This window comes from Pecten maximus, chromosome 8, assembly GCF_902652985.1.
Source record: "Pecten maximus chromosome 8, xPecMax1.1, whole genome shotgun sequence".
NCBI classification, from domain to species: domain Eukaryota; kingdom Metazoa; phylum Mollusca; class Bivalvia; order Pectinida; family Pectinidae; genus Pecten; species Pecten maximus.
Genome location: NC_047022.1, coordinates 17,110,991 through 17,183,079, shown reverse-complemented (window position 1 = coordinate 17,183,079; position 72,089 = coordinate 17,110,991). Strand labels below are relative to the sequence as shown.

The following is a 72,089-nucleotide window of genomic DNA, read 5'->3' as shown; positions in this document are numbered from 1 at the left end:
TTAAATAAAAGGCAAAACAACTAAAATACAGCAATTTGCATTACACACATTTCTTTCCTCTGCATTTCACGTGGACATACAGCATTAATTTCAATCGGAACACCTCGCCTCCGTCTGCGAACGTCTATTCGGTAAAGATATATATTTATCACCGGGATAATCTCCAAACCATTTCAAAAAACTTTTTTTTTAAATTTCAAAACGAAAGCTTTTAAACTTACGTTGTCAGCTTTAAGCTACAATTATTGGTTGAATTTCCAGAATATGCATTCACTCGTGACAAGGGCTACTTTTGCAATGAAACATTAATCGCACAGTTGCTCTTATAAGCAACAGATCCTAGTTATCAAAATATCTCTCCGATGGAAGCCTTGCAAATTATCAGCCTTGTAACTTTTAAGTGATCAGTTATTACCAATCAGATTGTACAAAACACACGAACATATATATATATATATATAAAAAAAACAAAAAAAACTCGGGGAAAAAAATTAAAACAATATTTATACATATAAACCGATGAATTTGTGATAAGGAATTAATCATTTGTCCTCAGACCTGTTCGTGCAGCAATCCAAAGATTTCCTATGCCAATAAATGCCGGTTAAATGCTTCCCTTCTTTCTCAATCAGGGATTCAATCCCGCCGTAATTTCTTCATTGCTGTAACGTTTATGGTGTCCCCTCTAATATAAATACATTTCTGATCAACAACAAAGGCGTTCCTTTCGTTGATTTAAGGTATGAATTGATCATAATTGAAATAATAAATGTTCTAAACATGACGTTTTTTAAAAGGAAAGTTTGTTGAAATATATTAAATATTGCATGAGATATTCGTTTGCATTAAGATTTAATTCAGAAAATAGATCAAGCAAATAAGCAGGCTAAAATAGTGATAATACGGATTAAAGGAGAATAAGATATTACTATGATGACATTATATATGATGCTCTGATATGATAAACTACCGAGAGCTTCCGAAAGAAATGCTACAATTCAAACGTTATTTTCGGAATCAATCCCAACCAGGAAGCAAAAAAAAAGTTTTGACCTGAAGAAGTAATGTTCATATATGGTTGCCTCTTACAGCAATACCGCATATTATTTAGCAAAAGAACTAACGGTAAATAGTTTGTAACCCTTTGATGTCCCACACAACTCGGCGACTCTCAGAAGGCAAACGTTTCTGATTGGTTGACCAATCAGTGAAACACTACAAGTTCGAATACACACGTTCGATTGACGTACACTAAAATAGTCGGTCAAAATTTCCGAATCATTTTTTTCAAAATTTATTTTTTATGCAAGCACCTAGAATTTGTTTAACATGTAGTTTTAAAATGGTGTTTTCATCAAGTGTTCAACATATCACATTTTAAGTAGCGAGTAGCTTAAAAGTACGCTATGATTTGCAGAATTTTAAAAAGAATACGAGTGAAAGAGTGCTAGATAGGCTTTTATAACCATATAAAAAAAATTCTTTTAATAGATAAGCCTACACAATAAGTTAAAAATCTTATATCACAGAACGAAACATAGATGAATATAAAAAGGACTTGAGTTATGACACTTGCTTGTATGGTATTTTGGCCAAAAACTTGGATAGTCTATTAGAACTATTTTAAATGTAACCTGTTTTTGTTACTATTTAAAAAAAAAATTGAGAATGAAGAAAACGTTTCGGAATATCAAAATATGTATATTAGAAATAATAACTACAATAATCCGTTTACTTTGTATTGTTCATTAACTGCGTTGAACTTGAGGTCCAATTTAAACATTTAAATATCCAATATTTCGATAATACTGGTGGATGTCAGCCAATGATATTTCACGCAATGCTTCGGAGATGATGGTCATTACTATTTAGTTATTGGCATATTGCCGTGAAAAATCACATTATTGTTGATTTTATTATTATTCAAGATTTCATTAAAAAAATTATCATGTTAATTGTAGAAACACTTCTACAATAAACTGCATTGAAGTATCCCGATCCACGGTTCAGAATAGAAATTAGGGACGGGCACAGCAACCCTCCGTCATAACGACATCAAAGAAACACGTGTATTGCACGTGATACCAGGAACATGTATACGTCGCTGATTTATCCGACCTCACATTCCCTCTTAAAAAAAACATTGTTGTAGCATCTTGATCATGATTAAAAAATCTTGTTTCGATCGGCGTCAGAGATATCCTCGACTATAACCTACAAAAGTGAAGAATCGAGGATGTGCATTCCATTATAAATATAAAATAAAGTTGTCAAAAATTACACGCAAGACAAATTAAAGTGAAAAAAAGTTAATCTGTGATATAGTGTGTAAGGTTTACATTTTGTAAGATGGGTAGGACTTCACATATTTAAAAAAATCCTGTAGGAGAACACAAGTACTAAAAGTTTTCCTATGGCACACTCTAGGATAATAGTCTTGTCTATAATGATATTTACCGAGAAAATAAATCACAATATAATTCTTAATTTACGAACAAAAAATCATCCCAGTTGACTTATATCCAGTACCTATATTGGACCTTACCGTCGTTATGAAAGCGTATTGTGATCGTAACCCCGCGAGTATCGATGATGATACCACTTCATATTTGTACCTCTATACCAGAAAGAGTCATGGTTTGATTAAAGAAGAACACGAATCTTAGTCATAGACGTTGTGTAAATTATTTTAATTGCCTATCGACTGTGCTGTTACGTGTTGGTTTGACGTCGATATTTGTACACGTATTCTTGACCGTCGATGTGAAGCAATATTCAATTCAGTATATTCTTTTTAATTCCATCCAAAATGGGGCAACACTGAATACAATACAAACACATGAAAATAGAGTGACCAACAGACAGGTAACTGACATGAGATTACATATACATGAACATATGGTATACATTTTTTAATTGCATGTATGATACCCGATATATATACACGGTTTGTGACTTCGCTAAATTGACAGTGCTTCAATAATATCGTTACAAGACCCTGAACAGGAACTAATGCATGATGAAACAAATCGCCTTACGCCAAAACCGTCAGGTGGAAGAATTCGATGTGATACGCGTGTAACACTGACGAGTCCTTTAATTTGTAGTCGACTCCGATGGGTAGGATGTTGCGATTCGTTAGTGGGCTCGTCTCTGGAATTTAACGTGATTTAGGCACAGGTACTTGGGGTCAGGAACTAAAGTTATAATGGAATTGTCTAATTTTAATTTGTAACATCATTTCATGTCTATTTATGCACCGATACAACATTGGAATCGATTATAAAGCGCTTTTTAAAAAAAACACCCGTTTCTGGTTGTTATAATATAGAGAAGGTAACCAACTCCCACATGAAAATTTTACCGTCGTCAGTCACCTACCTCGCTTCGGTGCTCTATATCACATGAAATTCCCACTAAACAATCAAACGGCCGTTATGGACCGCTTGCGGACATAATTTCCTCTAAATGTAAACATGTTTCACTGTATCAGTCCGCGTATTTAAGCCGATAAATCCACGACATGCTCCAGTTGGCTGTTGGTTCAACCATGACAGAGACAACTTCAACGGAAGTAATAAATTCACGACCCCTAGCGGCGGAGGTCAAGATCTTCGAGGTGTTCCGAGTACTATTATCGCTACGAACAGGTAAGAGAATCTCGATGTATTTGTTTTGTTTTGAGATTTAGAAAGTCCGGGAAAATACATTGTAGTGAAAAAACGGACGAAGATCAAGCAAATGCGTTTGAATTGGTAAAAAACGGACACAACGTGATAATCACGGGCCAAGCTGGATCTGGTAAAACATATTTAGTGAAACATATTGTGAAATATCAAAGAAAATGCCACAAAAACGTGTCAATTGTTTGTTCAACTGGGATAGCAGCCACACATTATGGCGATCTGGGTGCACAGACATTACACAAATGGTCAGGTATTGAAGACGGGAGACATTTAAATGAGGAAATTGCACATTTGGTGAAAACGGATGAAAGATTCACGAAAGCAAAACAAAATATAGAAACTGTTGATGTGTTAATAATTGATGAAGTGTCTATGGTTAGTGCCAAAGTACTGAACCAGGTTCAATTTCTTTGCAAACATGTCAGAAACTCTAAGGAAGTATTCGGCCAAATTCAAGTTGTTTTGGTGGGCGATTTTTATCAACTTCCCCCAGTTGCAAACCAGTTACATGGTGATTCTGGCAAGCCATGCTTCCTTCTGCCTTGGTTTGATGACTTTTTCCCCCCACAAAGTAGTCTTAAATGAAATTCACAGACAGGAGGACACAACCCTCATCCAGTGCATTAATGAACTAGAAATAGGGCATCCCTCGGATGACACTGTTGCCTTCCTCAAGTCATTGGATCGGCCTCTGGCAAATGAAATGGACTGCATACAGCTGTTTGCAAGAAACTTAGACGTTGATTTGTTCAATTTTGAAAAACTGAACCAGCTAGATGGTGAACTGAAAAGATATAAGGCCACCGATGAAGGTAGTGAATACTACCTGGGCAAGTTTTTGGCGCCAAGGAATTTAGCACTTAAAGTTGGATGTCCAGTGATGCTTGTGCAAAATCGAAGTGACGAGCTTGTGAATGGACTACGTGGCATTGTAACAAAACTGTTATCAGATTCTGTGGAGGTAAAATTGGCGATGGAAAAAAAGACAATTACAACAAATATTGGAAGAACTACTTTTACCACTTTTGATCCTGTGAAAAAATTAGTAGTTGCCAAAAGAGCTCAACTTCCGTTGAAGCTTGCCTACGCAATGACAGTACATGAATCGCAGGGCATGAGTTTAGAGAATGTGGTTGTAAATTGCCAAAATTGTTTTCAGGCAGGAGAGTTGGGTGTGCCTGTTGGGCGTGCGGTTTCAGTTGATGGTCTGAAAGTTGTGAACTTCAAAAAGTCACTATGTAAGCAACATCCTGTTCACGTGAAACAATTTCATCAAAATAATTCTGTTGGTGACGTCAGAGCTGATTTGACATGTTGTAAAAAACAAATTCAACAAGATCTACCATCAGAAGACAAAAACGATGAGCCTTCAGATACAAACATGCACGACTCAGATTTTTCTGACAGTGAAATTGAACACTTGACGTTTCTAGACAATTTCATTGAAACTAACATTCTTACAGCTGAAGAGTCTCTATCTCCATCAAAAGTCGCGTTGGATTCGGTTCTCAAAGAATTTCTGGACACACCTACAAAAGAAAGAATGTTATCCTTCAAACAAAAACTTCTTTGTGATTTCCAGAAATATGATGATTGGTTCAAAGTTCAATTTTCAATGGTCGAGGATTTCGGATTGAACTGTTTCCCAGAGGATGTAGCAAAATTTTCACAAAAACATAGAAATGATTATTTCAAGAAATCTCACAAATACGTCAACTCTGTGGAGTATGAAAGCAGTGTTGTGGAAATTCTGACATATTATAAAGTTGACATTGACGGACCAGAATTTCAGCTATTTACGTCAGTCATGTTTTACCTTGAAAGGAAAGCTTTTGAGTTATTATCTGCTCATCTTCAGCTTGACACTGTGGAACCAATCAAGAACATCTCGTCTCAACAAGAACTGGATTCATCTGCTCGTGGAAAAATCAGATATGTTGGTGGTTATGTAGTTGCCAAATTGAAATATATAACTTCCAAGAAGTTGAGAAATATTTTGTTTGCGGAGGGAATGGAATCAAAAGTGGTAAATCTGAAATGTCAAATGACAATCTTAAATGCTCTGTGTGCATCATATGAGGATGTTAAAGAAATCACAGGTGACCCAGACAGTTTGAACATTACTCAAAGAAAGCAAAATGAGCGGGAAAGTCTTACAAATATATGTGACCCTACTTTTGACTTCTTTATGAAATTGGAAGTGCTCTGTCGCAACAAGCTAGCAAATGAAAGCCTGGTTAAATTTGGAAAGAATTTATTCGACCATGTTAAAGATGAACTCTGCGAAAATTCAGAACTGTTTGAACTTTGGGCTATAACATTGACAAAGTTGAGAGCTTCTGCTGACAGCACTAGTCTGATGACATCAACAGTATCTTGTATTCTGTTGTGACCATGTGTGAGAAATGTATAGAAATATTTCATTCTGTTTTGAATTTGTTTCTGAAAGTCAGTTTAAGCCAATTCAGAAGAGACTACCTTACATTTCTCAAAAAAGAAAAGGGAAAAGCTTTGAGAAAGAAAGTTATGGAAAAGACAAAGAAATCAACCAAATGTTTCAATATGAAGTTCTTCCATGAAGACAAGTCAGCCAATAAAGAGATCTCCCACTTACGGCTGAAGTCTGAAATGTTGCAGAATGAAAAGTTTCTGCTACTGCAACCATTCACAAAGCAGGATTTAGTTTCACTATGTGTTGCATGCAGACTCAAGCTTTCCAGCAATAAAAAGAAGGAGGACATCAATAATGCTTTAGTACAAGCTATATTGAAAGATGGAACCTTACCACAGATGGATGTCCCGTCCATTTCATCTGATGAGCCAGTAGCAGGATCAAGTGGGGTGCAACAGGAAGAAGTAGCTGGTCCAAGTTTCTCCCAGTCTTCGACATCGGACATTCAGGTGGCAAGACCAAGTACCCAGTCTACAACATCTACTGTTTCTGCTGGTGATTCTGATTATGAAGTCCCAAAGGCTGCTAAAAAGGGAAGAAAAAGAAAATCACAAATGATAGGGAAAAAGGGCAAGGGAATAATAAAAAGTAGGCGTACGTTTGTTACAGCGGCTACTGAATCTGATGAAAACTGTGGGGTCTGTAATGCCACATATAAGGAGGGAGAACAATGGATATGCTGTGACACGTGTTCATTGTGGTTCCACAGGAATTGTGTGAAAATTAATGAAGAAGATTGGTCGCGTTACACAGATGATGGAGAACCATTTTAATGCCCAATGTGCCAATAATAGAAGGTATTATATTTTCAGATTAGTTACAATCTGTTTTGTATTTACAATCAAATCTGTCTAGAAAGGCCACTCATTGGACCATTATATAGGTGGCACTTATAGGCCAATATTTACTATCAAGGTTGTCTTTAAGCCAAGTTGTACAGTTTTTATAGATAATTAATTACAAATCAGTTATTACATATTAGGCCTAACAGTTGATATTTGGATTCACTGGTTTTACACAAACACAAGTAAGTTACATTTGTTTTTCTTTATCACTTCAGAATTAACTAGCCAGGACAGTTTAAGGTACCTTTTTCTACTGTTGAGGTTTGCAAGGCAACACTGCACCAACCCCACAACCTGCATTGGACTTTCTGGATACTGAAACTTGTCCCAGTATTACTGAATTGACACTATGGCAGTAACCTAAATAGGTAGGATTAGTGTTTGCTCCATTATGTAATGTGCGTTGTTGACAAAACATGTTTTCTATGGCATCACTGTTTACGCGACTTGGTACCACTGATGCATGTGACCTTTGGAATTTATATAAACACAGTTCATGAAATCCTAAAATTGAGGAAACAATGTCTTCTCTGGTTTGGTGAGATATCAGGTGTTTTTCCTTATTTTTGATGGTCTCGTCTGATTTTATGGACTTTTCCCATTTTATAAACCACTGCAGCGAGTCGTAGATCTCCTGTAGTCGATCATCGCTTGCATCTGTGATGGGACGAGGGTCTCTAAAATTTCTTATCAGGGCACTGGTACTTTTCAGTAGACCAATTGTGGCATCAAGCTGTGATCCAGCTTCCCCTAAACTAACCTTATACTGTTCCATCAGATACAACATCTCACTGTTGAGTACATCCTCTGCTAGATGGTTCCTCATTTTACCCTCAGAGGTCAGGAATATATGCTCCTGTGTAAGTTTATGATGGATTGGGAATGTATGGGTAGAAATGTCCCAGAAATATGCTTTACGAAAGTGACTCCATTCAATGAATTCATTATTAAGTTTCATATGCCTTTTACAAATTTTTTCGACACCACTTTTCAATATGTTGTTTCGAATTTTCTTCATTACGTGAGAGTAATCCATGATGAAAAAAAGCTTGGGATTCTGTCTTGTATATATATTTGTAAATGAGCATGTCTTAGGATCAGCTCAATCAAAATCTGGTAATAAGAGTTTGAAGAGATCTCTGTTACTCTGCGCACCGTCTGTACTGATATACTGTATTTTAAAATCAAACATTGACAACATATGTACAGACTTCCAGACAAGTAAGTACAGTTCATGTCCAGAAGCAGTGGTAGTTGGGAAATGTGCGAAAGGAAACCGAAATCCCGTGAATCCGAGGAATACAAGTTGTAGAACATGTGTTGCCAGTACTTTTTCCTGTTTATTAGTTTTCAGTTGGTCGAAAATGACTGACTCAGGTGTACACTCTGTGAATCCAATCAGCTTCAGAGTTCCATTAGCCTTTTTAAATTGAAGGTCTGGTTGGATAGACATTTCATCGATGAGTAGGCCACCATATAAACCCTCAGGAGGAATATTTTGTAATTTTGCCTCATTAGTCATCCAGTGAAGCATGTCTTTGTTGATACCTGCCTCTTGGTTAACAGTGTTTTTATATATTCATAAAATATTTTTAGAAGGTAAAATCATGAAGTTACTGTTCCTAAGTTCAGTATAACCCCTTGGACTTCTACACCATAAAGTTAAACACATTCTAATGATGTCCTTGTCCCACCTCCTTCCATGAGGATCTCTCTCAATTGCCATTTTTTGAGACAAAAGAAATGTTTTCATATTTAAATGACAGCCAGGGAATATTTGTTCAAAAAATAGTACACATGTCTTTATGATCACTTTCACATAAAATCACATCATTGTTTATGTCACTGTTATTGTTGGTTTTTGTCTCATCTTTGATTTTGGTTTCATTTTTTGCATCACAAGTTTTCTTGTTGTCAATTTCATTTAATACATGTACTGAATTGTCATTAGATTGTAAAACAGGGTTAACTGGTATATACTTTTTACATTGTATGCATGTTAAAGATGATTTAAATGGTAAAATGGCTGTACAAGTTTTTGCCCGATATCTGATGATCTCCACATTTTCATCTGAAATTTTTGAAACATGTTCGCGAAAACAATTCAAATCATGATGAGATGAGTCTTCATTTGTCAGCCCTTCACAGTAACGAAACTGTCGAACAATCTTGAATATGGATCTATGGTCTACATATGTATTGCTGATCTCCAGATCTTTTAGGTTGACAGTTTTACCATTAACTTGAACAGACCACTGGCGACATATAGAATTTAGAATTATTTCTAAAAGAACTTTAGCACCATTGATAATTGTACCTGTAAAATACCCAATTTTGACCAAGTTCTGTTCAGATGATATTATAAAAAATTCTGCTGGCAGTGAAGATGGTGAACATTCAGTTGGTGTACTCTCTTTACTCCATGTGACTCCATAATACCGCTGTGTTAATTTAGCCCAGCAATCCCTGCATCTCCCTGGTTTGGTTTTCACTGTAAAAAACTGTTTTACCAATCTCCCAAACCATCCTGCTTTACATCCAGTTTTTTTTTCTGAATTTCTGCTAAATCAACATAGTCATTGTCACTAGATTGAATGATATTTTGAAGAAGCCAAGATACCTTGTAATCCTTGTGAAAATCTGACATTTTTCACGTGAAGATAGAAAAAATATAATCGAGGATCGATCACTAGGAAAATTGACGTTCAAAAATTCCGCCAAAACAAATACATCGAGATTCTCTTACCTGTTCGTAGCGATAATAGTACTCGGAACACCTCGAAGATCTTGACCTCCGCCGCTAGGGGTCGTGAATTTATTACTTCCGTTGAAGTTGTCTCTGTCATGGTTGAACCAACAGCCAACTGGAGCATGTCGTGGATTTATCAGCTTAAATACGCGGACTGATACAGTGAAACATGTTTACATTTAGAGGAAATTATGTCCGCAAGCGGTCCATAACGGCCGTTTGATTGTTTAGTGGGAATTTCATGTGATATAGAGCACCGAAGCGAGGTAGGTGACTGACGACGGTAAAATTTTCATGTGGGAGTTGGTTACCTTCTCTATATTATAACAACCAGAAACGGGAATGTAAATAACCAAAATTTTAAAAGTGATTTTTAACTTTTGGGTAAAACTGTCAAATTCATGATAATTGGTCCTTTATGTAAAAAGACAAAATCCGGTTAAATACCAAATAATTTCAAACTCATGTTTCATCGATGAATTTCGCGGGTAAACCCGGCCGCCTACTCGAAACACTACACCGATATCGTGCCCCAATCGGACGTCTGTATTCGAACTGGCGATGTACACTGATTGGTCAACCAATCAGAAACGTTTTGCCTGCCGAGAGTCGCCGAGTTGTGTGGGACATCAAAGGGATCCAAACTATTTACCGTTAGTTCTTTTGCTAAATGATATGCGGTATTGCTGTAGTAATGGTATGTATCTGTTTTGTGCGTTAAGAGTACTAATGTTTGATATGACATATATCAATATCACATTAATAACCTGATATTACACGATACTACATAAATCACTCATAGCTATATCATTATAAATATAAATGCAATATTGGTTCAGTTTAACATTAAATTTTGGATACAACTTTTGTATTTCATATTTCTATAAGTTTTACGATATAAAGCTGCATGTGTTTTTTGTTTTTTTTATAACAAACCAGGTTTATTACTTTAGGTATCTACAGTTAAGTGATAGAAAAATATATGAATAAACATCTGCCTACATATGTACTACATGTATTGTGACATTAGCGTGTTATATATGACAACTCATGCAGTGAATGCACACACTTAAACAATAGGCGAACTACTTTAATGATTACAAAAGCTTTGTCAGTTTCAATTTTCAAACAAATGAAACTTCGCAGTTAAAATTAAAACAAAATGAAATCATAAGATATTTTTTAATATTATATATATTTGTCATTTTTGGAAATCCATAAACATGTCATCTTACAATATCGCATACGATCCCTTCCCAATCCTTTGTTATTTGAAGTATGACTGTTGTATTAAGCCGTATATAAGATTAACCATAACGGCAGTGATGTCATATAAGACACTCGCGTAAAATTAAACCTACACAATCACATAGTTCTCACGTTACAGACTCGAGTCAGATAACAAATGCATTGATTGCATACATATATACATGGACGATTGTATCGTTGCCGAGATAAAAAAAGTATCTATTACAGGTCGTGTTGAGCATTAACGTAACCGTGACATTAGTGGTTTTATCCTGAAGGATAGACAGGCGGTTAGACAGACGGACATACAGACGGACGGATGGCCTGACTGACGGACGGAAGGACAGATAGACTCTTGTTCTTGCTGATCAATTATAAAGTCCTCCAAACGAAATAGTATTGTTTTGACCCTTTTCTCCCATTATCATATTTCTGATTTAGATTCGTCCTACATTTTTTTATTACTGATCATTTTTGTTTTTCTACTGAGATACATCGGGGTGTTGCATGAATGTTGTATGGTATTGTATTCGTGTTTTTATGATAAATAATGAAAGTTCTATTGTATCATTGTTGTGTATTGTTGTATGAATATTTTATATGCTGTTTAACTAATGTTGTTTATAATAGTGTATGAATGTTGTATATAACGTATTGTAAGTGTCATAAACAATATTGTAACAATATTTTATCAGATACCTATGTAATCTTACTATAGTGATATAACACATTTCGGTGAATGTTTTCTGTCGGTTTGTATCACACATATGTGATACAAGATGTTGTATCACCATACTAGCCGCAACTACTTTTAAGAGGAATTCCCTTTTCCATGAAACTAAAAATAGACAGCTCATTAGAAGAAATAAAGTGAGACTGTATCATACAACTCTAATAAAAAATTATGAAAATATTTTTTTTAAATAAATGAATTTAAATACAAATAAACATAAATTGCTTAAATATTTAAAATGTATGTTTATTTCACTTAAATAAATATTGTCCTCCGACATTTCTGTCGTCTGCTAGAGTCTGTTTGATAGCTCATAGTATATCATCATAACATGGAACTTTCGGACGCTAATTTTGAAATTCATCATGATCTGATATTTGATGAAGTGAATAACGAGGAAGGGTTTATAAATGACGAAGAAAGTCACACTGTTCCTTCATAGCAGCCCGTACGGGACCGTTACCTTCGTGAAATAGACTATCCATACAACATAATGACATCAGAGTTATTTAGCACCAGTCGTCAGGTGCTACAGTCCCGTAGGAAAGAACTGAAACAACGAGGGTTGAGAAATATAACCGAACAGTACTGAGCCGGTCAGTGAAAATGAGGAAAACGCGCTATGGCAAAGGGTCAGCTGGGATAAGACCATCCGCCGTCTCTACTCAACACTGTGTGGTATCATAATACAAAATTGTTGGGATTCAGGGGGTGCGACGAAAACAGGCAATTAAAATGACAGGCGCTTGCATAGAAAAAAAATCTTTTTTTTTTTTTGTATGACAGTGGTATATGTACTCTGTAAAGTACAAGGTTGGCAACTCCGCCACGAGCGAAACGGCACCCCATCTCACTTCAATTGACTAAAAAACACATTTATTCAAACTGACACGGCGCATACTATATGCTACCGTCATCTAGAAACATTCATCTTTAACCTACCGTGTCATTCAATACGAATTGTTACATCCAAAACACAATAATCCGTGAAAACATCGCCGAATTCCTCCAACAAAACACCATTTTTCAAACTTCTCCCTCAGCCTGTCCAGATTCTTCATTTTTGTAAACCTACGTCAATGGGATTCCTCTTCACCCATGACACAGTGCGAGGAGAGCGATGCTGGCGGATGTAGCGCTAAGCAAGAACTGATTATAAGGTGGCGCGTGTAGCACGCCACCTAGCGTATACAGATATAGCTAAGGTTATCTCCCTTGACTACACTTTACATACGGGGTTGAAAGGTCATGCGATTATATAATCGACTGTCACCAGGTACACTTTTTGGGGTCATCTCGGCATACTTTATTTTACTGGTGCATGTACAGGGATCACGGACTAATAAGATAGCATGTTTTAATGCCAGTGATGAGATCGTCCTTTCCTTTTCTTCAACTGCATCATTTCGGTAGTTGTTGAACTTCGTTTTGAAATCGAAAGATTGCATGTAACGGTGTTCAATAACTTGTTCAAGACAGGGCCGGGGCATTATACGTACATGTATACCATGAACTAGCAGTATCAGTTGAAATTTGTCGTAAAATTTGGATGAGGTAATAGCTGATAGTTGTTTGATATTTTGTTTTTAAATTGAACTTGCCATCTATATAGGGTTATACCTATCTTCAATTTAAAAAAATGGACCACTACATGACTAGTTTAAAATATAAAGACCACACACAATACCGATAAGAATAAGAGATTGTTCTGGTGTTCTGGCGTTAGTCCTAAATACTATAAAGTTCTGGCGTTGACACAAAATAACTACTACTACCCCTCAAGCATTCTCTTTTCGTTCTCATTTCAATTCAGTTTCTTTATTCTGTAAGCCCTTCAGCCAGCTTGATTATTATTAGAGTAGCGTTGGATGCTTACACACTCAATTAATCAGGTAATTCATCAATAACTTAAATATTATATATGCGATGTAAAGTGGAATTACATAGATAATCAGTATTACGAAGAATACTTTGCAATGCGTTAAACTCTTTGACATTGTCACTGACAGATTTCAAACCTGTAATTAGTTTTCCATCCAGAATAAATGGCAGCAACGCTGGTCTCTCGAGACGAACAACAAACTTTTTAAAGTACAACCGAAACTTAAAGCGTCCACTCCGGGCGGAAGGATCGTAGAGAGGAAATAGTCCTCTCTCGGCTCCGTACCGGGCACACATATCCTACTCGTTCGTTCCTTTTAAAGAAGATCCACCAATATGTTATGCATGTGATGCTCAATTCACAGTGGAGCACTTTTTAATAGAATGTTCCGATTTCAAGCATATTCGTGATAAAGATTTTCGAGTCCCGGATATGAAAACCCTTTTCAGTTCCGGGGACTCGAAAACAGTATTTAGCTACTTGAAAGAAATCGATCTATTCTATAGACTTTGATGTCTTTTACCTTACTCCCTTTGACGTATATATCACAAAGTTCACATAATCTATTCGTATAAATATATTTTTACCATTTTTAACCAGCTTTTTTAATCATATAATGTAAACATATACAATACGAATGCTTTTGAAAATGACCATTTTATCTGATTTTAACATAAACAATAAAAAGATATTATTGTTTGGCCCTAAATGACCCTAGTTGTCGATGGGCCGTAAAACTCGAACAAACAAAACAAACATCGTAGTGAAGTGGCAAAGAGAAATTCCAGAAATGAAAACGTGATCGAACCAGTTAAAAATCCAATGCCAAGGTCATCTGGAGATTGTCATTATCTTGCCACGGGAATGTTATCTAGGGCAAATATTACTGGCGGCACATTTAACATTTCCTTTCAAATATCTTCCCAATCTTCCTCTCAAGTTATATCTCCAAGGAAATATCGTAGAATCCTACGAATCACTGACTCTGACGATGATTTGGTGTGACATATCGCTTGTTTTTGTGAATACAATTTGCACGCGCTGTGACGTAGTCGCTCAACGACAGCCATCGATATATAGGTTTAATTTGATTTTTTACTGTATATCCATGCTTAACTAATGCTAAATTAAATTAAATTAAACAATATATTCAAGCTTTGCCGCTTGAAGTAAACGATGTTGTATTTTAAATCATAATTAAATGCCGAACACTTTCACGGACAGTTTGGAGAATTTATTAACACGGCATTTATTTTAACGTTTGAATACATATCTGATTGCAAATAAATGATTTCGCATCCATAAGTGTTGTGATTTTCCTTTACATTATCAGTTTGAAAACAGAAGGGAGTTAATCAGTACAAAAATAGTGATCAAACGAAATTAATACATAGTGATGAAATGCCACTTCAAACCGAAAATGGATTTCATAATTAAGGTAAGTTATAATTAATACAGGTATGTGATAAAAGCACACTCGTGATATCTTCCTCCGCGCAAGAAACTCGGGCGATCCGACTCGACAGATCAACACATATGGGTGGTTTTGCTTATATATAAATGTTGTATATATTCTTTTATCAATATTGTTTATATCATTGTATCAAGTCTGTATATGATATCATATTAATAGTGTTAATGCTATTGTATTACTTCTGCTTATATTTCTTACAGTGTACAAACTATTGTATCAGTGTTGTATATATTGTGTTTCGGATTACAGAAAACAATCTTTAGAGGAAGAGACGGAAATGGGAAGTAATCCCAGCAGGTAATAAGCGAGGAAGAGGTCTAAAATAGCATGTAATATACAAATGTACTCCATATATTGACATCGATTGGTGTTTTAAGATAATTTATTTCTTGAAATTTATCTTAAAACATTTCAACAGTATTTTTCTCATTGAGTTTAATACTTGCTAAGCGAAATGCCATTTGAAATGAAAAACAATTGTATTGTCATTTTTAAAGTTTGGTCGAATGGCATAACGGTAACATACTCACCTTTTACCTAGGCGACCAGAGTCACCAACCAGACCATGTGGGGCTTCTTCACTTATTAAGATCACCACACCTCCCTCTTGGCCAAGAAAAGTGATGCATTTAAGTTTATGTTACTTGTTTCACAATTGATGTAAAATAAATAGATATTTTGATTAACTGCGACTCTTCTTAAACATGCATATGTATTTTCGGGACATTTCATAATTATGTTTTATTTAAAAAGTTCAATCGGGTTGCCCCACTTTAAGATATTTAAAAGAAAGTGATGAATGGATATGAATGTATACACAAAATAATATAATGTATGTGAAAAATATGAACATCCGAATTTGTTTTCATAATCTGTTAAAACATTCCAGAGGTATATAAAAGCCACGTTTCTGCCATACTTACTGTAAGCATATAGGCTCCAAATGAGTTTACATTACAATTTATTCATCTACTTGGCTTTTTGAGCAAATGAAAGTTATCAGTTTCCTTCAGCTATCAGTCATATATTATACAAATAATATAAGGGAAACGTGGATCAATAATGAATTCAACTTCAAGTTAACATTCATGAACAAAATGAAGAACAATTGGAAGCAATATCTTAAAAATATGATTAATTTACTATTTTAACATGTTATTCTTGATGTATCCGACATTCTCAATATTATTAAAAACCCATGTAATCATTGCAAGCAAATGCCATATAAGGACAAAAGTACAAAATGTATATACATATGAAAATAACTTCGATTATGAAGTAGGATTAAACAAACTTTCTTGTGGACAGATTGCAGCATAGATCAGCTGTTGCCTTCAGTGATGCTAAGGGGATATTCCTGAAAATCATGAAAGAAATAAAAGATGATATGTTCAACGTTATCACATTTAACAAAAACATCAGAGAATACAGACATGATAACGAAACTGTACTTCTAACTCAAAATCAATAAAGTATTACTGAAACATGATATATCTGCATGGAAACCCTTGAAGAAGTACAAGGGGAATAAGACCAGGTGGTCCGATAGTGTAAGCGTCTTCTGCTTAATTGACGATACCAGCCATTCAAATCTATGTCATATTCAGGTTAAGTCATACATTCAAAATGAAAAATATTGAAGTGACAATGGAACCACTAGGCATATCAATAAGCACGTCTGACTTAACTTGTTATGGCACAAGGACACTGAGATCATACTGTCGGCCATGACACTTTCCCTTGGTCGTTGCCTACAAGACAATGTTTTATCTCATTTTGAATAATCTTAAATAACCTGTGTGTTTTTTGATGAAATCAAACTCAGTGTTTATGGTATGAGAATGATTTAATGGGTTACCAATATCTGCTTATCCTAAAGTAATGTCATAAAATATTATTTATAATGCCCTTTTAATCAACGAATGCAATAAAATATTATCTTTCAGTTTGAATGAAAATACTCTTTCAAACGTTGCAGAAAGCAGGATGGCTGAGTAAGTTTTTTTGTTTTATATTTGGTATAAATTACTAATGTACAATTCCTTTTTTGAAAGCTTGAATAGTTTTTTTTACCAATATTGCAAAGGAATTAAATTTTCTCATATGAGTCATTTCTATCAGAAAGCAACTTTTTTGATATTGTTCACTCCTTTCTGTTTTTACATAAAGCATTGGAATGCTTATCATCGACATGAACTTTTGTCTTGAATGTCATTAGAAATAGTCATGGTACGTAATAAAAAAAAATTGAATTGATCACTGATACAATTTTGATTTTGATTTGCTAATCTGTTGTAATAAGAAAATATAAAGATAATCGAAAGGATTGGATTGACGAAATATATCCACTGGCTAAATAAATGATCAGTTCAGAGGTTATTTGATGATTTAGAATACATATGCTGGCTTCATAATTATTTGGATAGAAATTCAATGAAGTACATACTGATAGTTTTCGTTACCTTTCAGATGTATATCGTACAACGACATCATTTGTGTGAAAACAAAACCATGGGATTCAGAAAAAAGAAAAAGTGAATTTCCTTTCGAAGAAATTCAAAGTGACAAAATCTCATTCGAGTCAACTGTTATTGATGTTGACATCACATGTCCTACATTAACCGAACAGGAATGTTTAGAGAGCGACATTTTCCCAATGCCTTATCTCACTCTTGACAATGAAAATGAAGGAGAGTTTTACACTTTAAAAAACTCAGATGGTAAAATAGTGGTATCCGTGACACCTAGAATCCCTAAGCGTAACGCCATATTTACCTTCCATGTCAGGCGGAAAGGGAGACAATCTTGGGATCGGTATGACGTCAAAAAGCAGGTAATACAATTATATTCAATTCCTTATTCTTGAAATAGTATGTTTGAAAATAAAAATGCAAATACAGAGTTCATAAACATTTTTGTTTGATTGTAGACATTTGCAAGGGATACAAATCATAATGATAGAAGGTTATGTAAGGTCAAACCTAGCTCGAGTTTCATCTGGCCCTGACACCATGTTTGGTGAAGGGGCGAGAGCACACTGCTATATGAAAACGTATGGACCCTCACTTTACGCTTGTCAACAATTTCACACTGTTGACCCGCCATTTTGTAAGTGATGGTGCAATTAATCACCAGAATTGGAACGCAATGGACCAAAAAGACACACTATCATCTATTGTGGTTTTATTCTTACATGGTTTAAATCAAGAAAACTAAGCTTTTTTTTCTCAAAAACCTGTAACATTTAATATTTAAATTATAAGCGGTAAACTTCATCCGAAAAAGATTGTTCGTTTCGCTCCATCGCGCACTCATAGGGCAATATAGCTTCAAGTCAAGTGTTTTTTTTTACCAGCGTAAAGCGAGAGTCTATACGAACGGAATAGAACACCGACATTGGACTGAATATGTGTTTTTGGGTCAATAAATATCTCGTTTATTCATATATGTAAGTAGGTGTTATGTCACCCCCGATCTTATTATCTTTGCACCAAAATCTTAGCGACACTAAACGGTGTTGGAGAATTCTACGTTTTCATATAGTAGTGCGCTCTTGCCCTACACCAGGCATGGTGTCAGGGCAAGGCGAAACTCGGGCTAGGTAAAACCTCGCTATCGAGGAAAACGAACGAACGAAATGCAGTTGCTAGAGCAAACAGTTTACATGGAATATATTCGATTACATCGAATTTTCGGGATTTTCAATGAACTCATTGGCTTTGCGATAACAAGGTTCGACTGTATTTTCATTATAAATTGAGTCTTATAATTGAAATATCACGAACCTCATGTCGAATGAAAAATTTCATCTTATTTATGAGTGTATGATTATAGCGATCGTTTCACTTATATTTAAGATAAAAGGGCAAAAACAAGAAAACTAATTTTAAAAACTAAAACTAACTTTAATGAAAGATTAATTTCGACTTTTTGGTGTATTTTTCCAAAGTCAAAAACTGCTAACGACCCAATATCTCTATCCAGATTGTGCCCGATGTTGTAAGAGCCACGGAAGAAAGTAATGTATTATTTTTCTGGTACTTGTGACGTAAAGAGTGTGTATATAGTTTTTGAACAAATGATTGATGGATAATTGAAAATGCTGATTATTTTCTGTTCTTATTCTTTAATCCAGGCAGGGGAAATTACTGTGAGTATTGAAACAGATCAACTCGATATTGACGCTGTATTCATAACGTCTCAAATTGAAGTACAGACTGTTGAAGTTACTCGAGCAGGTTGTGTAGAGAATCTTGATCCAGAAAATGAGAGGATGAAAATTGAATTCCCACCCGATTCTGTGGAGAGTACCATGCAGGTCACTATCGAGGTTGGTATATGTTATTATTCCAATATTCATTAATCATTTTAAAAGAAAGGAACATCAAAAGAAATGTTTTTAATACAGCAAGTGAAAGAAATAATCACTTTGTCTTTATACTGATCGCATGTGATACTGAAAGTTACATACAAAACGTGTGGGAGGGGAACGAAAAACAAATATTTTAAGAGCGGGCTGAAGTTAGCAGCGGATTCGTTATTCGTTATTGGGGATTCGAATAACGAATCCGCTGCCAGCAGCGGATTGGTGATTCGAATAACGAACCCGCTGCCAGCAGCGGATTGGTGATTCGAATAACGAATCCGCTGCCAGCAGCGGATTGGGGATTCAGTTTCTTTTATGTTTAAATGATGTTTCTTTTTATTGACGTTTTGACGATTGGATTCAAATAACAAATCCGGTTCAGCCGTGGATTAGAGATTCAGTTACATATAAGTATTTTTCTTATTATATGTGATTGGGGATATCGAATAACGAACCCGCTGCCAGCAGCGGATTGGGGATTCGGTTTTTTATGTTTAAATGATGTTTCTTTTTATTGACGTTTTGACGATTGGATTGAAATAACAAATCCGTTTCAGCCGTGGATTAGAGATTCAGTTACATATAAGTATTTTTCTTATTATATATGATTGGGGATATCGAATAACGAACCCGCTGCCAGCAGCGGATTGGGGATTCGAATAACGAATCCGCTGCCAGCAGCGGATTGGGGATTCAGTTTTTTATGTTTAAATTATGTTTCTTTTTATTGACGTTTTGACGATTGGATTGAAATAACAAATCCGTTTCAGCCGTGGATTAGCGATTCAGTTACATATAAGTATTTTTCTTATTATATGGGATTGGGGATATCGAATAACGAACCCGCTGCCAGCAGCGGATTGGGGATATCGAATAACGAACCCGCTGCCAGCAGCGGATTGGGGATTCAGTTTCTTAAGCCTAATTGCTATTTTTATACCCCCGCCATGAAATGGTGGGGGATGGTGGTATAGAGGAGTGTCTTCAGTAATACCAACTATATTTTATGAATGTGGCTAATTATTTGATATTTAAAAAAAAAAAAATTAGCAACACGAATGAAATATATTTGGTATTACTGAAGATACTGTTAAATATTCTGTTCATTAGATTCCATAGTAAAATATACCGAGACAGCTCAATCTCTCCCAGAATCCATTGTAGTCCCTTGTCAGTGGCTTACAAATGTACGCAAAATTGTGACGTTATATGGCCTATATTCTATCTTACATTATACATCCTATAATTTCAAATCTTTACTTTCCGCATTGTCGTTTTTAAGCAGTGTTCTGATTGGTCAAATCAGAAAAAGTGATATTTTTCAAAATATCATTTTGATAGAATGAATAATTCTCAATATTTCACAGGTAAAAATCTAATAAATAGTGTTCGCGTGTCCGTCCCGTCCCGTCCCGCTTCAATATTAAACTTTATTAAAACATATCCTGTAATAGCGTTTGTTCTATCTGATTATGGATATTGATGGGAGAAATGATACCATGACAGCACGCATTATAAACAATTAAAAAAAAAAAAAAAAAACAGAACAACGATTCAAGATGGCCGCCAAATAGAGATTTCTGATTGGTCGATACTTAAATATCGTTCGACTTTTATGAAATTTGGTATAATATGCAGTCTGGCTATACAAAGACAATGGCATTATTTATTTTTGTAAAAAAAAAAAAAAAAAAAAAGAAGAAAAAAAAAAAATTCTGGCCCCTTATTGGTTAAAATACAAACATTATCCAAGTATCGATAACTAATTTCATGTGAAGACGGGACCATTTATGTCTTACAGACATTTCTAGTTCTTATAAAATATGATTTGGGGTTTCAGTTACATACATGTTCAATTGATATTTTTCCTTTTAATATATGATTGGAGATTCGAACAACAGCAGAATAGTTTAACAATATTATCCTATTTGTAGCATAAATATAATAACCAAGATTATTTTACTGATATAATTTTAGATTCCGTATACATGTTTGCATTCCAATCAAACCTTCAGCTATATCGAAATGATACTCTGGTCTTTATATATTACAATATATAACATAGAGTGCTGGCGAAGAAACATAGAACTTTGTCTACTTGTAAAGAGACGATAAACCTCCCACAAGAAAGAAACTCTTGGCAGCAGATTTGAACTAGAATTCCATTATTGTTGATTGAATTACCAAGTAATTATATCATTGTAATACCCGCAAATTACCATTTTCGTAATTTATGATAAAATACGTCAATTAAACATCATAAACTGAATCCACAATACGCTATTGGCAACAAATTTGCTATTCGAATCACAAAATAAAAATGTAAAATCGAATCTCCAATCATAGTTTATCAAGCGGATTCGTTATTTGAATCCCCAATCACATATAATAAGAAAAAAATACTTATATGTAACTGAATCCCCAATCCACTGTTGCAGCGGATTCGTTATTTAAATCCAAACATTAAAATGTCAACTTAAAGAAAGATCATTTAAACATAAAAAAAACCTGAATCCCCAATCTGCTGCTGGCAGCGGATTCGTTATTCGAATCCCCAATCCGCTGCTGGCAGCGGATTCGTTATTCGAATCCCCAATCCGCTGCTGGCAGCGGGTTCGTTATTCGATATCCCCAATCGCATATAATAAGAAAAATACTTATATGTAACTGAATCTCTAATCCACGGCTGAAACGGATTTGTTATTTCAATCCAATCGTCAAAACGTCAATAAAAAGAAACATCATTTAAACATAAAAAACTGAATCCCCAATCCGCTGCTGGCAGCGGATTCGTTATTCGAATCCCCAATAACGAATAACGAATCCGCTGCTAACTTCAGCCCGCTTATTTTAAGAGGGTGATAATAGAGTAAAATGTGTAGGTGGAAAAAAACGTTTTTGAGGGTGATGATAGCATAAAATGTGTAGTTTTTACTGTAACATGTCTTAGATTTTTGTCATTTTGCCCTACAGGTATTGACGAAATGTTCAAATGCGCGTAAGGTTTATATTTCACCTTTTTATTCAATTACCTCGTACCCTAAAATAGAAACAAAGGAAGAACGCCTGTTATTTCAAGCTCCTATATTACACAGTGAATTCAAAAAGACAAAAAGACATAACTCATATTTACTGGTATTTCTTTGCATTGTATCTTTGTCACCTACAATCCAAATGCTTCTGAGTCTGAAAATTTTAATATTTTCTTATCACTTTGTACATAGGTTACCTCCCTTGATGGTATTCAAATACAACAGAGAGTGAAACAAACGCTGGGAGAAAATCACGGAATACTTGGAATCTCTGACATGGTGAACGTGTTCCATGACCGACAGTTCCTAGTTCCAGTACACCTGACAGTGTCTATACAACCGTTAGACCATATGCTCGAAGCCAGCGAAATAGCTACACTACTTGTCCTGTATTTCGAGGACGATGAAGTACGTGAACTGGAAACAGCGACCGTCAAGGAAATTGAACCAACTCTTTTCGAAATTACCACTGATCACTTCTGTCCGTGAGTATTTTATTCGTCAATGAAATTATTTGACATCCTTCAATATGCACAGTAAAAATTTCTACAATATATACACTCAGTAATGAAACTTAAAAATGACAATATTGGCTGATGTGAAGATAAAAAAGTGGGTGCAGTATTTTTATGTAGGCAATTACTCCTACATGTATAGATTTGGTTTCTCACTGTTTACTTTTGATTTGTCTAACCAAACGTACCGAAGATACATAGAGGGGTGTCCTTCGAGTACTGCCGTGCACATGGGTAGACATGTGTAATAGTGGCTTGATCCGATTCGGGAAAATACCGTCCGAGTTGAAGCTAATTTTCGCCAAAATAATATATTTACCTGAAAACCGGGGTACCTGTAAAGTGCTTAACGAAAGCAAAACGAAACAAAACGATTCAAACGAAACGAAACGAAGTCAAGCCCAACGAAACAAAACGGTACCCTAAAAACTGACATTGATAAAAAAAATAGAAAAAACATAGATGATAGTATTTCAGTGATTACTATTTTCATGTTTCATCTTTCATTGCAATACCTGTGCTAAATTAGTTTAATGTACATATTCTTCATATTGTTGTACTTTTGAGCCCATTCATACTGATAGAATGTTTTCAATAATTAATAATTATTCTATCTTTCAGAGTAATTTGTGTAAGACACAGACCGAATGTCCATCAATTAGATGCGATTGCCGCAGTAAAATATGTTTACGACCTCGACGACCCAAGGTGTAACATTTTACTTTTTACTAAAAGAGAAGCAAATGAGATATTATTTTTACGCTCAGAAATAGTGAATCAGGATGAAAGATCACAAAAGGAAAAGGAACGAACGAATGAAATGGGCATGGATTTACTGCCTACATGTACATCCCCGACAATACGTTTAAAGAACATGAACAGGGTGAGGGTTTCGTTGGCTAATAATACGGCAATAAAGTTTCTTAAATCCGTCACCCCAGTGAGTCGTTTCATCATCTTTGACCGTAACAATCACGATAACTCACTCTCATTCCATGTAGAGAGAAACGCGGGATTTGGAATTGGAGATTTTGCTACCCTGGAATACGACCTAGACAGTGGTCGGAACCGACGGCGTCTTCACAATGCAGTATTCCATGCATTGAAAGAATTGCGGAAGAGAAACAACCCTGGCAGTCCATTATCATCTTCCCAGGCTACATTAAATAGAACCCCAGGATTACAAACAACTGCTTACAATCAAGAACTGTCTAGCTTGGGCGCAGTCGGACCTGAGACAGTACCATACGACAGCTTCGAAGATAAAGACTTCGTAGTCTGTATCAATATGGAAGATATCAAAAAATCTTTGCCACAAACATCGTCATCTAGAAATCAACCGCGAAATGAACACAAACCGAAATATGAACCTATCCCAGAAATCAGACCCAGAGTTTCGCCAGGTGCGGGTAATCTATGTTCTACTGTTCTACTAATGGTCATTCATAGAAACAAAACAATTATCAATTAACGCTAATTATAGAGGCTTTCTTTTACGAAGATTAATATCATTAAGTAGTCTTCGACCAGCTCATAAATGTATGAAAAACATTGTTTTTCTTTAACTCTCCTATAATGAAATTCAATAGATTACTACATACATTGAGTAAAAGCTTTCTTAACGGCCATCTATACGGCAAAATAATGGTAAATTTCAAACACGAATAGATATATGAAAAAATGCAAAAAATAGTCATGTAATATACCAACATATTTGTTTGGACATTCAGTTTCTTACAATCACCAAACATTTGGTGTGGATGTTATCGGTTTCTTCTACAGAGCTATTTTTTGGTAAGATATAGCATGGAGTATTTCTGAGTCACAAAAACGACCAAACCTGAAAAATAGCCAAGCTGTTATGCTCACAAGTTCTATAGCACAGGGTTAGAGCATTTGTTTGACCGGACTTTACTTTATGTACGTATAAAACACTTCTTTTGTTTTAGCCTTGAAATGCGAATGGTGGTTGTGAATAATAGTACACAAACATGGCAAAAAGAGAAGCATTTCAATCAAATGAAAATGCTCCTATGACTTCTGATCATAGTAAAAAGGATTTTGTTTTAAATCAGATTGTTAAACAGTTGAGTTTGTGGCCTCTTTCTGAAATAGACATATTTTACCCCAAATTCAGCAGTTAAACATTTCTTTCTGAAAGCAATCTTCTTGCCATGTCTAGGGTTTTTATAGTGTCAAATAGGAACATTTTTTATGTTTAAAACACCTCTTTATATTCCACATTTGTTTGATATTATTCACAACCACCATTTGCATTTCAAGGTCAAAATACACAGTGTTTATTCATATTATAAAGTCAAATCTGGTAAAAACCTATGCTCTTGTTTTGTGCTTTAGACACTATTGAGCAAAACGACATGGCTATTTTGTGCAATTTATGCAATTTAATGAGTTAATTATGTTCCCCTGAAACATGCATTTGTCTGATGTATTGGTGACATTTACAAACATTTTAACAAATTACATGTCAACAGCAAGTCCTCCGGTTTGCCAAGACATATAATAAACGTTAACCATGTTACTTCTGTTAAATTGCACCATAGTAGGAATTTATAGGCCTGTAAAATATCACAGTTTTGACTGGATCTGCTGTTTAGATACCCCTTTAATGCAGCAGCATTTCTATTCTTTTTTCTATAGAACTATTCTTAAAATTTCAATTTCTCACTGAACGCCAAAGAAGATGAAAATTTGAACATTAGCATAATATCGATTAAATGTCTTTTTAACTCCGGCGACTTTGCAAAAATGGCATTGACAAAACAAATTATTTATTCTGATATATCATAAATACATGTGTGAAACTAGAGGATGTAGATCTGCCTAATCTAGCCTACCTGTGATACTAATTTGGTTTACTGTACAATACATGGTAATCATTAAACAATACTGATCAAACATAATTGCGCTTCTCTTAACAAATATCTGATGCATTCAGCTCCCATAGGAATATCTTGATCTGTACTGTCCACCTGTCACACGGCAGACGATATTTCTACAAATAAGTTTCACTCCATGAAATGATTATATGTTTTCGGCTTTTTTCATTTCAAAAGAGTCTTTCAGCAGGTAATATTGGGAAATATAAATCGTAGACAGACAGGTTATATAAGACCTTATTACTTGCCTCAATTCTAAATAACTAATGCATTTTTGATTATTGCAGAGGTGTTCTCAGAGAGAAGCATGACTCTCCTTGCAAGACAAATACCCAACAATGAGTACGTCTCATTAGCAACACTTTTAGGGATACCAATGGTGACGGCTGATCGCTTGGCTGGCATCTTTCCAAACCCGCAAGACGGAAATCAGTTAAAACTAAGGCTTCTTTTACACTGGCTGGACAACGAAAGTATCGATCCTTACAAACGACTTGAAACTTTGAAAAGTGCATTAACGGAAATTGACCAAAAAGGCTTGGCAGAAAGGGTAGAACAAGCGTTCAACAACAACACGCCGTTTAGCATGTAAATAATGTGTTCTTGAAAACGCTGCAAAATCACATTTGAAATGACATTTTAATGTCAATTTGAATTTTTTTCTCTCGACCGTATAACGAGTACTGTCAGCACTCTAAATGTTTCATTCCAACAGTAATACAGTGAATATCGCGTTTATGGATTTTTAATGCGATGCTATTTGTGTATGTAGTTTTTTTTATCAAGGATTGCTCAAGAAGATTCTAATATTAGCTTATCTCCCCTTAGTTAGAAACTCTAGAATAAGACATATCCTAAAGACCCACAATCATGAAGACATAGGGCCAATTTAGTACAGCACATGAGATGAACTACAACGGAAAAAGTTTAATGAAGCAGACATGTACAATTAGTACTTGGATGTATCCAATCTTACAATTTGACCCCAGTCATATCTTATGGAAATCAGCGACTTATTTATCAATGATATCGCTTATACAGGGAAAAAAATGAAATATATATTTTATGAATTAATCAGACTGCCAATCTTTGGTAAAATAGTAAAAACACGAAACAAACTATTAAGTTATGTTTTCACAAGGCAGAATTATCATCTTAATACTGTTTACGAAATCAGATATGGCCAGAAACAAAAACTTATCGGTCCATTTATCATGTTCATCAAGATGTAATTGAGGACACACCCTAGAGATGTTCTTATCACTACCTCTCCGAACCCAAATTGAATATTATTTTTTTCTTGAAAAAAAGTATCAGCCTGTATCATTAATACCAATATGCTTTCTTAAAGATTCTATCCTTATTTCAAACAAATCTTCAGTTATAATAATGCTTTTACCACATTCTGAGCTTTTGAGCTTCTTTTTTTTTTTATTCAATGTTAACAAATAATTAATTGCATCCCGAAGTTCCATTGAACACCGCCTCTTTATGTGTAACGTAACTTTCGGTCTTTTAAAACAATCACTCTTAGCACGCTGACATTGAACAATTATTGATTAGGTATAATTGTCTACAACGAGTTTCATTTGATGCATTGGTATGACAGGCAGTTTGGATTGTAAATGATTCAGAACAGTCTCCCATTTTATTTACTAAATTGATATGCGTTGTATCTAATTATACCCTACATTATCCTTGTTGCTGTTGCAGTTTTTTTCCCACCAAAATATGTGATATTTTGTTTTCATGACATGTGGAATACTGTTTATCTGTTTTAATCTAGAGAGGCATGACAAGAATCATTTGATTGGGATTATATCTCGCCCGTGACTGTCTATGGAAAATTAACTGCTAGAATTCCCAGTGTTCGATGAATTCAAAACTATGTATTTACCATGTACAATAAATGTGTGTATCAAAACAAAACAAAATATATAGGAGTTATTTCCCTTGTGTTATTTAAATAGTTCTCATGTATTATATGTGACAATTGTTAATTGTTTGTGAAAACGGCGAATGTATAACGGTCGTTGTTAATCAACACATTTATAAATCAGAGCAGAGGGATATATTCAATTATTCAATACAATTGGTGTATCCAGTAGGTAGATATATTATTTAGATATCAACGCTGTGAAACTTCCGGCATTCTCTGTTTATAACTTTTTTTATAACTTTAGTATTATCAAGAACCTTATACATTTCCTCGTTTAGTAGCATTTAACTTTTGAAAACAGAAACCATGTTTAGAACATAGGGGAAACCATTCTGACAAGTATGGTGAAACATTAACAATATAACATCACCGTTGTCCTATATTACGTTTGACTCGCATTAAAAGCAGATTATGTCTATTTTTGGGGGGTTTGCTACCTCTCTGATACATTTTAAGCGGATTTGACGGGGGAAGCTTTACTTTTGATAATGATTTGTCACAATGAATTATATATAAACTAACTTTGCTTTTTATTCTTTTCCTCATTTGTACTTGTTTGTTTGTTGTCTTTGTTGAAAGTATGATGAATCACTGTCCTCAGAACTAATACGTATGGAAGATATTATTAAATTTCAAACTTATCAGCTTTTATTACGAAAACATCCTGTATCCTGTGTGTGGATTCGTCAATTTTATATTTTTTGCATATGTCAGTAGTGTAATATACCCCGGTGGATTTACGAAAGACAAACAAGATGCTGGTGTATTCCAATACACGTTGAGAGTTAAATAGAGTAAAAATTCAATCAAACTAATAATACAACTGATTAGTCATTCTAGTCAGTGATACTTGAGTATAAAAGACGGAGGTAAGAAGGGAAGCGGAGTCCGGAGAAAAATTACATAAACAAAGGTTGAAGTAATTTGCGCAACACTATAAGATTTTCACATACCATCAGAATGAGTGTTTTTACAACGAAGTCTATGGTTTAAACTAAAAATATGCACATTGCTAGCCGAAAATTTCAAATTAATAGGTTTTTTTCATAATTAAATATAAAACAAATTACAAAGTATTATTCATTTAATGAATATAAGATTTTAAGTCAATTTTTATTTCATTTGATATTATATGAAACGTATCCTAGAAGTTTGTATTTATAAGCATTATTTGGCATATATTTCATCTTTTATTTGATTAGATGGCATGTCCGTGTGTGTCATTAGTGTAATGCTTTTGAAGTAGAACTCGTGTCAAAGGTTTCTTAAAGTAGCATTGGTTATGTTTGAACGATAAGTACCATATTGGAAAATAAAAAATCCCAGTCAACTAATGATGTTTACGGTTTTATTTGTTTTAAAGAAGATTCGATCAAGAGTCAATAAGATTTTTGTTGACATCTTGACGGTTAAAACATATGATCCACGTCCATTCTTTCTTTTTATATCACTGTTTTAAGATATTTCTACTTCATAACATATATAGTTCTACCCGAATCATAAGATTCCATGCATTCCTCAGCCCCCTATGATACACACAAATAGTTGTATTACGTCCCTTTAAATCGTGACGTAGATTATCATTTAAGTTTGTTGACTTAATTTATTACACCCGAGGTAATTTATGGGGTGTTGTAGGCATGTATCTGGTATCGGCCATGTTGACCTTTAATAATAGACCCATGATAAAACGTTCGCCTGACCTGGATTACCCCGTCATAAAAACGCTTGACTAAACATCCGATGCTTCGAAATGTGATTGTAGTTAAAAAGACAGTAGATAATAAAATGGTCATGATGTTTATTTGTGATCGATGATTACAAAACGTCTCAACTGACCCGAGTAACAAAATTAATATAGTTATTAAAGATGCAAATTATTCCAACAAAGGAATTTTATTTGTAAAAACGAGGTAACTGTAAATAATTATGTAAAATAACCCCAACTAACGAGGTTATATGGTATCAGTTATAAACAAAAGCATTTGTTGTAATTTATAATTGATTCCAAATAACAAGATTTATTTGTTATCCGCCATAGTACAAACAAATTGAGCTACAAGGCTTTTGTACTAAATAATGATACAAAATAACCCCACTAAAGAGCTTTATCAATTCAAGCACTGAAAGCGTATGTAACTGGGCTATTAATGATAAACAAAATTCCTACAAATAATGTTTTATTACCCTCGATTAAATCTGTGTAAGAGGGTTATTAACAATTATAGTAATACCAAATAAAAACTCAACTAAAGGGGTTAAGTGCCGCAGCAATAGCACGATCGAACGTGCGTATGGTACTGTCGTGGTCATTTATGATAAAATATTGGTCAAGACTCACCACGTATGACCGCTTAACAACACAAATTGCCCAGATACTTATATAAAGTATGTAATAAAGCCCTGCTACATTAGGTTAACCATTACCTTATCGATCTATGTTGAATCATATCAAATATGGCCCCATCCCCGCCCCCACCGAAAGCAAATATCTCCTTATTTGTCAACAAAACATGTTTCTTCTTGTCCGATAAATGGTTGTTTGTTTTGTACAGAGGGTATATAATCTATATATTTATAAGATATATTAAATTTATCAGTCATTATAGCCGGACCTCTGACTCGAGATCGCAATATGGGGTAAGTACAACAGTAGATATATTGATTCCTCTGTTTACAAATGTTTTATCACATACGCACAACAAAAAAATTGTATATTATGAAACAGATATAAGTGTAGAACGAAGAATCATTCCTGTATTTGTATCGAGTATAAAACATAAGTTATGCTATATTATATACATTCGATATTAATCCAGGTAGCATTTAAGTCAAACAAGCTGCACCTGTCAAAAAAGGTTAATCCTTCAAGCAATTTTTCTTATAAAATATTCAAAAAATCTGAACCTTATGTCATTATGTGACAAAATGAAAATGTATTCATCCTTTTAACGTATACGAGTAATTACTGGAAAGTTATCTTCGTAGGGTTTATATTTTGCGGTTGTCCCAATCGGACTCAAGTCCGGATATTATGTTTCGCACAACCACGCCTTGTAAAGCATTCTGCAGTAAACACTTTTTATGTGTATGTGTAAATATTCACTGGTGTTTTATTTTCGCGTTGAAATAAAATCCCCCGCAAATATTACCAACTAAACAGTAATGCTTTATGATTTATTTCAAACAGGCATGAAAAACGGAAAGCGGACAGCAGCACATCTAATGACATCAAGGTAAAAACGAAGAAAACTGAAGCAAAAGAAGATGTCTCTTCAGAAAAAGTAAGTTTTTGTTTTTTAAACAAATCTCCTTGCCCTAAACTTTGAGGAAAAACATTATCGATATATAGTATACTCGGACCTCATTATCTCGAAATCATTGGGGTCATATATAAACCTGAGAATACCGAGTATCCGAGGTAACTGTGTGTATTTTACAGAAATATTTGTTGGAACTGAATTTGTACTTAAGAGTTCAGCAGGATATTCTCGTTATTCGAGTTCGAATTAACTAAGACTATGAACACATTATCCAATTTTAACTTCTGCAGGTGCTTAGCAACTGAGTGATGGAATACACTTAGGAAGAATTTTTGTGACTTGGCATAACATCACGTGAATATGCTATATATGTTTATCAATGGTATAGGTGTTTTATGTGTAAATGTCTATTGATTAATGTCGGTGTGTAATATTCAAATGTCATCAGCTATAGACGGTTACATTGCTACACAGTACATATTTATGATTAAGAAAGTACGTTAAAGACCTTATCACATATATCGAATATCTTTCTTTAAAGGAAACTAAAAAATTAAAGGCACCAGAAGAGATATCTATCGGTCGATTCGTGAATGGAAGAACAGATATTTATCCCGTATGGCAGTCACTCCTTCAGCGTTGGTTCTCCGAGGCCTCCACGGAAGTCTATATCGTCACTCCGTTCATGGACATCGAACGACTACTTGAGATCTGTTTCTTTCTCCTCGACAAGCAGTCGACAGCAAATCTGAAGGCAATTTACGTCAGAGAAATTTCAAACGTCCGTGTGCCAAAGAAGAATCCCCCTAAGTTCATTCCGTACTGGAAATTTGGTCCCGGGTACAAACCTGACGACCCTGAGGCTTACGCATCCTTAGTAAAGACTATTCTTGACGCATTCTCGCCAAAATATCGTAGTTACGTGAGAGATCACGTGATGAGTAAAATAACCAATCCTAAGTCAACGTTTCATGGCAAGTTTGCAGCTGGTGTTAAGGCTAAAACTGCTCAGGTGTTGATTACAAGTGCTAATTTCCAAGGTCACCATTTCGATCACAATAATTACGAGACGGTTTGTTATTCATCCATGACGAAAACAGATTTTGAAGACAGGTTTCTAAATAATATACAAATTGAATAGCAATATAAAATCTAATCATATGGCAGCTAGCTATTTTAAGAAACTCTGCTGTGTGCTGGAGTCTATTCCTTAATTTGTATGCATTGTTTTGTTGACTTCAGGTTAATTTAAAGTGTAAAATCAATTTCCTATTACGAATCGCTGATTCGTTCCAAATCAAGCAGCACATAATATATGAACATGAAAATATATGTTGTATATGTCCGTCCAGGGATTTTATATTATATCATTGATATCATAGCACAAAAAATGTTGATTATGTTGATAACTTACACAATATACCATTGTCATAATAAATCCGTATACATAAGATTCGTTACTTATTTTATCATTGTTTTTAGCATAATAGGAATGAGAAATGAATAATAACGTTATAACGAACAAGTTATTAATATTTTATAACATTTTAATGCAAATATGGCACATTATAAGGTACAGCGTGTAAAATACAAATATACGTAACATACAAAGGTATATACTATAGAAGAAGATTATCAGTAAAAATCATATTCCTATTATTTAAAATTAAGTATTGGATTATTGCCGACTTTTCTATGTAATATATCGTATTTATCTTCAAATTAGACCTTCCTCTAGAGTAAATACTAAAATTAAAATTTTGAGTATGGCTTATTTGTGAAACACTTTTAGCTAACTAATTTCAAAGCAGTGATTCTTCTGCAAAAATAAAGAAGGGAGCTTAATTAAGTTGTTTGCAGCGAGGGGGATAAGGAGGATATAATATAAATTATATTCCATAAAAACAAGGAATTATTTTTTATATACAATTGTTATCAATATTATCGAGAATTCTTTTTTCTCCAGAATATCCAATCTGAATATTGGTCTCTACATAGAGGGGACGTTAATACTTAGGTATTTTATGTACAAAAATCAAACATATTCAGTGTCAATTCTCTTGAAACAGGCAAAATGAAACTTCTCGAAACATTTGATATAATAATCATGTAATGTGGGTAACAACGTCGAATTTCATCTGTTTGTCAAATACTTAAGAGGTCATAGCTTCGTAAATGGTAAATTGAAGTAATGGTCGTTTTAATAAACATAAATCGAATGGTTATCTCCCTTTATTTTATTCCAATTATTATTATTAAAGATATGTCAAGGAAATGCTAATAATCCTAACTCAATATCGACATAGCGGAAACAAAATATGAACACACTAGTCATTTAAATTGAAACCCAAGAAAGGTTTTAGGGAATTATGCATTGGAAGAGTAAGATTATTCGTCGACGACATTTCGTGTAAATCTAGGTAACAATCAAGGTCATGTAACACTCTTCAAATAAGAAACGGGGTAATTACAACAGAACTGCCTGGTAAATAATTTAACTCGGAAAATATCTGACTTCATATCGTACAGAACTTAGTATTTCGACGACGAAATTTATATTACTAAAAACCTCAGACAAAAAAAAATACATTTTTACGCCGAGGAAACCCAACAATTAAACAAAATCAATTAAGTCTGCGTCAGATTAACCCTTTCGTTAATTTTGATCAAAAGATTTTAGTGCGAGCTAATTGTTGAATATATTTAAATGGTATACATCTTTATTATTTACATAGCGATCTTCATTTTCGATTAAATCCAACGGAAGAGCGAAATCTTATACATGTATTGATGCACCAATTCCTGCCGTAAAACACTATATAGTAAATCTTCAATTTTCAATTGCGAAAAGAAATATTTAACGTATATTCAACAATTAATCAATATTACACCACTTTCTATATTACAAACGCCATTTTACAACAACATTAAACATGTGATTACCTCCCTTGTACTACGGTTGTATTACAATGTATTACAAGTATTTGATGGCATTTTACTTGAGAATGTAAATTCAACGTTGATATCACCTTAAAACAATAATACTCATCATTTGCATCACATAATAATGTATTCGTTCTTTGATATCAGTATTGGAAAACATTATTATCAATTTATGTGCATGAATGTATTTTCGACCTTGTAAAATTGTTTTCATAAAGCACTCTTTTATACTTAGACATAATAAAAACTAGTATACATTTCCTAAATAACGTATCCCTGGTGTAGCGTTAACAAAAATTAGTAAATAAAAACACAACGAAAATGGAATATTTAAACCGTTAAAGAGAAACAAAAGAATGAGATAAAATTACAAAAAAAAAAAAAAAACTATAAATTAGTTAACAACTGCCTTTTGGTAACATCAAAAATGGGACAGTTTTAAGCTTCACTACTCCTCAATGAATAAAAATATCAGAATTTGCAACAATACAAATATTTATATGTTATCTTAGTTTACATGATCTTCTAAAAAGTTATTTCATTCCACAAGTTTAAAAGACACTACTGTGCATGAGTATAATGGATACATATGTCTGAACACATTTTACACAATATATACAGGTATATATATATATATATTTATATTTCGATCTATGAACGGAACGACTGAATATACTTCTTAATACATCTGAATAAGTATTTCCAGAAACTATCAATATTCCATTCAAAGTTAATATTTGCAATTTAATTGCTTTATTGCTAAAATGTCAGTACACATACATCATTAAACGTTTAGGAAAACAGACAAGAGAGTGATCATAATAAGAGCAAATTCGACATTATCTAAAAACATATTCTAAAAAAATAAGGACGGCTTGCCGCACACAGACAGATAAATGTTAAGCGCGACGCAGTATCCCTGAATATATCAATTCAAGTCATATGCGTTTGCCAAACAATGCTAGTTTCTAAGAAAAAAACTTTAAAATGGGACATTTCTTACTCTTATTGAGTGATAATTTTATTAAATTGGCAAATACATGGCGCGTCATTCGAAAAATCCGTAGCATTCTGTCAAAGTTCAAACAACACACACACAAAAGAACAGGAACATAACAATAAAAATAGTATAGAAGGATTTCAGAAATGTTGGGAAAGTCGCAATATTGCTGTTTGTGGTGTCTGTTATCAGTGACGAGTGTTCATTCTTGTCTAGAGTCAAAGCGGAGTTACGCTTCCTGATCCCAATGCGTGTCAAAAGGTCAATAATCTTGTTTCCAGTCGAAGCTGAACTATTGTCAATGTTTTTCATAGCGGACGAACTATGATTCTTTGGCATAACTTTTGACCGCATGGAGGCGCTATACCGGTTCATGGCATTTAGGATAGATGATTTGGCACCGTTCCATTTTCCTGGGCCTTCCAAACGATACTGTGCAGGAAGGCAAGGTCCGAAAACACAGTTCAGGGCTAGATATGGGTCCTCAAAAACCATTCGCCGTAAGTTGGGTTTCACGCCAATTTGTTCAGCAACATCGTCCATGTAGTCAATCCAGAATGTCTTTAGATAAAGGAAAACATATTTCAACTTAACACAAACATAATATATTCACGAGGTTATTTCTTCAACTTTGTTTCAAGTAATTGTTTCACACTCAAATGAGCTTTGTGGTAGAATCGTCTTGTACGAAAGGTGTCATGATCAATCGTGGCTAGTCTTCATGTTTTTGAGTTACTTTGGGGTTAAATTATACATATAGTTTATGTTATGGAGATTTAACACAAAAAACGGAATGTGCACTAAATAAAACGCGTAGCGTTTGATGGTGAGAGTACACTCCGTTTTGTGTTTTTGTGTTATAAGTCCAAAACATAAAAATATATTCAACTTAATTCTTATGATTTAACTAACTCTACACAGTCTTTCAAAAAAAATCTGCTTTTATTGATGGACTCTCTTCTCTTAGAAATGATTACGCCAACAAAAGCGATGTCACAAACGGCAAATGGTTTGGCAAACCCGGATTTTACTCCGCAACAAATACGCGATCGACTGCTGTAGAATAATATTAAACACTGAAAAACGGGGAATATCCTTCTATATAAGTTAATGTCGATAATTGTGACCTACCTGGATTGTGTGGCGTTTAGCGGTGTAGTAACCACTAGCAACCGTCTCTCTTTTTCGCGCAATGTCAGCCATCATTTCCGCTTCCGTAGGAAGTTTGCAAAGTCCTTATAAAAGCAGAAAAAAATCCTTTATCCGCTTCTTTGTCTTATCATTCCAAAAAACCTGATATCTAAACATGTATTTTGAAATTTGAAGAAAATTTGATATTTTTGCTTTTCGTATCTGAGCTATCAAAATTTCACGTATTCTGTATAATCATCATTATCTAGTTCATCGCTCATCATATATTTAATCATGTAGAATACTGAAGGTTTAATTATTATATAATAATTATCCGAGATGGTAGAACTAAACCAGCAGACGACACCAACAGGTGTCACTTCCGCTACAACTGATATATGTTTTAACAACTGAGGCTTATACTATATCTTTCATCGTTATATAAGTGCTTGAATAGTCCAAATTTGCGAGAGAGAAGCATTTTAATTGGTCAATTATTGATAAAACAAATCACCTAAGCTTATTACAATAAATTATCGGTAGGGCAATTCATCGTAGCTTTATAAACATTTTGTATTGATATAATTTGATTAGAATTAGTAATCAGTGGTTTTCAAACTAGATCCATATCCTCAACATTTCTATATAGCCTATTAATTTTACCTTGTTGATTTAAAACTATGATAACATTTTTAACACTAGATCGTTTTCGACAGAAACTATTAAGACACTCGTTTTTACTAATTGGAGAAAAATGATATATATTATGACTGTTCTTGTATTCATTTTAATGTAGAAATCAAACTTGTTAAAATTAAAAGTGAAACAAAAAAATCAAATCTCACCCTTTATGACTCTTGTATACCATCGGCATTGTATTTCCGATATTGGCATGACAGCTCCGATCGCCTGGACAAGTCCAATAATGCCTAGAGTAGGGTGTTGCAGGTGGGGAGGGTACATAAACTTGTAGAGACAGGTTTCATTTTCCTTCACCCTCGTAATGGATTCGTCCACTATTGGTATCGTGTAGTTGTATCCAGTGGCAAAAATAACTGTGTCGATCTTCTCTGAACTCCCGTCCTCAAACGAGACTTTGTCGTGTGCGAATTTTCGTACATTTGGTTTTATCTTGATGCATCCGGTTAACAGGCGAAGTGGAAGTTCGTCGTTTATAGTGGGATGTGACTGCAAGGCTCTAAAATTAGTAACACAAAAAGGATAAAATACTACGTAAATTAATTCAAAGAAACGTGAAAGTAACTTGTACATCTCTACGATAAGCATAATATCCTTAATTTTGATAACTTAATTGAAAAATAAATTGAATTTAATTTATGTTGTGGCTGATAAGAATAAATATATTCCGACGATATTTTAAAGGAGTAAATGTATACCACGATTACTATTGCTAAAGAGTCGAATAGTCCTCACATAGTACTCGTGTAATCTACAGTAAGATACAGGGTACCTCATGTTAGTAGCTTCACCTGTTAGCTGGCTTAATGCCATATTTCTTGTGATCAAAGTTGAAATTGGACATTTTCTCTACTCCCCACTGGAGGGCGCTTTTTGGTAGCATGAATGCAAATCTACTGTTAGCCATTGCATCTGCCGGAAGTCCCCAAAACCCCTTCCGGTTAATGATCCATGCACCTCTGCGCGTGCTTAGATACACCTGTTAAATAAAAAGAAAAGATTTGAACATTACATTGTTGAAGGGAGCTCCGAAAACATACATATGTGTGAAATCATTAAAACCGAATCCTTTTATTTAAAGTAAATATATTTTTTGGTTTAGTATCATGCTTGTTAACATTGAAATAGGCCACAAACAAGGGTAGCATGTATCAAGTAGGGTCTGGGTAGGGCACCATTATACAAAAAAATGTCATTTATATCCGGGTTTCTCAATTTTCGTGAATTACCGATTATCACCATTCCGAATGTAAATATTTTTGTAGCTGGGTCTTCCAGAAGAATAAACATTGGCCATTTAAACCTGCCATGTAAATACAAAATAAATATAAGTAACGTCACGACTACATCGAGAAAAATAGGTTAGTGACGACATTGGCCACAAAATCCGTCAATCAGGATAATCAGACCTCATTTTGAAAACTATTTTTATTAAGATCAAGGCACAGATGATGCTAGGTGGAGACAAAATCAACGTGCTTCAATGAATGTTAAACTCTATTGCGCAACATACATAGTCATGTGCTTAACATTAATTGAAATCCGATAATTAAAAAATGATCATTACAACTTATTTCACTTATGATATCAGGCTATAGGGCCTCTCCATCTAAATTTCTTCGGCCCTAAATCGGTGTCTTCTATCGCCGGCTACGTATCAACATTGTAAGCCATTAGTCTCACTGACGAGTCGTAGAAAGACGAACTAGTTGTATAACTGAGTTTAATTTATTTTTTGGCTCCTCTGTATCTAGCTCTCCATTTATATTGAAAGGTGTTAATATCTTGTTTGTCTTTTGTATAATTAATATTGACTGGAATGATGGCTTATTGTCCATTTAAAAATTATCTGAGATATCCAAGATAGTTTCTAAGGTGTAGAGAAGATCTCAAGAAATTTCCTCTCCAATGGACTGTAGTCTGTGATAACTATGTTGACCAAACTCAACATATTAATAACTATCTTAGATATAATTTTTTTAAATATATCTTATATTCTAAAAGGAAAAACGTTTAATATGTGTATGCATCTGCAAGTTCTACCAATGTTATTGTGGTACATAAGATAAAATGTCAATTGCTTTGTGAAATATTTCCTTGTAGCTTGGTAAAAAATATACAAAAGCCTATGTAATAGCCAATATCATCTGTGAATACTCTAGTTATATGTGTAAGTGAAAACGGAAATCAAGACTCACATTGTGGCACTGACTAAATTACTCACATCAAGCAAGCTTGGGGATCGTATATGTTTACGTTGTAGCATTTTAATTTGTAAAGAATCAAAAGGAACGTCATTTTGTAGTTTGATTTGGCGTACAACAGAAGTAAGATAATCGTAAATGACAACCTACCTGTGAAGCAGCGTGGCTGATATCAACAGCAATATCTGCTCCGGAGTTTCCAATTCCTGTAGCAGAAATATATATATATATATATATACTCAGTATATACAACATTGTTATCAAAGCGATTTTTGAAGGATGTCTGCAATTCTCATATTTCCTTCGAATACCTTTTTTTCCCATTTTTCTAACCTCTCTTACATACACTGTATTTCCACAGCGTTTGACGAGTCCTAGAAGGATGAAAGAACTGATCTTTGGTCCGTAATGAATGGCACTCTTCACCACAGTATCAACTGTATAACCCTTCCATGAACTATGTCTTTACATTAAGATGACTAACATACAGAGTTTGCATTTCGGTCGATATGGTATTTGCACTTCTGTAGATATCTTATTTGCATAATTAAAATTTAAATCATATCAAACAATGAAAGAATGGAAATTTGTATTTTATTTCTGTTACAGGGTTGTGTTTAAAGTAACACTGTAAAAATGTCGTCGTCGTCCAATGCCAAGTCAATACATATAAATAATAGTGTGACACGTGTGTCACATCCGTCCAGGGCTGCATCTGATTATGACCTATGGCCGTAATCACAGGTAAATATAGTGCTACCCGAAGTTTGAAATTGTTCAAGTGGTAACAGAGAAGTGTACGTATAAGTGTGTCTGTTAACAATCATGGTAAATACATATACCGTGTAGTTTTGACACTATATCAGTCATCGTCCAGCCTTTCACACCATATATGAAATAGAGTTTTTTCTATAGAATAAAAAGGTTTAACATAACTGACGAGTCATGAAAAACGAAAAGCACTATGATGCTGTTTAAAATTCATCATTCATGAATTAATGTGTGCATGTATCTATAATTATTTTTGCGTTTAAATGTGATATTCATACTTGTGTTTTTCGTCTTTCCCTTTCTTTTTCACTTGACAATCTTCACACTTTCGCCCCCTTTTGATTACAAGGACAGGACAGCTGAATGGTATAGTTTTATATTCATTATTCGGCAAATACGAAATTTATTTATTACTAAATTTCGTATCTAATGCGCAGTTACTTGTGTGTCTAGTTACAAACAGAGACTTCCGAATGACAGTAAGTGCGTATCTTTAGAAATGGAATTTCACGATACTATAGTGTTATGACGTCACAGGCATAATAATGTTTTTTTTCTGTTTTTCTAATTGAAACAATGCACTGACTGGATATCGTTATTTGATTATATTGAGAACATCTGGTAGAAAATCCTGTCAGAATTGTTTATGATGTAAACACTGCCGACCCTGAATAGCATTGTGTATTGTATGTAAATTGTTAATGTCTTGTAAAATAAACATAAAATAAAAAAAAACAAATGTCACGTATACAGAATACGATCATGACCCAGTCATGTCATTCTGATCTGAATAGGTATAGTTTAATTCTATTTAAGGAAACCAAAACAGCTCAAAGGGATATTTATTTTATTTTATTTTCTCCACCCACGTACAACCTAAAACGCGACTTTCATCAAGGCCAATAAGATGGATTGATATTATACAATTATGGGCTTTTTACCTCGCCTCGGTCAATATATTTCCTTTTGATTAATATCACAGCATATCAACCAATTAAAAAGTCCATAATTGTTTTATGATAATCAGCGGTGCTGTTATTAACCTTTTATCTGTTATTTACTGGTTTGCTAGTCAATATCACTATTTAACATCAGTCACGTATAAGCGATTTGTCCAATGACATATATATGTAACAGTTCTTTTTCAGAATACTGTATACCTGGTAATTTTCGCCCCAATTATTTTCGCCCTTGAGCAACACAAAACATATTCGCCCCGTTTTAAATTCCCCCTAAATGATTTTCAAGAAATATCCTTTTCATCTTTTGTAAAATCGAAAAATTCCGTTCGGAATTCTCAATACAGTTGCAATCGGACCACTCGGGACTTATCAAGTTCCCCAATTGTCTTACCAGCATGATATGTGAAATGTAATCAGGTGTGAAACAAAGAACGTTTACCTGTGCTCAGATTTTCTTTTAGTCACTGCTGATTCAATTAGTATCGGGTATGCATGGGTGATTTTCAGCAAACATGATCATTTATGTTCACATGTACATGAATGGAAGCCACAATTAAGCGACGGTTAACTCATAAAATTAGTCTTTTCCATGGCAGGAATTTGATACCACTCTGTATTTCATTTTAATCATGACCGGACTACATAATTTAAAAAAAAAAATGACTGATTTTTTAAAATAACTTAGTATGTATCATTTTTTAATTGAAAATGCTAAGAATAGTACGTGATTTTACAGTGGAAAAATAAGAGGGCATGTTTGTGATCTGACTGCACTTGGCCCTTGTACTATGGCTTATAAATCCTTAAAGTCAGTTTGAAATTTTCGCCTTCATCTTAAATTCGCCCTATCTTCAAAGGGCGAAAATGGCAAAAATTAAACGGAGACGAAAATTACCAGGTATACAGTATTAGCATTTTATATTTTATCATGTTTAAGATGATTTATCCCGAAATTAAACTATGTTTTCCACTTTGTAACTATAAACTTGTACTTGTGATATAACAGAATTGATTGATTGATTGATTTATATTTTCTGAACTACAAGTATAGATAAATATATTAACACTATAAAAAACAGATTACGTAAAACAGTCAGAAAAGATTCAAATATTGGGAATAAGCTTTTAAAAAACGTTTAGAACGTAGGTTATAAAAGAGGATGTTTGTCGGAAGACGTTTATGGGGGTGTATCGGGTTAAACCCCATTAATATATAAGATGACAATACGCAATTTCATATGCCATACCAGTACCCACAATTTACATCAAATTTATTGAAATCTGTTAAGGAAATAAGTTCAGTAAACATGACTTGACTTGTTTATTGGGGTGTATCGGAGGATGTTTAGTGGGGTGTATCGGAGGATGTTTAGTGGGGTGTATCGGAGGATGTTTGTTGGGTTGTATCGGAGGATGTTTATTGGGGTGTATCGGAGGATGTTTAGTCGGGTGTATCGGAGGATGTTTAGTGGGGTGGATCGGAGGATGTTTAGTGGGGTGTATCGGAGGATGTTTAGTGGGGTGTATCGGAGGATGTTTATTGGGGTGTATCGGAGGATGTTTAGTGGGGTGTATCGGAGGATGTTTAGTGGGGTGTATCGGAGGATGTTTAGTGGGGTGTATCGGAGGATGTTTATTAGGGTGTATTGGGGGATGTTTAGTCGGGTGTATCGGAGGATGTTTAGTGGGGTGGATCGGAGGATGTTTAGTGGGGTGTATCGGAGGATGTTTAGTGGAGTGTATCGGAGGATGTTTAGTGGGGTGTATCGGAGGATGTTTAGTGGGGTGTATCGGAGGATGTTTAGTGGAGTGTATCGGAGGATGTTTAGTGGGGTGGATCTGAGGATGTTTTTTGGGGTGTATCGGAGGATGTTTAGTGGCATGTATCGGAGGATGTTTAGTCGGGTGTATCGGAGGATGTTTATTGGGGTGTATCGGAGGATGTTTAGTGGGGTGTATCGGAGGATGTTTAGTTTAGTGCATCACACGATTTGTGAAGTGAAATATTAAAAAAGATATAGCAGGTTAATTTGATTCGGAAACACGGTATCGGTCGTTTTTTAATGTTTAATTATGTATATGACGGTTTTTTGTTTGTGTTTGTTTTAGTTGTTTTTGGTTTTTGTTGTTTTTGTGGGATTTTTTTTTGTGTTTTGGTTTGTTGCTTTTTTATATTAGAAGGGTTCGTGAAAATATCGTGCAATTGCCTAGTATTGCAAATACGATACCTTAGTGTCTACTGTGAAATATATCAACGTGACAAAAAAAGAAAATCGAAAGAAAATGTTCACTGATTAACTTACCGACCACAAGAACGTTTTGGTCTGTGAGATCCTTGTTGGAGCGGTAGCTATGTGTGTGCATCACCTTTCCCTGGAATCCGTCTTTTCCCTCGAACTCCGGGGTCATCGGGAAAGTGTGATGTCCAGTACAGATCAAAATTCCATCGAATCTCCGGGTAACTTTTTCGAAGTCTGATCCAGAACATGAACAATACGTCACGTCCCAACAGCCAGTTTGATCGTAATCCGGAGACGGGACCACCCGGGTGACAATAGTACGGAATTTTATATATTTCCGTAAATCGAAATTGTCCGCGTAAAGTTGAAAATAGTTATTGACATATCTGTGTGGTAGGAAAACAGGAAAATCCTCAGGAGGTGGAAAGTCACTAAACGCCATCATTTCTTTACTGGTGTTCATAACACATGACCGATACACACTGCCGGTTCCTACTTTTGAATTTTCTTTGTAATTCCATAATCCACCGATGTCATTTTCTCTTTCGAAACAAACAGGGATCAGTTCCTCGTCTATACAACACTTTATGGCAGTCAGGCCGCTACATCCAGCTCCGATGATGGCTATTGTTTTCATTTTGTTCGGCTGGCTGTCGGTAAAGCGTGCGACCGACTGACAGTCCAGTCCGGCTGGCCACTTATATATTCAGACACAACATCTGTATTACAGTAGCAGAGAATTCAGCTGTTAAAAATCACGCATGCGTGTAAGCATGGGAGCAACCGTTTGTCGGGTCCCACAGCAAATTTTACCTGGCGCTGTAAGTAACAAAGAAAATCTTTCTATTCTAGATATTGTCAAAAAACCGCTCACCATTTTTTTCTAGAATAATGATTTTCACACGCCTGGGTTTTATGTATTTCGTTAAGTATTGTATTGTTTAGCGTTCAATAAACAGCTATGGTCAGTTAAGGAGGAAAGCGACATTCTACTGTTAAAAAAAAATCCCCATTCTCCCAATAATATTGACGGATCGATAACATTGGCGTCATCAATAACACGGGTATCATGACGCTGACGTCATCAATAACAATGCCGTACTTAATGATAACACGAATGGTTAAATGACATATGACTGTAAGAGTTATATATATATCATATTTCTTAAAACAATTTTCTTTGTAGAAAAGCGACAAACTCATTTTGTTTTTAATTCGGGTTCAAATATATTTTGACTGGTCTAGACTTCCTGGCAACATCAGACTAACATGAAACTTACGTCTATAATCATTTTTTACCCCTTAGTATTTTCCAAATTCTGTCAATATTAATTATTTTGCCATTGAAAATAGTATTGAGTGTATAAAAAACCCAAAACAAAAAACAGTAACAAAACAAACAAAAGATATTTATGTCTATTTTCCTCTTATCTATTTATCTTCATCAGCGAGCAGACCTGAAACAGTACATCTGATCTGATGTAGTATGACATTTGTAACCTTCAAGTTTTAAAGCTTCACTGCGTTAAAAATATAGATCTTCCTGTGAGCTGAGCGCCCCAGGGACCCCAATTTATGTGTATCGGCCTTCGCCGTAACACTTATGTCAGAGGCCGCTGTTGACAAACGCCGACAGGACTTGGATCCCCTCAGGCACAGGACGATGGTCAGTCTGGCTGAAGAAGAGAAAGAAATGTGGCCAGCTTTCAACGATTATCCATATACCGTGTTTTTAGGTGGCAGGTCAACTAATTTCAGAATATATCATGCATGTCAGAGCTACATTTTTGGTTGACGTTTCACGTTTTCTGAGGACGTTTTACGTTACACGAATTAAAAATGTGTCTTATGTATTTCAGAGAAAGGAAATGTAGAAGTTATAAACGAGATAGGCATAACAAAACGAATGAAGGCATATATACAGGCAATTTTGAAAAGAGGAAAAGATAAGAATTAGATTAATACTTGGAGTAGTAATTAATTTCTGACACGTTATGATGGAAAATCTCCGTACAATATAAATGATGTATCGGCCATTCTAGTAAACAAAACGGATTTTAGTTGTAAAACGGATTGTTCTGGTTGACGAATTCGTTTTGAAACAGCATAAATACGATATTCTGGGATATTCTTGTATTTTGAGAGAACATATTTAAAGATACTAAAGTGCCATAATTTCGTAAACAGCTTAATTTCAAGTATCACAACGCTTTCCGGAAATCAAATGCATCAAGAATTATCTTGCAACGGAGTTTAAGATGTAAATTCCAGAAGTATGCTAAATACTTGTGAACGGTTATGCCGAGGAAGATGGCAGTTTTCGGACATTTTGGAAAAATACCGATTAATTTCTAAGTTTGTGTGAAGTAGGGTCAATTTGGCGTTTTTTATGAATAACGATTAGTTCGACCTGACCATCACTGCCCCGAGCAGCACACTGACCCAGATCTGAACAATTAACGATGACCTTATGTGTCATTCACGTCAAATCTCGCTTATTGTGAGTTTACAAGTTGTCACTAAGGAATGCAGAGTTTCGTAACCAGGAACGATAACTCGTGCGAAACTAATACACCTGATAACTATTACTGTTACTCTCGGATGTATAAAACTGGAGAAATAAAAATCTAAAAGCAGTAGATTAGCGACAGAAAATTACGGATTTTTCACGGGACAATGAGATTCAATGGAATATATGGCCTTATTTCATAATTATTATCACCATTCATTCTAAATAGTACTTAAGTAAACGAAATTGCTTTCCTATACATTCCACCACGAATGTTTTTAAGAACATACCCACCGATTTTAATGGTGTTTGAGAACGTTAAAATTAACCGAATACAAAAAGGCACCCGTGTCTTGTATAAAAAAAAATAGCATACGCATGCTATCTATACAGATAAAATATGACACCGATTACAATCTTTGAAATACATGGTGTTTAGCAAATGTCTCTAAAGTGCCTACTTTTATGCATATATAGCTTCTTTTGATAGCGTTAATGTACATAATTCCGATTAGTTAAAGAGGAATGTCATAGTTTGAGGAGTATTAACATAAGATCTTTTCGGCATTCTTAATTCCTTCGTAATACCTGACACTGGTTCCAGAGAAAGGGCGATACATATGTGGCTGACAGTCCTCTGTACATTAGAATGATAGTATTACGGTATAGAGGAATGTGCTGTACCGACGTACCGACAGCCGGCTGTTATGATGTCCCCTGAGGAGTTCTTCAAATATTCACAGGAAATGACCATTATTTCAATATTGTAAAGAATTAAGTTTATTTCCTAATTAATTATTTGTGAGTATTTTTTCTTCGTCAATTGGCACGAAGCTTTGCGCGCGAATTGAAGTATTACTCAAGCAATGCTGTTTAAAAAGACAAATGTGTTGAATGAAACACGCTTTCAATATTATATTTGTAAAATGTCAGTAAGGAAATTACTGCTCACAAAATATGTAGTCTACAGTAAAATCGAGTGTCTGAAAATAGGTCGATAGTAAAACTGTGTGGTCGGAGAATAAGTTGCCTAAAAAAATGTAGGTACAAAGAATAAGCAGTCTACCGTAAGATTTAGCGCTCTAGAAATAAACAGTATGCGTTTGAATAATTATGATCGCGAAATAAGCAGTCTAAGCAGTCTACAATAAAACGAAGTGATAAAAAAAACAAACAAAAAAACACAGTTTACATCAAGCTAAAAGATCACGACACATGCTGTCCTTGGTATTCTATAAATAGATTTACAGAGCAACAATGAATCTCGAGTTGTGTCGACATTGGAAAAATCACATAAACATTTGTTAGCGACGGACATAGTGTAAGTATATTTATAGGTACTGTAATACTTTTAACATTAAATATGTACCGTATCACTTTAAACATTACAAGCAGGTGTTGTAGAACTTAAACATTATAAGTGTGTGTCGTATCACTGAACCATTATACGTGTGTGTCGTATCACTGAACCATTAGTAGGTGTCGTATCACTGAACCATTAGTAGGTGTCGTATCACTGAAACATTAATATGTGGTGTCATATCATTAAACATTATGATTATGTGTCGTATAACTAAACATTATAATGAGGTGTCGTATGACTTAAACATAATAATAGGTTTCGTATCAATAAACATTATAATAGGTTTCGTATCAATAAACATTATAACTAAGTGTCGTATCAATAAACATTATACGTATGTGTCGTATCAATAAACATTATACGTATGTGTCGTATCAATAAACATTATAATAGGTTTCGTATCAATAAACATTATAACTAAGTGTCGTATCAATAAACATTATACGTATGTGTCGTATCAATAAACATTATACCTAAGTGTCGTATCAATAAACATTATAACTATGTGTCGTATGACTTAAACATTATAACTAAGTGTCGTATCAATAAACATTATAGGTATGTGTCGTATCAATAAACATTATAACTATGTGTCGTATCAATAAACATTATAATATGTTTCGTATCAATAAACATTATAACTAAGTGTCGTATCAATAAACATTATAACTAAGTGTCGTATCAATAAACATTATAAGTAGGGGTCGTATCAATAAACATTGTAAGTAGATGTCGTATCACTTAAACATTATAATGAGGTGTCGTTTCGCTTAAACATTATACATATGTGTCGTATCAATAAACATTATAACTAAGTGTCGTATCAATAAACTTTATAACTATGTGTCGTATGACTTAAACATTATAATAGGTTTCGTATCAATAAACATTATAACTAAGTGTCGTATCAATAAACATTATAACTAAGTGTCGTATTAATAAACATTATAACTAAGTGTCGTATTTATAAACATTATAACTAAGTGTCGTATTAATAAACATTATAACTAAGTGTCGTATTAATAAACATTATAACTAAGTGTCGTATTAATAAACATTATAACTAAGTGTCGTATCAATAAACATTATAACTAAGTGTCGTATCAATAAACATTATAACTAAGTGTCGTAGCAATAAACATTATAACTAAGTGTCGTATCAATAAACATTATAAGTAGGGGTCGTATCAATAAACATTGTAAGTACATGTCGTATCACTTAAACATTATAATGAGGTGTCGTTTCGCTTAAACATTATACGTATGTGTCGTATGACTTAAACATTATACGTATGTGTCGTATCACTTAAACATTATAATTAGGTGTCGTATCACTTAAACATTATAATTAGGTGTTGTTTAACTTTGAACATTATAGGTAGAAGTAGGTGTCGTACCACTTAAACACAGCAAACGTTTAAATATTTTTTCTGGAGTGATTATGTATAACTTTAAACATCATGAGTAGGTGTCGTATCGTTTTACACGTTATAAGTAGGCGTCGTTACACTTTCACTTAGCGATAAGCCGATCATCATCATCTGGTTTATATACAACATTCACTTGGAGGAACTATCCCACGTTTTCCTAAGTATTCATTCTTTTGTTCCATTCTGTGGTAACGTATGTTAGTGACACTAAGAAACCATTTGACCATTATACAGCTGACAGGTCACCGAGATGACATTGTGTAAGTAATCAAATTGCATAAAGATCGCAGTATACACGTGTTAAGAATGATCCTATGTTTATTTAACTATTTAGCCCTTTTACCAATACTTAAAATCTCAAATCTTACCAGAATAAACTAAAGCCGTGTCTCGGATACTCCATTACAAGTTTACCTCATTCTGTCTTAAGTTTTGTCATAGTCGTCGGAAATATTACAGTACGTTATTCTTTAATTGTTTAAAATACCGAGATAAACTTCAATGAAAATAATCATAATAAATAATAACTTTTTGAAATTCGAAGGATGGACACCAGTATGTCTCCTCCATGTCGTACGCCATATTTTAATAACATACAATACAGTGGTCAGGGAAATATGACAATCTCGTGGTCACGAGGGCATGTCATATTGCAATAAACCTCATATAACGACTGGTATACATGTAACTACATTTTGTATTACACAACACGTAAGAATCTTACATCATTAACCCTGACCTGATGAATACCTGTATAACGAGGACTTCCTGGGTAAGAGGCTGTAAAACACATAAGGGGAAATAAAAGTTATCTCGGTATCAATAAATGCCTATTTGTCAGTTATATTTCGCAAAATTTTATAAATCAAGTCGTCTTGTTTGATTGTCCAGTTCTGAATGATAAATGTCTATAATCATATAATTTTCTTATTTTCTAATAAACTTTTTAATTGGTGGCTACATGAGAAAACTTTATTATGATTGTTCTTACTTTCACTTTACATGTATTATACATCTGGATCTCCATCTACTAATCGTATGTCGACACATGCGATTACGCTAAATTCCGATAAAACCTATTTCTAGTAAAACTAACTTAACTTACGGAACACTTTACTGTCTCCTACCTGCATATTTGAAGGAATATACACATACAGGCTTTGAAGTAACAGAGAAATGAGATTTTCACGAATGATTAAGCTTATCATCCATTGAACAACTTGGCCCCGATACATTTTCATTAAGTAGTATTGTACATTATGATTGTGTATTATTTTTATATGTGACACTATAACGAGATATTATTTATAGATTGCACGTGTTTTTGAAGTCTCGTTCGTGTACACGTGAGTTTCACGTACAAGGCGCACAAAGTGAAACTTTGGTTCGCGATTATTTGCACACGTAGGATTGTGTAAATATGGCCATGTCGTGATTATTAGCCGAGAGGCGAGATATCACGCTGCATTGCCGGTCAGTAGAGTGTCCAAACAATTAAGTAACCTTTACGTACGTTTCTGGTCAGCGTCCAAAAGCCTTTGGCAAATTTACACTGACCATCACTCAACGCCTTGGCTAGCGGTCAGTTTCGTAATTTATAAACACCATAAGACGGTATATCACGTGTTAAGTATATTTTACCCTTTAGTACTAAAATACGCCTAATGGGATTTCAAATAGGAAAATAAAAGTGATGGACGTTCAAATGTTCCTATAAATTTTCTATGATAAAACATTATGTCTTTACTGGTCAGTTTCAAATAAGTGTCCAAAGATGTATGAAAGGGGCGAGTGTGTAGTATATTCACTTACGTACTACATTGTATATTGATTAGTTGGCAACGCAATATGACACAACGGCGTATCTAATCATTTAAATGGTCTATCATATTTCAGAAACTTGAAAAAAATGTATTTAAGTTCATATCATATAATATGATATATCGATTCCATTTTAAGATGTTTTTAAATCAAACCAGTTCGTCTGTTTTCAACCTGCAGATATCAAGTTAGGCCTTAGGAGTCTTTGTCACGGCTCGTCCCAAAACAACATTAAATCAGCCAACAGTTCTTATTTCATAAACGAACAACTTTGGTCCAACCTGTCCAACGAAAGCAGTCATTGTCAATTGGTGGCACGCACATGTGTATGACACAGGCATATAATTCGAAGCGTCTAAATGACATAGATCTCATTACGAACATGGTGCTATGTATTGTTTTCAATTGAAATGCAAATGATACCATTTGAAAGATTTTCAAGCGTAACAATCCAGGTCAGTGAAAATGTGTTTTTAATTCACGAAAGGTACGTTGTCTATTCCCGTTCCTACGTACAGGTGTACCGAATTGTTCATCTATTTAAAGGTTGTGAAGAAAGTCTGACAACGTAATGATAGGATGGGTCTCATTCTGGCACTTGACCAACGCAATCAATTTTGTCCAGACATCCGCGTTCGTAAATAAACACAGCTGCTGACCAGTCCATGTGCCACATTCCTCCTTACTATCAGTAGCTGTTTATATGATACCGTCACAATGATTAAGTACAGGTAATTTGGTATTCAGTCTGCAGCACTGTGACGTAACTTAAGGATATTTCCTACCTTAAATCTTTCCATAGAACCGCATAATTGAGTTAAAGGAAAGTTCCTTTGTTAGGATTCCTCTCTTAAATTTAATAATGATTTATTATAGAAACGTTTAAGTTAAGTAATGTTGATGAAACCTGGTCGAGTGAAGAAGCACTTAAGATTTTATTAATTACAATTAAAATCAGCTTTAATCGTAAAACAATGAAGGGAATAAATTTAACCTGCCAATATCTGTAAACATATGCAGGCATTGCTTAACTAGTTTGCTTTCTACTGAGTTTTGACATGCATATTGTTTGATAATTTGAATTTTGATGATGATAGACAATGAGAATGAGTGCAAGGTGCGTGCGTACGTGCGTGTGCAGGGGTGAGGGGTGAGGAGTGAGGGAGTGAGTGTGTGTGTGTGGGGATGTGGGGGCGGGGGTGGGGATGAGGGGATGGGGCTTGGTTAAGGAGAGATTACTAATAAGTTTACATCAGAGGATGAGTGATGAAGTGGCAGACAGAGTAAAGAAGCGGACAGAGAAGAGTAGCGCATGGAATTCAAGGATTGAGGGAAGACTACAGCACGGTTCATTTGGGGTGCAAGATTAAAGAACCCACAGCGGGAACATGTGTGGCATATGGGGAAGGATGAGAGTGCTCGGATTCGTTGAGAGATGAGAATATGAGAAAGCACGCAGAAGGGAAGTCATTGAATGAAAGAGAGCACCGGGGAGAAGAGATTAGAACAGACGTGACAGGGGATGTTGTACAATGTATGATAGGTAATATACAGAAATACATACGGATAGATCAAGGGAAAGGTTCTAAGTGGAGAATCAAGGTCAAGATTCTAGGAAATAGATTCGCGACACGGAATATGATACATCGTACCATTAAACAACAACAACAACAACAAAACAAAAACAAAAACAAAAAACAAAAAAACACACAGACAAACAAAAAAGACAGAAAAAAAACAACAAACAAACGACAAATATTTACTTTATTCGCCAGCTACGTTTCATATTTTTGTACACTGTTTTAGAGTAATCTCCCTTAAGGACGTATCCTTAACAGCCGAAGTCTTCTTTTTCTTCTTCCCCACAAACACTAAAACAATTGCAGTGAAGTTTTTCGAACTGTGACCAATTTGGAATCAAGATAACATACAACTTTAAGGGGAGTTTGGAGTACAGTTAGCTCGAGTATTTTGTATTCTTAATAAATATCGAGAGTCTGTTTAGCACACAAATGTAAAGACCCATGTCAATTGTGTTTACAAGCTTTGGTCAAGCTATCCTGTGGCCATAATTTCGAATTCATTAATTCACTCGGCCCATAAACCTGTATTTTGGCGTAAATCGGTAACGTTTAATGAAAAACTAAATGGCTTTTTCTAGCCCTGTCCAGGATAAGTGTAGAAAGCTTTGTTCGCTTTGACAAAGCAATATGCAAATGAGCATCTGTCTGCACGTGCTGTTGTACTCTTCAGGTCACCAGATGTCAAAGCGGGGTCATATTCACACGCTTTTCCATGTCGTTTTCTATCCTTTTTATTTTTTATTCTGTATAAGCCGTATGTCACGGGTAGACACGCCCCATGTCCTTGATCGTCGCGGCTTCATTTCATACAAATACCTGTATCAATTGATATTTGATATGAAATGAACCAGACATGATCTTAACAGTGTATGTTTTCTCATTCTGATAAAAATCATGAAGAGAAATGCAATATTTGTGCTATCCTTCACACGATTATAACTAGGTCAACATGTTACTAGTTTATTTAAACGTCCAACTTCGGCATTATTGTCCAATCGCATTGCGTCTTACTTACAAGTAGGGGACAGATGTCGCGATATGTATTGGTCAATGTGCAGAGGAGTATTATAAGTTTAATATCGGCGGCGCCTAACTTACTAATTGTATATCATATGTATTGGCGCCTTACCCGCCGAGTGTTGGGCGGTGACTTATCTTTTAATCAATTATCAAGAGTATATCAACGGCGAATTCTTTACATTTTGTGTGCGGCATCTTTTTCACAAATTGAGTGTCGACGCTGCCTTACTTACAAATCGCGTGTCGGCGACGCCTTTTATACAAATCGCGTGTCGGCGACGCCTTACTTACAAATCGCGTGTCGGCGACGCCTTACTTACAAATCGCATGTCGGCGACGCCTTTTATAAAAATCGCGTGTCGGCGACGCCTTGCTAAGAGTTTGCGTGTCGGCGACGTCTGTAACTTACAAGTCGGACGTCGCCGTCGCCGTCGCCTTCTAATCTTTACGTTGAATTTCTATCACGTTCAGTTGTCATTCTTCATTTTACACCTTGTACATTTTTATTGATAATTTTCCGATTATATATTTTCGATAAAATATCTAAAACGAAAATTTTCTTTCAATATAAGTTACATTCTATATCGGGTCAGTTTAACATACAGGCTATATCATCAGTATAATAATTCAAAACTGACTACAGACCTGTTACGTCCACAGTTAACTTGGAATACATGTAGGAATTCTTCTTATGCATCATAACGACTGAATAGGGAAGCTGTAAAGTCTTTGTAAAAATGAAATTGTAGACGTGAACATCTACTGTACAATACAACTTTAAGTATGTATTTGAAGTGGGTTTTTTTCTAAGACTACATCGACTTAAGATTTTAAAAACATAATAATGAGCTTTTCAATGAACTATATTTTGATATATATTCTCTCTTTATGCCGCTGCGCTGCACAGCTTCACGTCGGACGAGTATCAGTGCTTTACTGTACCAGTTAATTGTCCATCCTTTGTCCATCGCCGCGGTCACTGACCAAACAAAACTAGGTCAGACTAGCCACGCAGATAAAAAAGAGTTTAAAAGTTTAAAATATAATCTCAACACATGTTTTGTGGCCACAGCGTGACCGAGAGATGACCTGGTCTGGTCTGACGTTTCTCTACGGCATTTGACATGTCCAGCTCGCTCCAGACTATTTCTTCATGTCTGGCCAAGTCATGCAAATGTCTTTCCCCTAAACTATATAATGAAATATCATAACTGCCACATCTTATCTCGTAACAAAACTCCCGTCAAGCGTCTCTCGAAAAACATAAATACCTCGAGTAGAAAAGATGATAAAATTAACTTCCAGAAACAATGAATATTTTAATTACATTCTCATGATTTCATTTATATTTATTTCCTTATTTTGAAATAAATTGACCAATTATTCACGAAAATAACATTAAAACAAATATCGCAAATATGTTATTTTTGATATCTCACCAAATTGTCATGTTTTGTAGATATAATAAAAGAAAAAAAGAGAAATTATAAACTAACTTTATTGATAAGATTTTAAGATTATATCATCATGCCAAAATAAATGTCAAGACTATCGTATGAAAGTCTTGATTTTTGAAAAAAATAAATCATCAAGTCACTTGATATGTCATTAATATGATTTATGAAATCTCGTTTTGATTTCTTGGTCTGTCAAAAGTTCGTCAAAGAAAAAAAGAAATTTTAAAAATCTCACAAATATCTATGATATTTTGATGTTAATTGAATAGTGTAATGTTACAACGAGGTGGCTCGAATTTTCGGGATCTCGACTTTAACCTTTGTGACCTTGTATTCTTTAACATGTATTGGAGGTATGGTCACCTGTAACTCATTATTACGGTCTAGTGGTCATTCGGACGTCCAGTCGAGAGGTATTCCACGTCAACCGAATAACAACCTGTCGGAGTGGCACGTCTCCTATGTCAGCTTTAATTCAGTTACAGAAAAATAAAAATACCAGAAATTAGAGGCGGTTTAAGATTTACATCGAGCTTATATACAGGCAACGACACGTGTGGTCACAGAAATATCAAATAATCTCAGAACTGGAGCGCTTACAAGCACCCAGATATACATGTGTTTTTCAAGCTACTTATTAAAGATAAAATTCGAATGATCAAATTTTTTTTTTCTGGATTGACCCATGAAGCTGGTACGGCTCTGTTGCGTGAGAAAAGTTTCCCTGAAAACTGGATATATCTTTTTTCACGTGAACTGCGTAGATCTTATGACTTTAAATCTTTTACTGATAAAATCATATCATATAATGCTGAAAGCATGCACTGTAATAACAGAACATAATACAAAGGAAACCAAATCAGTTAGTGACAAATTGAAAACATATATCACTGATATCAAATCAAATAATATATTTGTGAAACCAAATCATCTATTGATGAAATCATATAAAAGAAATTATCAATTATATGCTGCATATGACACCTTCATTTACAAATTCGTACCACACGCAAAAAAAATCGTTATCACGAGTTACGTTATCTCGTTATTACGAGGTAAATTATCTCATTATTACGAGGTAAATTATCTCGTTATTACGAAGTAAATTATCTCATTATTACGAGGTAAATTATCTCGTTATTACGAGTTACGTTACGTCATCTCGTTGTTATGACTTGATTCATTATAACGAGATAGAGGAATTCGCAATAACTTATTAACTTAAGACTAACCTATATATTTAACGCGTTTTGTGTATGATTTTACGGCCTTTTGACCTTTCAACCGACGGTGACCTAAACTGGCAATAACAACATATGTTTAAGTCGTAATAACGTGAGTTTTTTTCATTTGGTACTAATAGGCCCCCGTACATTGTCGTTGCCGTTTTGTTGAGAAATAAACCCCCGAAGCATTTCAGGAAACATGAACAGGTTTTGGTGAGGTACAATGAAAGTTGAGTGTGATACTGGTTATTCGTTTTACATACGGGTATTTTATTTAAGGATACGCTCTCATATATATATATGATAGATACTATTCATTACTGATAATGTAAGTAATTTGGATACGCATAGAGTCTAGTCTGCGCATGCTCACACGAGTCATCTTACATGTATCTCTCCCGCTTTGAGAGAAAAAATGGAATCCTTACTACAGACACGGATATACATGTATGATACATATGTCAAGGAGACTAAATGAAAAAAAAATAATAAAAAATCCCAGAAAGAAAGAACGATAAGAAATTAATTCTATTATTTAATCTTCCTTGTAACAAGCATGCCATTATTCATATAATTTTATTTACACAGGGATTACAGTAGTTTAATTATTAAGATTATCTTGAATATATTTCAAGCTAATGTTTTAAATCACATATTAACACTAAGACTTTCCTTTCATTACGAAAGTATCAGCAAGCGAGAAGAAGGAATCACTGTTTAGTGAGTAGGTGAAGAGTAATAGTCGGTTTACGCGGATATAATAGTATAAACACAATAAAATGTATGGTACGGACAACTAAATTTTGTAAAATATTTCAGATAGTCCATATTTTTTCTTGAGTTTCCTATCTAAACTAGACTCTTGGCTTCAAGACTTAATATATTATTGTAAAATATATCACTTGTGCGCTTCAGATTAAAGCATCTTTCGAAGCTGGCATCTCGAGGCTGCATAAATCGCAACCATGCCTGTAGCCACCTTCAACCATTTAAGAGAATACCCAGTCGCATCCTACGACATGCATTAAGATACATAAACTTTCCTTGTTGCTCCTTCACGGTGTCATACACGGGTGACCACTATGTAGGTAAGAATTAAGAACTGCACCATCCATTGCATGATCGTAGATTTGGAATATTATCTTTTCTCTTCTTTCTAGAAACTTTCTTCTTCCTAATGACTCCTCTGACACTACCTTACTTTTGGCCTTGAGTTAAACTTTCACCCCTGTGGGGAATGGGTCCTGTCCCCTGGTCTATAAATATCTTATGGTAGTTGCTACTCTTGTTTATTTGGGAGTGGGGTGGCTGGCTCGCACGTTGTCGGTGTAATGGGACCGGGTGGGGTGTCCTGCTAGGTGTCTTCGGCAGTATGCTTCAATGAGGTAGCACTATAAAGTCGGCCTCAGTTCCGCTCTATGACAAGGAGACACACATACTGCACCCTCCCGAAACACACACATACACTACACACAAGCATCCCGCACACAGGGAGCTATTGATGGGACGTTGATTGTCATCTACAAATGTATATAAGAGAGCAATGTTGAATTTAAGAAGCAAATACATACCAACAAATTTACACAAATCTAGCCATATGATATGCCAAAATGATTCTCTGGAAATATATAGTTTCTCAAAATCACCAAGCATTCGCTGTAGATCCTAACAGCTTCTTCTGTAGAATTACTTTATAGTTAGATATATCAAGGAGTAATTCTAGATCATAGAAATTATCAAACCTGAAAAATAATCATGACGTCATGCCTATAAGTGTTGATAGTACAGAATAGGGACCTTTTTGACTGGATTCGTCTTTAAGTACGTATTTAAACATTTATTTTGTATTGACCTTGAAATGTTCTTTTTAAGTCTTACTATTCTCTGACTATATAGGGCCGTGTACCCAAGGACTGGTCTCATTTGGTTAGTTTATATCGCCGAGGTAGCACTCTAAAGTAAACAAGGCAAGCGGAGTTTGCAAAATGGACAAAAATCGGTGAAAGAGCAGTGATCCAATATTTGCATAAAAAGGTTTGACACCTAAGGATATCCATAACGATATGGTAGCAACACTAAGGAAAGATGCCCCTTCATATGCTACAGTGAAAAGGTGGATGGCGGAATTTATGCGCGGCCGACAAAGCCTTGAGGATGACCCCCGTCCTGAACCGCAACCGCAGAATTGGTAAATAAAGTTCATGATATTATTATGACGGTAAGACGAGTCACAGAAAGATATATAGCCAGTAGAGTTGGCATTTGACAGGAAAGAGTACATTCCATTCTGATCGAGGATCTTGCAATGAGAAAGCTTTCGATGGTGACGATGGTACGATGGGTACCAAGACTTCTGACAGTTGATAAGAAGCACACCAGTTGCATATTATCGCGTACTAATCTTAACTTTTTTTAGGAAGATCCTGCCAATTTTCTCCAGAGATTAGTCACTATGGATGAAACATGGGTCCATCATTTTACCCCAGAGGCAAAACAACAATGGAAACAATGGCAACACCCTGGCTCTCCCACGCCAAAGAAGGCAAAGACTGTTCCATCTGCTGGGAAGGTTATGGTCTCGGTTTTCTGGGATGCAGATGATATACTGCTGGTAGGTTATCTACAAAAGGGACAAACAATGAATGACACATACTATGCTTCACTTCTGAGGCAGTTACGGGAAAATATTAAACTGAATCGCCGCGGAAAGCTCACTAAAGGTGTGTTATTCCATCAGGACAATGCTCCTATTCAAAAGTCTGTCATTGCCATGACTGCCATTCACGAAAACAGCTAATTCAGGCACCCAGATGATGACCATACATGCAGTAGATGACTTTCTGAACAGCCAGGAAAAGGAGTTATATAAATTGAGGCCCTTAAACACCGCTTGCAAAAGTGAATAGATACTGAAGGGGATTATGTTGAAAAATAATACAATATGTCCAGCAAAATTCAAATCCTTTAATATGAGGCTCACAACATATCAATCAGACCTCGTATACATGTATGCGTGTTCGACGTCACCATGAAAACGTCGGAATGTTTCTAAATCAATCTTAAATAGCAAAGGTGAATACATCTCGGATTTATTTATATGGCCTTCGTTAACCATACCATCGAAAACGTTTTGCCTAAAATGTGTGAGTTGGTAAACAACGGAACTCCATAACTAGCAGCTCTAGCCACTGGTGACATACCACGATCCATACGCAGAGCTACTTGACTAGTGCCAATGGTTCCGTTCTCGGTACTTTTATCACAACCCACCAACTCTTCGATTTCGTTTTGTTTATTTCAGATATCGAATAAAATAACGTCCAAGGTAGAGAGGGCCCTTTTGGTTTGTTATTATTACGAGGATAAATAAAATAAAAGTTATCGAGGGCAAGATTTCGAAATATATCTGTTTTCCAGCAAACTTGGCATGTAGGACCAGTCTGCCAAGTAAACAACCTGACATGTTTATCCAGGGAAATGAAATATGTAAAAATATATAAGGAGGACGAAGATTTAACACGACCGTGTCAACATGAAAAAAAAGAGTTCCGGAGTGGAATGTGACATTGTAATATTACGGAAGGCAGTGGCCATGCTGTTGTTTACTCTGGACAGATACTTGTAATACGATGAATGCTTATATTACTCAGACTGGTATTTTGAAATAAAATCCAAACCAAACAAAAAGATGAACACTGTTGACGACTTCCCAGAGAAAACATGGCCTTCGGGCAGCTTTTCTACAAATACGTTATTATGTACAACGCAGTTTTTTGGCCTTCGAGGATGAAGGTCAAGGTCGAATGCTGGTATACATTTTTTTTATGTTTTTAGTCTGAAATATCCCATCAATTCAAATAAATGTATTTTAACCAAGAATTGTATTTAATAATGCTATAAAACAAAAATATATGTATGTATCTGATATCTTAATATACCTCTTTTGTATCGTTATCAATTCTGTATTTGGACCCTCGGATTGTTGAATTGACGAAACAATAAATACCGAATAAATGTTTAGTTAATAAGAATGGACAAAGAGGCGTTATAAAGTTAAGATAATTAGGAACTTGACTCAATTTTCCACACCACACAATCATAAAATGTACATGCATGTCCCCTTAGACTTTCTTTATTAAAATCAAAATCCTGGTGGGTGCATGTCGTTCGATAATCGATAATAAACAATGCATGCCAATCGATAATAAACAAGCTGATTAACACTAACATTATATATATATAAATATTGGAAAAGTGTCACTTGCCTTGCGAGCTGGAAACTCTCAGAAATGCCCCCCCCCCCCCCCCCCCCCCCATACACACACACCTTTTATAAAACGGCTAAATGGGAATACATTCTAAAAATATATAAACATTGATTTTGTAGGTTAATGAAAGAAACAATAATATCAACGATAGGAAACATATTTTTTTTATGCAAACCAATTCTTTTATCAAGTACTCGAGAACACTTTAGCATTTTCAACACGGGAGCGTAACTCCCCCCCCCCCCCTCCCCTCCCCCTCCCCCTCCCCCCAAAATAAGACAAAAGAAAATCTTCTTAAAACGTATAGACGCTAAAAATTGCCTATAAGCTTTAAGATAGGTCCAAATACATGTAGACTATAACAAGTTATCATGTTCCCTGTCGATTTGTACTTTTCCACGTCTAGTATATACCTCAGGTATATACACAGTACTTTTAGTACAGAGATGACCACTTGCCACTTCTATATTTAGAATTCCGCCCAACGGTCAGTGTGACCCCTCATGATAAACAATTTGTCCCTAATGTCTACATTCGGACATTCTTTCCTGTAACAAATGACCAATTGCTGGACTTATCGCATTTTGAAGGTCAGGACGCTACTCAACACAGCAATGAAATATATGGTCAAGGATTTATGGAATGAGGGTAATTTTTGCGTGAAATCATATTTCTTGTTAAATTGACAACTTCCTGTAACAAAACTGGGACCTATTGGAAATAAACCTTCAATGATTTTAGTTGATCCTCCCAGGATATGACATTAGTATATTTTAATCGTCATTTATCTCTACAAAACTAAATCATCTAAGCATGTAAATATTTCTATTGTATGTAAATATTTCTATTGTATGTAAATATTTCTATTGTATGTAAATAGTTCTATTGTTTGTAAATATTCCTATGGTATGTAAATAGTTCTGTTGCATGTAAATATTTTCATTGTTGAAATATGTCTCTTGTATGTAAATATTTCTATTGTTGAAATATTTCCATTGTTGAAATAATTCTATTGTATGCAAATATTTATATTGGATGTAAATATTTATATTGGATGTAAATATTTTCATTGTTGAAATATTTCTTTTGTATGTGAATATTTCTATTGTTGAAATATTTCTCTTGTATGTAAATATTTATATTGGATGTAAATATTTATATTGGATGTAAATATTTCTCTTGTATGTAAATATTTATATTGGATGTAAATATTTTCATTGTTGAAATATTTCTATTGTATGTGAATATTTCTATTGTTGAAATATTTCTCTTGTATGTAAATATTTATATTGGATGTAAATATTTTCATTGTTGAAATATTTCTATTGTATGTGAATATTTCTATTGTTGAAATATTTCTCTTGTATGTAAATATTTATATTGGATGTAAATATTTTCATTGTTGAAATATTTCTATTGTATGTGAATATTTCTATTGTTGAAATATTTCTCTTGTATGTAAATATTTCTTTTGTGGAAATATTTCCATTGTTGAAATAATTCTATTGTATGTAAATATTGATATTGTATGTAAACCATCGCAGTTTTCCGCATTATTGACAGCTGTATAAAACAAGATATATATAGTACACCACTTAGCAATCCATACGTGAGAGGACATTTAGATGCCTCATTGTAGTAGTTGGTTGCTACTTCACTGAACAACATACGAGAAGCTTGTCGCATGCGAGCCAGCAAGTAAGACAAAGAGCCTTGTCCAAGAGCACAACCGCGACAGTACTGACCGGTCCGTTTCTCAGATTCCTGGCTTCGCAACGCCAGGTTTGGACCAATAAGAGACGTGCATAACAATGCTTTGGTTTCAATCGATCTGGTCATTAAGAGACAATTTCAGATGGGCATTAGCCAAATCTTGGATTTTTATTTGGTCAGAACGGCCATTTTAGAATTTATATAACATAATAGAACTGCTTTGTTGTTATCATACAAAATCCATTTGTACAAAGTTTTGTTATATTTTGAAAAGAGAAAATTAGAGAAGGAATTTCCCATGTGTTTGTTTTTTAATCGAGACGCAAATCGTAGTACTTTTTTATCGCCACGCGACCATTAATATGAAAACAAACATCACCTTTGCACCGCATGACCCTATAAATTACGTTTTGGGATGAAATGTTCTGGATTTGATAGATCTTACCTAAGACAAAATCACAGTGCCGAAACATTTATAGAGACAAGTCGGCAAGTGACCGGTCAAATTATTTTTTAAATGTGTCAACGGCAATCGGGAATCGTCGGCACTTTTCGTAATATTTTCCCGTTTACGGAAAGTGCCGACGGTTCCCGATTGGTGTCAACGGATTGCAACGCCATTATGCAATTCATTATATCAATTGATAATCAAATCGTGTTTGCATTGTTTTATACAAAACATTTTGTCTATTCAGGGTGCACTCGTTCAGTTTTCCGTCCATGCATCAATAGACCAATTTATATTATCTGGTTAAATATATAGAAAATAAATAAGATTTCGATATTAAACCATTTTATTCAAGCCTTAGATTAGCCATGCTTTGAGCATTTTTGCTAATCATTACGTGACTGAAGAAAATCAGAGTTGGTCCAGATTTTAAATCCGAACAAGACAATTTAAGGCCGTTGAGAAGCAGTCTGGACACTACAACCTGCTTCCGTTGGCTTCTATCCAAACAGACACGCACTGATTTTTTAAGTTGCCTATTACAAATACAGGTTTATACGTTACGATTGGACGCTACATTTGATTACAAAATCAGCATTTACAATGAAAATACTTTACCGATAAACACATTCTTCTTCGGCCCCGGCTCATGAATGAATGACCGGTAGCTATTTGTCTGGCATATACTTCCGGTCATCGACCTGGATTTATGAACGTCTGGTATCTCATTTCGGACACTTAGCTGACCAGTGGTCTGTATATCACACTGTCTGGGCTCGTTTGGCTGAGGCATGGTCAGCTCCAGATGAGATTAATATAAACCACCATAGGAACATTCGTGGATCAAGTCTCGCTAATTACTGGTACCCCCGTGATCCCATTTAAATCTCAAATCCAATTCATTTATTTATTTTTAGCATTATTCATATCTCATCGATATTCTATTACAACGCAATTGACACTCAAGGTCAGATTTATGCGTACACATGTACTTAACACGAGTATTATACATGCATAGTAGCGAATGTATTATGAAATTAAAATAGCACGCAAAATTTGTAATAATTCATGACCAAATATTATACAAAAAGATAATACAATTTTACATACATTGCTTATGTCAATTGATTTGCCATCAATGTAGATTGCAGTAAATATGTTTGGTCTGCTTTTCTAGAAGTTAATGGTATAATAAATTTATAGACGGAGGGATATCTAGCTCAAAGACAGAGGGTCATTTTATCAAGTATTTAACATAAAACGGTCAAATTTCGATAATTAGCGAAATAGCTGATCCATATCATGTTTCCTTATACTTGCCCATCGTGGGATTCAAATCACTCTTCTATACTCTACGAAAGGTACATGTATATTTCGAAACACAAATAAAAAGGCTTCAATTTCAAATATGTACGCATACAAAATTGACTACAATCAGATTTACTAGTCGTTTAAAATCACAGGGACTTGACACAATTCCCAACCCATGATTTATTTAGTGGTATATCCATGTGTTCAAAATAAGTTTAATGTTCAGAGGAAATGACAAAAATTACTATTTAACATCATCAAGTAATTTGGACGAACTTTTTCTTTTTAGAATTTAAGCCAAATAATATCGTTTTAACATTCGTTTTAACATTTTAGTGAGTTAAAGAAACTTAATGTACAACGGAATTTAATAGATACGGTTTTCCTGGTTGAAGTTGACCATGCTGGACACCGACAGTGTCCAGTGGTGTCCGTCTAACACCTTGACCAGTATAAACAATGTATATATATATTCTGAGTTTACACGGCAAAAGCACGTGCCAGAGTCAGGAGAACACATGGCGCACGTGCCAACATGCTGGTTTCGTAATTTGCACATCCAGAAGTTTATCTTGTTCTCAAAATAATTCTTAACTACCAACTTTCCTTTTCAATGTTAGTTTTATGACATTTGTTTATAGAATCGAAGACTATAGAACAGGCTCTATTTTTGACCCGCTGAGTTTTTCAACGTTTTTTGACAAAATAGCAATTTTGGAAAGACACTGATCTTTTAAAAACTAACAAGGCATCCAGCTTAAACTTCGAAGAATGTATTGACGTCATACCTTGACTCTCGAACGAGAATTTGGAAGTAAAGATACACTGAAATATCTACCAAGCTCTGTCAAGACTCTGCACGTGATCACAAAATGTTCTATTGGATTTCAACAATAGCTATCACAGGCTCAAAATATATACATATGCATACAAATAAGAGCATTACTTTAGTTATCTCTGGAACACCATACACAGATATTTCATCCAAATACTACCTAGATACGCAATAAGAAGATGACATGCTTTGTCGTGCTTTTCTAAATTAAAATTACGAGCATCACAGAATCTGATGAAAACATTCTGGTTAACAAGCATACTCTATCATGGTCTATGAAAATGACAATTGAATTAGGGGCTATCTTTAACAAGCCACGTTCCGAGTATCTGATCAGCAACGGTTCACATATGTGAAAAACACACCCCCGGTTTAAAAACTTAGAGCTGAATTGAAATAGAGACGACTTTTAAAATGTGATCTTATTAAGTCAAGAAGTATACAAAAGAACCAATTAGGGCAACAAGAACCCAATGTTAAACCTGGGGCGTATATGTCTAGGCTAAAATATATTACTAGTTAAACGTACACGTTTCATTTTTTCATATAATGGACGACCTCGCTCTCCAACAGTGCTATTTACTGCGTTTATGTATAGGCTGATATATTGTCCAGCCTGTATTCTCAATGACCAGGGCTAGACGAACTGACCAATATATCCACTGACTGTATCTGATTAACTGGTCAAGTTTTCAGGACTGGTTAACTTAACACATGAGAATGGAGTTTGGCAGCATTTTACAAATGGACTATTATATTTCAAAATAAAAGATTTGGTCTAAGATAGTCTTAAATTCATATGGGCAGCATAACAGATTTGACTGAAAAAATATGTATTTATACATAAGAAGCAAATTATTTTAAGAAGAAAAGAGACGAAAAAGTAGAATATTTATGTGTACAGAAAACCCTATCAATAGAACAGAAACTCAATTGAAAAAGGTAAATACTCATATGACGTTAGTAGGGTGTGGTTCTTTCATCTGTAGACACAGTCATAATATGATATTAGATGTGTTGAACTATCACCTGTAGGGGCCGCGGTGGCCGAGTGGTTAAGGTGTCCCGACACTTTATCACTACCCCTCTACCTCTGATTTGCGAGTTCGAAACCTACATGAGGCAGTTGCCAGGTACTGACCGTAGGCCGTTGGTTTCCCCCCGGGTATTCCGGCTTTCCTCCACCTCCAACACCTGGTAGTTTTTAAACGGCCCTGGCTGTTAATAGGACGTTAAACAAAATAAACTAAACCAATTTTAGAAACTTTCGTCAAATGACGTTAGTTGTGTAAACACAATCGTTATATGACCTTAGTTGTGTTGTCTCATCATCTGTAGAAACCGTCGTTAAATGACGTCAGTTATGTGGCCACATCATCTTTGGACACCGTCGTCATATGACGTTAGTTATGTGGCCTCATCATCTGTAGACACCGTCGTCATATAACGTCAGTTATGTGGCCCCATCATCTTTAGACATCGCCGTCATATGATATTAGTCGTGTTGCCAAATCACTTGTAGAAACTGTCGACAAATGACGTCAGTTGTGTTAACACAATCGTTATATGACGTTAGTTGTGTTCTCATGTCTGTAGACATCGCCGTTATTAGACGTTAGTTGTGTGGCCCCACAATCTGTAGACAGTAGTCACCGTCGTCATATGACATTATTTGTGTGGCCCCACAATCTGTAGACAGTAGTCACCGTCGTCATATGACATTATTTGTGTGGCCCCACAATCTGTAGACACCTCGTCATATGACATCATTTGTGTGGCCCATCACCTTTGTACATTTGCGTTGGAAGGTAGACAACTCGTAAAAGAACATGACCTCGACGTGTTGTTCTGAATATGTATGTACATTGTACTTTTGTAATTGTGTTTGTGTCATACTATATTACATTGTATTGTTTTTTAATGTCTTCTCTCTGATGTGTTGAAAAAACACAAAGAAATAAAAGAATCTGAATCTGAAACCATTAATCATGATAGCACCGTACTATTTAACTCATGAAATAATAACTATTATTGATTTGATAATCATTAAATGGAAAATTAATTAAGGATTAACATCAATTATTTTTTCTGTTATACAGTCATATTCGCGGTTTATTTAGAGTACACTCTAGTTTTTTCTGTTATGACTGTATAACAGAAAAAATAATTAATGTTAATTCTTATAATTTAATTTCGTCTTATACACACCAAGATATTTCACTTTCTTTGGCGAACTCTTTTCTGTGATAAATTATTACGCAACGTCATCAGCCAATCAAAAATGACGTTACATTTCGCAATAAAATTATTTCAGCCAATGAAAATGCGTGTTTCATACAAAATTAAATTATTATCTAATAACATTGTGATAATTAATGATATAAAGTAATTAGAAGTAAACACATATTTATGGTGTTTATTTAATTGTTTAAAAATGATTAATGATACATGTATGTTAAAAGTTATCAGAATAAGAAAAATAATGGTATTATGATAATAATGATATCATGGTTATGCAGTAATTTATAGCATATTAATAATTTTAGACAATGATACATGAAATAAATGATACAGTCAGTTTAAAGTTCAAACATAGAAAACAATATTCGTTGTGTCAAGGTTGGGCGAAGAAATTGATCATTCAAATACCATACATGTCTATATAGCGTGGGGACAAGTGGATACCCTGTGGAAATAGAACACATTCTCTGGTAGTCGTTAGTATCAGTCAGTAATAGAAGCTAGTTTTTAGTTTACCGCCCACATCACTCGGCTATTACCTGGTTTTGTCTTACCGACTACCTACAGTCAGTGTTCTGGCGGCCTTTTATAAGTGATACAGTAATATCTACGAGCCGATAACATGTACAGTATATATAATTTATGCATTAATGAGAGTGGTTAGCCCATTTTCACATGCTGTTTTACGCATATGGCTGATTTTATCTTTGAACAACAGATGGCTGAACGAGACACGTGGATCATCAGTATATAACTCGTGTATAATCGGCTATAATTATACACCTACCAACACAGTACGTGGTCTCGGTATCAGAAGTTGTAAGGACAAAGGCGACATGAAGTTTAAGATCATGGCTGCTATGTGCGTGACAAACAGAGGAATAGGTTTTAATAATAGTTTGCCATGGCCGAAACTCCCGTAAGTAAATATCATTATATATTCAAGTCAGCCATTTGTATGATAGTGAGAGGAGACTAGTGGACCCGCGGTAAAATCCACGTGGTGGGGCTTGCTGCCCCATATGTTTTAACGTCCGATCAGGGAATCGAACCCCGGTCGTCAAGGTAAACGGTGACTCTGAACACAGGGACTTGAGAATTAGTTACAGTCTACATGTATTTGTACATGCCCTAGTGCAGGGATCACCATGGCTTCAGATTTTACTATGGAGGAACCTGCGGGACATTTCCTCAGCGCGCCGCAAGACCAATATTAATTAATTATAGGGAGATAATTTGTTTACATGAGTTATGTCCCTTTTCATTTTTAGGGAGATGATTTATTGTACAGTAGTTATATCCCCTTAGAAATTGTTTTCAGAAATAATGATAAACTATTTTAATCATAGTAATATGAATTTATTTATTCAATATGTAAGAAAAATAAATACAGCTGAGCATTTACCAATCTCTGACTCATCCATATTTGTACATCCTTAAATTAATATATTGCTCGTTCTTCATTCTCTTTACCAACTCAGACTTTCTCAAACTCATAAAAATGACATCCCCGGTGTTCATATATCAGCGTTGTATTGTACCTGTATGTAAACATAAAGTCGCTGAAATAAACGTGATCATGCGTACACTAACACTAACACCAGGAACTACTAAAGAGTTTTATTTTGATCCCTGTAATGTATTCACCATCAGAAAATCTTTTTGAAGTTCTTATCTCATTTCCTCATCTGAAAAGAAACACAATCAATGATTAGATAAGATTGCCGCAACTACGATACGATTGTAATAGTTTTTTATTGTATTTATTGTATACATAGTATAAGTTGAACTACGGGTTTGATGTCGGACGTTTATTTTTTTAGAAACGAATATCGATACTTCATGGATTTAACATCCAAGACATCGTCCCCAGGTGAGTGTCACTGTTAACATGATAGTACACGTTTTAATTAGGATCTGTTATTGTTAACATTTAAAGTATCCATTTACACCTGACCAAAGTTAATCATCGTTTTCTAACAAAAGCGAATCTCTTGTGATTAACTTATGTTTGTCCAAAGGAAAGCATTTTTTTTTTAAACTTAAAAAAATGAATTTGTCTTCTATTGAATTTTGCAACACTACGGTTACTATTAAGGGAAATTTTTTTTAATCTACTGAATATCTGTGTTACGTGTTTAGAGACCTGCTGTTTTGAGTTTCACTTATCATGTAACTCATATTGTTTTCTATTTTACATATCCAGTGACTGCTGTTGTTTTCTGTTTTACATATCCAGTGATCCCTGTTGTTTTTTTGTTTCACATATCCAGTGACTGCTGTTGTTTTCTGTTTTACATATCCAGTGATCCCTGTTGTTTTTTTGTTTCACATATCCAGTGACTCTTGTTGATTTCTGTTTCACACATATCCAGTGACTGCTGTTGTTATTTGTTTCACATATCCAGTGATCCCTGTTGTCATCTGTTTCACACTTTTAATAAAACATGCTGTAAATTGTTTTATATATCATAACATCTTAAAGACAGAAAATGCGTAAACATACGAGGGCGGGTCACGTGGCAGTGTGCCAGTAATGAGGGGAAAACACGGGACGTCTTCAATATTGTCATCAGTCGAAATCCAAGGTATCCATATTAAACAACTATTTTAATTATGCAAGCTAAATGTTTACGCTCTGTACCTTTTAAGGGATAAAATCGCAATAATGTGTGTCGTATTGTTTATCGTTAAGAATGAGAAAGTAAGACAATTAGTCCGAAAAAAAAAAAAAAAATCTGAGGACTCATATTGTCTAGTCTGTTAGGTCACCATGATATGATATCCGTCAATTTTGAAAACTGAACCAATAAAAAAATAAAATAAAAAATACTGCCTTGTTTAATGTCACATGACCCATTTAGTGTTATAGGTGTATAGTGGCAACTGCCTCTTAGCATTGTGTCAAGAGTGCCATATTCGACTGTTTAAGCCTTTCCTGGGTCTTTTATTAAGTTAATTTGTACTTTTTTTTTTATCCATATCTAATGAAAGACAATTTCCAATAGAATAACATAACAAAGAAATAACCTTGTACCTGTTTCCACCATCTTCTCAAATCAAAGAACAAATTAGCAACATACATGTATCATTATATCACAATTTCATTATTTCAGCAAGGACATTAAGAATGACAAATTGATACACAAAATAGTCTCCTCCCTTGACGGAGCTCTTCAGTATGTTGAAACATCATTAAAAGACCAGGTTGAAACTATATGGATATTAGGAGGCCAGTACGTCTATACCGTAAGTTGTCACGTGATCTCTGATTAGGAAAATTCAGGTAAAGACTGTATTTGTGATTTGTAGATTATACAAATCATGTAAATTATGAGCCGCTTCGTCACTCATATACAGGGTTGTTGGTCCTGAAGACGCAAAAATATACACACATTTGATTGCTCCTGCATCTTTGTTCGAACGTTTGCTGTTATCCACAAAGCTGGGAAGTTAAATTGTGTATATCAATGTTTATCCTCTATGCCAGAATATCAAGTTCTTTCTAGAACTGTTTTCACTGTGTTAGGATATTAAAGTATTTGTGTTACATTTCCCATTGTTGCAGGATATCCATACCATACTTATGGATATTTGTGTCAAAGAAAAATCATTTAATATACCTTTAAATGTTCAGCTGTTATCAGGTAAAAGTCAGTGTCTTTTAAAAGTGTCGTAGGAAAACCATACAATACGGGGAGGTCATAGGTCACCACCCCCAGGTTACAATTGCAATTTCGTAAGCTGCAGATGATGACCAAGAGATAGAAAGAGGAAGCCCCTATTTCTCTTTGTTATTGAGAATATTATCAGATCCTTATATAACTCCTATTGATGTCGCGACATGAAGAACAATGTTCGTGAATTCGTCACTAAATGAAGTCGTTTTGTCTGACGTCACTTTTCAAAGAGTATCTTTGACGTCACGAAATTTCGTGCTACCAGATTAAAAAAAAACGACGATCTTGCAACAATTCATGTAGTTCTGTTGCATAAAAGTAGATAACCTCACGGTCAACTATATTCATTAAAATGTTGAAATTAATTTGATAATTTTGTGGTTGATTACGACAAACCATATTGTTTACTTCGAACAGTCACCTGTAATGTTTAAAAGACAGTTAAGTACTTAGATAAAGTAAAGTACGTTAAAAAAGATGAGTAATCCAATAAAGCATGATAACACATGTTGTGAAAATTTTATAAAAAATTGTCATCCGAACAAAATGTGCTTAAGCTTTTATATCTATTAATAAACTAAACTAATAATAATGATAATTTTGAGTATATTTACCGCTGTAATACAGCAACATAGCAGTCTCAAAGTGATTCACAAATTATTATCCGTGGTTACGGGGTCTTTTGTCTTTTTCAACTACTTGGGGGCTTACAGCCTGAGTTGCCATTTCGGCGCCAACAGCTTACAAACGACATTTTTTGCCCACCCTTTCCGTTTAGTCATTTATAGATGAGTCGAATGGAACACAACAGAGTGAAGTATTTGTTCAAAGATACAACACGTGCCCGGACTTGAACTAGCGACCATTCGATCACGTAGCACTGCTTTCTACCACTAGACCATCGTGACTCCAAACATTGTTTTTCTACTGTAATGAATGGACGCTGGTTTCTCTCTTTTTTAACATTTGCAAAAAGTAATGTCCATACTTGGATTATGACACAGGAAACTGAATTGAACGTTAACGTTGACAATCCTTCCCCCCACAGGATGCTGTCTCCCATCAGAGCTGTGACCGTCTTTATCTAACTCATATACAAGGGCTCCACACAGCGGATACATATTTCCCTCCGTTTGAAGATTCATTCGACGAAGATATGTAAGTAATTCAATTTTTATTGAAATATCAATGTGTATCATGGAATTCCGTATGTTTCTTTTTTCGGATTTGTAGATACTTGTAACAACAGGTTGTATTAATTGACATGATACATAATGTATTCAGATGGCCTTTATAGACACGGTTTTGATACATTCAGGTGGCATTTATAGACATAATCTTGATTCAGCTGGCATTTTAACGCAGACATTCCCGAATTTGTTACAGTGTACATACAGCAGGTGGCATTTATAGACATGATTTTATACATTTAGGTAAAATTTATGGACATGATTTTGATACAATCAGGTGGCATTTATATACAATGTACATGATTTTGATACTTAAGATGACATTTATAGACATGATTTTGATACATTTAAGTGACATTTATAGACATTATTTTGATACATTTAAGTGACATTTATAGAGATGATTTTGATACATTAAGGTGACATTAATACACATGATTTTGATACTTTCAGGTGACATTAATTGACAAGATTTTGATACTTAAGGTGACATTAATTGACATGATTTTGATACATTTAAGTGACATTTATAGACATTATTTTGATACATTTAAGTGGCATTTATAGGCAAGATTTTAATACTTTTAAGTGACATTTATAGATATGATTTTGATACATTTATGTACCATTTATAGACATGATTTCATGCATTCAGGTGGCCTTTTGATACATTCAGATGGCCTTTAAACATTATATATCTTGTTCTGTTTTAGGTCCGCCGATTTAGACAGGACTTTGCAGAAAGAAAACAATGTGACATATGAATTTAAAGTCTATACTCCCAGACGATTGAAAATTTCCTAGGGACTGTACGACATCAAAGATTTCTATCTATTAAATATTATTGATATCGTGGCAATTATGGTACATTTCCATTTGCTATAGCCACTATATAATCTTACCAAACAAAAAGAAAACTATCATATCATAATTCTTCCATAACTATCATTGGTGTAGTGA

The 72,089-nt window shown here is 34.7% G+C and overlaps 3 protein-coding genes across 3 annotated transcripts in view; 2 read left to right on the top strand and 1 right to left on the bottom strand.

Annotated features, from left to right (window-relative positions):
* Nucleotides 1-15,271: 15,271 nt before the first annotated feature.
* LOC117332712 lies at nucleotides 15,272-32,537 on the top strand. The gene is made up of 9 exons (XM_033891718.1): nucleotides 15,272-15,366; nucleotides 17,016-17,063; nucleotides 17,539-17,902; nucleotides 19,205-19,399; nucleotides 22,660-22,952; nucleotides 23,604-24,385; nucleotides 26,170-30,461; nucleotides 31,012-31,105; nucleotides 31,626-32,537. Exons 1-7 carry the CDS (start codon nucleotides 15,347-15,349, stop codon nucleotides 26,472-26,474), a joined length of 2,007 nt encoding a protein of 668 aa, XP_033747609.1. The 5' UTR covers nucleotides 15,272-15,346; the 3' UTR covers nucleotides 26,475-30,461; nucleotides 31,012-31,105; nucleotides 31,626-32,537.
* Nucleotides 32,538-33,282: 745 nt separating this feature from the next.
* On the bottom strand, nucleotides 33,283-43,756 carry LOC117332713 (dimethylaniline monooxygenase [N-oxide-forming] 5-like). Its single transcript, XM_033891719.1, has 6 exons — nucleotides 43,098-43,756; nucleotides 39,212-39,267; nucleotides 37,649-37,836; nucleotides 37,004-37,356; nucleotides 36,159-36,262; nucleotides 33,283-35,588 (listed from the first exon to the last, which is right to left on the bottom strand). Exons 1-6 carry the CDS (start codon nucleotides 43,669-43,671, stop codon nucleotides 35,109-35,111), a joined length of 1,755 nt encoding a protein of 584 aa, XP_033747610.1. The 5' UTR covers nucleotides 43,672-43,756; the 3' UTR covers nucleotides 33,283-35,108.
* A 23,063-nt stretch (nucleotides 43,757-66,819) lies between these two features.
* LOC117333263 (dihydrofolate reductase-like) overlaps nucleotides 66,820-72,089 on the top strand; it is a 5,908-nt gene continuing 638 nt past the window's right edge. Inside the window, exons 1-6 of the mRNA XM_033892478.1 lie at nucleotides 66,820-67,178; nucleotides 68,083-68,132; nucleotides 68,745-68,847; nucleotides 69,376-69,508; nucleotides 70,988-71,097; nucleotides 71,843-72,089. The exon at nucleotides 71,843-72,089 is cut by the window's right edge and continues 638 nt beyond it. Of these exons, the coding sequence (XP_033748369.1) occupies nucleotides 66,910-67,178; nucleotides 68,083-68,132; nucleotides 68,745-68,847; nucleotides 69,376-69,508; nucleotides 70,988-71,097; nucleotides 71,843-71,933 (756 nt within the window). The 5' untranslated portion in view covers nucleotides 66,820-66,909 and the 3' untranslated portion in view covers nucleotides 71,934-72,089. The remainder of the gene's footprint in view (nucleotides 67,179-68,082; nucleotides 68,133-68,744; nucleotides 68,848-69,375; nucleotides 69,509-70,987; nucleotides 71,098-71,842) is intronic.

Coding starts and splice junctions, on each gene's coding strand:
- LOC117332713 (XM_033891719.1), bottom strand. CDS start 43,671: ATGAAAACAATAGCCATCATCGGAGCTGGATGTAGCGGCCTGACTGCC. Junction 39,268..43,097: donor CCAAAACGTTCTTGTGGTCG/GTAAGTTAATCA, acceptor TTTCTGCTACAG/GAATTGGAAACTCCGGAGCA. Junction 37,837..39,211: donor TCAGCCACGCTGCTTCACAG/GTAGGTTGTCAT, acceptor TTTATTTAACAG/GTGTATCTAAGCACGCGCAG.
- LOC117332712 (XM_033891718.1), top strand. CDS start 15,347: ATGGGAAGTAATCCCAGCAG. Junction 15,367..17,015: donor ATGGGAAGTAATCCCAGCAG/GTAATAAGCGAG, acceptor ATTATCTTTCAG/TTTGAATGAAAATACTCTTT. Junction 17,064..17,538: donor GCAGAAAGCAGGATGGCTGA/GTAAGTTTTTTT, acceptor GTTACCTTTCAG/ATGTATATCGTACAACGACA.